The sequence below is a fragment of the Pristiophorus japonicus genome, chromosome Y (genome assembly GCF_044704955.1).
Source record: "Pristiophorus japonicus isolate sPriJap1 chromosome Y, sPriJap1.hap1, whole genome shotgun sequence".
Taxonomy (NCBI): Eukaryota; Metazoa; Chordata; class Chondrichthyes; family Pristiophoridae; genus Pristiophorus; species Pristiophorus japonicus.
Genome location: NC_092011.1, coordinates 32,782,427 through 32,854,515, shown reverse-complemented (window position 1 = coordinate 32,854,515; position 72,089 = coordinate 32,782,427). Strand labels below are relative to the sequence as shown.

Genomic DNA, 72,089 nt, shown 5'->3' with positions numbered 1-72,089 from the left:
AAACTGCATGCATTCTATTTCCTTCATTGAATGATCTTGGAGGTCAACATTGTTACCAACACAGGGACTACTACTCTCCTTGAGAGGTTCCCCCGCCATCATTAAGCCAGTTTGATTATAATATCCATTACTCTGTATCTCATACAGCTCACACGGGCCTTTACTCGAGGCCAGAGACGTATTTTCAGTCGACGTGGATTGACTGTACTCCATCTCCAGGTTATCTTCAGTCTTTGTTGACTGCTGGTACATCACGGGCAGACTCGGACCATTTTCATTCACCAGATTTCGCTCCTCACTTTTAAAACTCTCTCCAATTTCAACCTGCATGATGTAACTCCTGTTCTGACAGAACGGTGGGCCTGGGACTCTGGTGTCTGGCACGGGGGGGGGATTTTGGTCATTCGAGGCCCCGGTGAGAGGTGGGTAGGCTTCGGCGGGTTTGGAGGTTTGGGTTTTTTCCAAGTCGGGGAAGGTGGAGTAACAGGCCTTCAGCAGATCCTGCATTCCCAGCTTCTCCGCCATCTCATAGATAACACCCACATTGATGAGGTCGGTGAAAAGCTCCGCCGTGTAGATGAAATTCAAGATTCTTTCGAAGTTTGCTGGGGTGATAAAATCGACGACGTACGTTCTTGCGGTGTTTACCTCGGAATTGAGAAAGAGCTTCTGGAAATAGCCAGCGGCACACGCCAACACCGACTTGTGTGCGGAAAATGTCCGGTTGCCGACCACAATGATCACATCGCACATGGTCTCAGAGAGCCGAAACTTATTGAGTTCCTTCAGGAGGTTATTAGGGTGGTCAGCACTGTGCAGTTTAATTCTCATACCCATTCTTTCTGGTCGTGCTTTGGAAAATTACCGCTAAACACAAATTGGCAGGCCAATAAAGCACTCTACCTTGCACCTTTCCATGAAAGATATGTTGTGTAAAGGTACGTCTGCAAATGAAAACAGTTACGTTAGTTGCAATGCAAGATACTACAAATATAACATTTTTCAATGCCTCATGTATCTTTTCATAGAATCATAGACATATTCAGCACAGAAGAAGGCCATGCAGCCCATTGTGTTCATGCTGGCTGGAAAAAAGAGCTATCCAGTCTAATTCCACTTTTCAGCTCTTGGTCCGTAGCCCTTGAAGCGCACATCCAAGTACATTTTAAAATGCATGAGTATTCCTGCCTCTATCACCCTTTCAGGCAGTGAGTTCCGGACCCCCACCATCCTCTGGGTCGAAAAAAGTTCTCTTCAACTCCCCTCTAACCCTTCCACCAATTACTTTAAATCTAGGCCCCCTGGTTATTGACCTCTCTGCTAGGAGAAATAGGTCCTTCCTAAGCACTCTTATTGTGGCCCCTCATAATTTTATACACCTTGATTCAGTCGCCCCTCAGCCTCCTTTGTTCCTACTGGGCACAGTAGCCTAGTGGTTACGTTACTAGTAATCCGGAGGCCTGGACATAATCCAGCGACCCAGGTTCAAAAACCACCACTGCAGCTGGGGAACTTAAATTGAGTTTTTTAAATAAATCTGGAATAAAAAGCAAGTATCAGTAATGGTGACTATGAAACTCCTGGACTGTCGTAAAAACCCATCTGGTTCACTAATGTCCTTCAGGGAAGGAAACCTGCCGTTCTTACCCGGTCTGGCCTACATGTAACTCCAGCCCCACACTGTCTTAACTTTGAAATAGCTGAGGCGGCTCACCACCACCTTCTCAACTGCAATTGGGGATGGGCAATAAATGCTAGCCTTGTCGGTTGTCGCCCACATCTCGTGGACAAATAAATGTAAAAAAATTAACCCCAGCCTATCCAATCTTTCCTCATAGCTAAAATTCTCCAGTCCTGGTAACATCCTCCTAAATCTCACAAGAGCACAAGAAATAGGAGCAGGAGTAGGCCATTCGGCCCCTCGAGCCTGCTCCTCCATTCAATAAGATCACGGCTAATCTTCGACCTTAACTCCACTTTCCTGCACTGTCCCCATATTCCTGATTTGGGTGATGGGGGTCTGGAACTCATTGCCAGAAAGGTTGGTAGAGGCAGACACCCTCATTGCATTTAAAAAGTACTTGGATGTGCACTTGAAGTGCCGTAACCTACAGGGCTACAGACCGAGAGCTGGAAAGTGGGATTAGGCTGGAAAGCTGTTTGTCGGCCAGCACAGACACGATGGGCCGAAATGTCCTCCTCCCGTGCTGTAAATTTCTATGATTCTCTTAATATCCAAAAATCTATCCATCTTGTCTTGAATATACTCAAAGACTGAGCCTCCACAGCCCTCTGAGTGAAGGAGTTTCTCCTCATCTCAGTCCTCAATGGCCTGAGACTGTGTTCTGAGCAAGAGAAGTTCCCTTTAAATTAAGAAAAGTTGATTGCCAGGTTCCTTGTCCTGGATCAGAAATTCGATTCCCTTCCCCAGGCTGTGGCCAGCCCAGGAATTTCTGGAGAAGAGGATGTCGCCTTCCCGCTTATCTTCAAGCCGGAGCACAGGCGCCGGGGTCCAGCCCGGTGGGGGTGGGCACAGTGCCGAGGGCCACACGGTCACTGCCCGGGCCGGGGATCCCGGGCTCTGGGTACTGAGTGCGGGCCCGGGAGGCGCTCGGTTCCCCGCACAGTCCCCGCGGTAACAAAGGCCAAAGCTCGCACCTCAGACATCTTGTTTTCCCCCCTTCCTTCCCCCAGTGCCGGCCTCCTCCCCCCCGCCCGCCGGCCGGCCGGGGACTGGAGACCGGGACCAGATTAGGCCCTGCTCCGCCATCCCCATGGCTGCTGCCGACCCGCTCCAGGCCAGCCAGCCCACCCCGCCTCGCCCTGGTCCGCTTACCGGCTTACAAACAACTTAAAGCCTGTTGACAACCATAGCAACCCGGGCACCGCCGCACGGACCTCGACCACAGAGCCTGCCTCACACAAATCGGCAAAGAGATTCCGCCGGGAGACTCGCACTGCCGCCGGAGGGGCAGCGCCGCTCTGCCGGCGGGAGGTCTCCATACACTACCCGCCAGCGCCGCCCTACCGGCGGGAGGTCTCCATATACTACCTGCCAGCGCCGCCCTACCGGCGGGAGGTCTCCATACACCGCCAGCCAGCGCCGCCCTACCGGCGGGAGGTCTCCATACACCGCCAGCCAGCGCCGCCCTACCGGCGGGAGGTCTCCATACACCGCCAGCCAGCGCCGCCCTACCGGCGGGAGGTCTCCATACACTACCCGCCAGCCAGCGCCGCCCTACCGGCGGGAGGTCTCCATACACCGCCAGCCAGCGCCGCCCTACCGGCGGGAGGTCTCCATACACCGCCAGCCAGCGCCGCCCTACCGGCGGGAGGTCTCCATACACTACCCGCCAGCCAGCGCCGCACTGTCGGCGGGAGGTCTCCATACACTACCCGCCAGCCAGCGCCGCACTGTCGGCGGGAGGTCTCCATACACTACCCGCCAGCCAGCGCCGCCCTACCGGCGGGAGGTCTCCATACACTACCCGCCAGCCAGCGCCGCACTGTCGGCGGGAGGTCTCCATACACTACCCGCCAGCGCCGCCCTACCGGCGGGAGGTCTCCATACACCGCCAGCCAGCGCCGCCCTACCGGCGGGAGGTCTCCATACACTACCCGCCAGCGCCGCCCTACCGGCGGGAGGTCTCCATACACTACCCGCCAGCGCCGCCCTACCGGCGGGAGGTCTCCATACACTACCCGCCAGCGCCGCCCTACCGGCGGGAGGTCTCCATACACTACCCGCCAGCGCCGCCCTACCGGCGGGAGGTCTCCATACACTACCCGCCAGCGCCGCCCTACCGGCGGGAGGTCTCCATACACTACCCGCCAGCGCCGCCCTACCGGCGGGAGGTCTCCATACACCGCCAGCCAGCGCCGCACTGCCGGCCGGGAGCTCTCATTACCTCTCTGTACGTAGAATGGGTGATGTTGTCGTCCAACGACAGGGTATGGCTCAGAGACGTGCACCATATACAGTAGACACTTCAAATCGTTAGAGAAATACCACCAACAATAGCAAGATCCTGCAAATGCCCTGGGAGGACAGACGCACCATCAACATAGGCAGTCCCTCGAAATCAGGGAACGCTAAAAGTGAGTTCTCAGGTAACTGAACAGTCCAAACGGGAATTACAGTCCCTGTCACAGGTGGGGCAGATAGTCGTTGAGGGAAGGGGTGGGTGGGACTGGTTTGCCGCACGCTCCTTTCGCTGCCTGCGCTTGGTTTCTGCATACTCTTGGCGATGAGACTTGAGGTGCTCAGTGCCCTCCCGGATGCTCTGCCTCCACTTAGGGCGGTCTTTGGCCAGGGACTCCCAGGTGTCAGTAGTGAAGTTGCACTTTATCAGGGAGGCTTTGAGGGTGTCCTTGAAACGTTTCCTCTGCCCACCTGGGGCTCGCTTGCCATGAAGGAGTTCCGAATAGAGCGCTTGCTTTGGGAGTCTCGTGTCTGGCATGCGAACTATGTGGCCTGCCCAGCAGAGCTGGTCAAGTGTGGTCGGTGCTTCAATGCTGGGGATGTTGGCCTGATCGAGGACACTAACGTTGGTGCATCTATCCTCCCAGGGGATTTGCAGGATCTTGCGGAGACATTGTTGGTGGTATTTCTCCAGCGAGTTGAGGTGTCTACTGTATATGGCCCATGTCTCTGAGCCATAGACGAGGGTGGGTATCTCCAAGCCCTGTAGACCATGAGCTTGGTGGCAGATTTGAGTGCCTGATCTTCGAACACTTTTTTCCTCAGGCGGCTGAAGGCTGCGCTGGCGCACTGGAGGTGGTGTTGAATCTCGGCGTCGATGTCTGCCCTTGTTGCTAATAGGCTCCCGAGGTATGGAAAGTGGTCCACGTTGTCCAGGGCCATGCCATAGATCTTGATGACTGGGGGGCAGTGCTGTGTGGTGGGATCGGGCTGGTGAAGGACCTTTGTCTTACGGATATTTAGTGTAAGGCCCATTATTTCTTACGCCTCAGTGAAGATGTTGACTACAACTTGGAGTTCAGTCTCATAGAAACATAGAAACTAGGTGCAGGAGTAGGCTATTTGGTCCTTCGAGCCTGCACCACCATTCAATAACATCATGGCTGATCATCACCTCAGTACCCCTTTCCTGCTTTTTCTCCATACCCCTTGATGCCTTTAGCCGTAAGGGCCATATCTAACTCCCTCTTGAATATATCCAATGAACTGGCATCAACAACTCTCTGCGGTAGAGAATTCTACAGGTTAAGATCTCTCCGAGTGAAGAAGTTTCTCCTCATCTCAATCCTAAATGGCTTACCCTTTATCCTTAGACTGTATCCCCTGTTTCTGGACTTCCCTAACATCGGGAACATTCTTCCTGCGTCTAACCTGTCCAGTCCCGTCAGTATTTTATATGTTTCGATGAGATCCCCTCTCATTCTTCTAAACTCCAGTGAATACAGGCCCAGTCAATCCAGTCTCTCCTCATATGTCAGTCCTGCCATCCCGGGAATCAGTCTGGTGAACCTTCGCAGCACTCCCTCAATAGCAAGAACGTCCTTCCTCAGATTAGGAGACCAAAACTGAACATAATATTCCAAGGCCGTGTACAACTGCAGTAAGACATCCCTGCTCCTATACTCAAATCCCCTAGCTCTGAAGGTCAACATGCCATTTGCCTTCTTCACCACCTGCTGTACCTGCATGCCAACTTTCAATGACAGATATACCATGACACCCAGGTCTCGTTGCACCTCCCCTTTTCCTAACCTGCCGCCATTCAGATAATATTCTGCCTTCGTGTTTTTGCCACCAAAGTGGATAACCTCACATTTATCCACATTATACTGCATCTGCCATGCATTTGCCCACTCACCTAACCTGTCCAAGTCACCATGCAGCCTCTTAGCATCCTCTTCGCAGCTCACACCGCAACCCAGCTTAGTGTCATCTGCAAACTTGGAGATATTACACTCAATTCCTTCATCTAAATCATTGATGTATATTGTAAATAGCTGGGGTCCCAGCACTGAGCCCTGCAGCACCCCACTAGTCACTGCTTCTGAAAAGGACCCGTTTATCCCGACTCTCTGCTTCCTGTCTGCCAACCAGTTCTCTATCCATGTCAATACATTACCCCCAAGACCATGTGCTTTACTTTTGCACACCAATCTCTTGTGTGGGACCTTGTCAAAAGCCTTTTCAAAGTCCAAATACACCACATCCACTGGTTCTCCCCTGTCCACTGTACTAGTTACATCCTCAAAAAATTCTAGAAGATTTGTCAAGCATGATTTCCCTTTCATAAATCCATGCTGACTTGGACGATCCTGTCACTGCTTTCCAAATGCGCTGCTATTTCATCTTTAATAATTGATTCCAACATTTTCCCCACTACTGATGTCAGGCTAACCGGTCTATAATTCCCCGTTTTCTCTCTCCCTCCTTTCTTAAAAAGTGGTGTTACATTAGCTACACTCTAGTCCATAGGAACTGATCCAGAGTCGATAGACTATTGGAAAATATCGGCAATGCATCCACTATTTCTAGGGCCACTTCCTTGAGTACTCTGGGATGCAGACTATCAGGCCCTGGGGATTTATTGGCCTTCAATCCCATCAATTTCCTTAATACAATTTCATGACTAATAAGGATTTCCTTCAGTTCCTCCTTCCCACTAGAGCCTCTGTCCCCTAGTATTTCCGGAAGGTTATTTGTGTCTTCCTTCATGAAGACAGAACAAAAATATTTGTTCAATTGGTCTGCCATTTCTTTGTTCCCCATTATAAATTCACCTGATTCTGACTGCAAGGGACCCAAGTTTGTCTTCACTAATCTTTTTCTCTTCACATATCTATAGAAGCTTTTGCAGTCAGTTTTTATGTTCCCAGCAAGCTTCCTCTCATACTCTATTTTCCCCCTCCTAATTAAACCCTTTGTTCTCCTCTGCTGAATTCTAAATTTCTCCCAGTCTTCAGGTTTGCTGCTTTTTCTGGTTAATTTATATGCCTCTTCCTTGGATTTTACACTATCCTTAATTTCCCTTGTTAGCCATGGTTGAGCCACCTTCCTCGTTTTATTTTTACTCCAGACAGGGATGTACAATTGTTGAAGTTCATCCATGTGATCTTTAAATGTTTGCCATTACTATCCAATGTCAGCCCTTTAAGTATCATTCGCCAGTCTATTCTAGCCAATTCACGTCTCATACCATTGAAGTTACCTTTCCCTAAGTTCAGGAACTTGTCTCTGAATTAACTGTGTCACTCTCCAGCTTAATAAAGAATCCTACCATATTATGGTCACTCTTTCCCAAGGGGCCTTGCACAACAAGATTGCTAATTAGTCCTTTCTCATTACACATCACCCAGTCTAGGATGGCCAGCCCTCTAGTTGGTCCCTGAATGTGCACAGATGCATGTGTCGTCCGCGTACTGTAGTTCGACGACAAAGGTTGGAACGGTCTTGGATCTAGCCTGGAGGCGACGAAGGTTGAACAGGTTCCCACTGGTTCTGTAGTTTAGTTTCACTCAGCGGGGAGCTTGTTGAGTGTGAGGTGGAGCATTGCAACGAGGAAGATTGAGAAGAGGGTTGGCGCGATGACGCAGCTCTGCTTGACCCCGGTCCGGACGTGGATTGGGTCTGTAATAGACGCACCAACATCAGTGTCCTCGATCAGGCAAACATCCCCAGCATCGAAGCACTGACCGCACTCAACCAGCTCCATTGGGTGGGCCACATCGTCTGCATGCTTGACACAAGACTCCCAAAGCAAGCGCTCTACTCGGAACTCCTACACAGCAAGTGAGCCCAGGTGGGCAGAGAAAACATTTCAAGGGCACCTTCAAAGCCTCCCTGATAAAGTGCAACTTCCCCACTGACACCTGGGAGTCCCTGGCCAAAGACCACCCTAAGTGGAGGAAGTGCATCTGGGAGGGCGCTGAGCACCTCGAGTCTCGTTGCCGAGAGCATGCAGGAAACAAGCGGCAAGCCAGACTCCCCACCCACCCTTTCCTTCAACAACTGTCTGTCCCACCTGTGACAGAGACTGTAATTCCCGTATTGGACTGTTCAGTCACCAAATAACTCACTTTAAGAGTGGAAGCAAGCCTTCCTCGATTTCAAGGGACTGCCCATGATGATGAAGATGACAGGCCAGGAGCACTTACTGCAGCTAGTATCGCAAAGCTAGTTCTCTTATGGGACCAGATCCCACCAGAAATCACCCTCTGCACTGTGGATACTGATGCATTGCCATCATTCTCACTGTTCCTATTCAATTCTTCATTCCTGTCCCTCTTTCTCCTCCTCCACTTCTGCATCTCTCTTTTCCTTCCCTTCTGTCTATTTTTGTTTCTTCGCCAATTCTCTCTCCTTTACTTGTTTTCTTCCCTCCTCTATTACTTCTGTTTCTAATTCTTTCACTTCTGTGATTGAGTTCAAATGTTCACGCCGAGTTTTGATGCAAAAGAAATCACAGTCAAGTTCAAAAAGGATTTAGTGCTGCTCCGTTATTAATGTTCTCCTATGGTTTATCACTGTTATTCTGCAGTCCTTTCCCATCCCAATCACAAGGTTATGTTCTGTGAATGGCCAATATTGCTATTAACTATTGTAAAATCATGGAATGTTATGTGTCCTCTAACTTTAAAATGTAGTGTTGTTTATTAGACTCAAAAGGGAAGTAGCCTTAATTGACATTCTGGGACGTCTGTGCCCTGAGCACTTGCACAGAGAGACATCGAGAGGTTGTTGGGTCTTGGACTCTGCAGCATCTTCAGTTAACTGACAGAGTAACAGCTGTGGGGAAACTCCTGAACTCAAATCCCAGACACCTAAAAGAGGGACAGGTCTTCAGAGGGAAAAGTCCATGGAGGGATTTCAAACACAGGAAAGATGATTGCATGGATGAGTTTAAAAATTTTGCCGGAAATTATGTCATTTTTAACGTGGTTATGACGTTAGAAACCTTTATTTTTCAGTAATAGATCCTCCTGTGGAATTTCTGACCATCCCCATGACGGACATTTCCCGTTTTTCTAAGTCTGTTAATACAATTGGCTTTGCAGGTGTGATTAATGTTTCAGCAAGCATTTTGTAAGTAAATCGCATTGATTTCCAATGTGCAAAGCTACTTATTGCCAATCAGATCTAGAAACGAGCAAAGTCAAGTGGAGATCAGCACCATTCTCAGCAAAATGCACAATTGCAGAATTTGATCCAAAAATAGAAACCCATCTTTCAGTAACACTTGAAATGTGAATTTTGGCAAGAAACCTATTTTAATAGTAAATGTTTAAAATAGATAACAAATCTCTATGCCCCAATATTCCAAGGCTTAGAGCCTCACTGGCACCAGGCCATGTTGGAAAATTGGGCTTCCGATTTTACGCATTGCATTTGCAACATGCCCAATTTTCTGATGCCTCACAAGGCCCTGCATGTGCAGTCTGCATTTACATTGAATATTTATTCAAATAGGATCCCTTGTGGATTCTGGAGCCAGGCCGACTCAAACAGGCGTAAGGTGGATATTATGATGAACCTCTATACTGGTTCGGCCTCAACTGGAGCATTGTATCTAATTCTGGGCACCGCATTTTAAGAAGGATGTGAAGGCCTTAGAGAGAGTGCAGAAAAGATTGACAAGAATGGTTCCAGGGATGAGGGGCTTCGGTTACATGGATAGACTGGAGAAGCAAAGGGTAATGGTTGATGGTTGCCGGGTGTTTTTGTGACTGGAAGGATGTTTCCAGTGGGGTTCCGCAGGGCTCAGTACTAGGTCCCTTACTTTTTGTGGTATACATCAATGATCTAGATTTGAATATAGGGGGTATGATTAAGAAGTTTGCAGATGATACAAAAATTGGCTAAGTGGTTGATAATGAAGAAGAAAGCTGCGGACTGCAGGAAGATATCAATCAATTGGTCAGGTGGACAGAACAGTGGCAAATGGAATTTAATCCAGAGAAGTGTGAGGTAATGCATTTGAGGAGGGCTAACAAGGAATACACATTAAATGGTAGGACATTGAAAAGTGTAGAGGAACAAAGTGACCTGGGAGTGCATGTCCACAGATCCCTGAAGGTAGCAGGCAAGGTGGATAAGGTGGTTAAGAAGGCATACGGAATGCTTGCCTTTATTAGCTGAGGGATAGAATATAAGAGCAGATGGGTTATGCTTGAACTGTATAAAACACTGGTTAGGCCACAGCTGGAGTACTGCATGCAGTTCTGGTCATTGTATTACAGGAAGGACGTGATTGCACTGGAGAGGGTACAGAGGAGATTTACGAGGATGTTGCCGGGAGTGGAGAATCTTAGCTATGAGGACAAATTGGATAGACTGGGTTTGTTTTCCTTGAAACAGAGGAGGCTGAGGGGAGACCTCATTGAGGTGTATAACATTATGAGGCGCCTAGGTATATAGTGGATAGAAAGGGCCTATTTCCCTAAGCAGAGGGGTCAAAAACCAGGGGGTATACATTTAAAGTAATTGGTGGGAGGTTTAGAGGGGATTTGAGGGGAAATGTCTTCACGCAGAGGGTGGTGGTGGTCTGGAACTCACTGCCTGAAAGGGTGTTAGAGGCAGAAACCCTCACCACATTTAAAAAATACTTGGAAGTGCACTTGAAGTGCTGTAACCTACAGGGTTACGGACTGAGAGCTGGAAAGTGGGATTAAGCTGGGTAGCCTCTTGTTGGCCCGGACACGATGGGCCGAAATGGCCTCCTTCCATGCTGTAAACTTCTATGATTCTATGATTAAGCTGGGGTTGTTCTCCTTGGAGCAGAGAAGGTTAAGAGGAGATTTGATAGAGGTTTTCAAAATCATGAGGGGTCTGGACGGAGTAGATAGAGAGAAACTGTTCCCATTGGGGGAAAGGTCGAGAACCAGAGGACACAGATTTAAGGTGATTGGCAGAAGAACCAAAGGTGACATAAGGAATAACTTGTTTATGCAGCGAGTGGTTAGGATCTGGAATGTGCTGCCTGAGAGATGGTGGAGGCAGACTCAATCACAGCTTTCAAAGGGGAGTTCGATAAGTACCTGAAAGAAACAAAATTACAGAGCTGCGGAGAAAGGGCGCGGGACTGGGATAGCTGAGAATCGGCACGGGCTCGACGGGCCGAATGGCCTTCTTCTGTGCCGTGATCATTCTATGATTCTGTGTCCTGTTGGCTGTTAAACGATTAGATTTGTGTGCGTTTCCTGTTCAATTTTGCTGCATTTGGCTTCACATACATTCATTGGTTTTGCCATTTTTGTGGGGGAGGGGCTTTGATGCCAATGCTTTCCTTCATTATTCCTGGTTGCTGCTGACATTTAAATCACACCATCTAAAGTGGTGAGCATCAGCATTGCATTCAGGATTCTGAATGTGCTGGGTGCTTTAGATGAGGAAGAAGAGTTCACGAGGGACGAACAAGTGCAGGTGCAATCACACTTGAGGTGCTTCTCCGCACCCATCACTACTCTGGAATCCCTCTGCACATACCTGGGCACATTAGAGGAGACCAGTCTTCACAAAGTGACAGAGTTATACCATCTACTGCAGGGTGACCATCACGGCCCTTCCTGTAATTAGTGACGGTTACCACAGCATGAAGCTCGTGTACTACTATAAGAACGTAAGAAATAGGAGCAGGAGTAGGCCATTTGGCCCTTCGAGCCTGCTTCGCCATTCAATAAGATCATGGCTGATCTGATCAGGGACTCAGCTCCAGTTCCCTGCCCGCTCCCCATAACCCCTTATTCCTTTATCGTTTAAGAAACTGTCTATTTCTGTCTTAAATTTATTCAATGTCCCAGCTTCCACAGCTCTCTGAGGCAGCGAATTCCACAGATTTACAACCATCTGAGAGAAGAAATTTATCCGAATCTCCGTTTTAAATTAGCGGCCCCTTATCCCCTTATTCTAAGTTTATGCCCTCTAGTTCTAGTATCCCCGTCAGTGGAAATATCCTCTCTACATCCACCTTGTCAAGCCCACTCATTATCTTATACGTTTCGATTCTTCTGAATTCCAATGAGTAGAGGCCCAACCTACTCAACCTTTCCTCATAAGTCAACCACCTCATTTCCGGAATCAACCGAGTAAACCTTCTCTGAACTGCCTCCAAAGTAAGTATATCCTTTAGTAAATATGGAAACCAAAACTGCACGTAGTATTCCAGGTGTGGCCTCACCAATACCCTGTATAACTGTAGTAAGACTTCCCTGCTTTTATACTCCATCCCCTTTGCAATAAAGGCCAAGATACCATTGGCCTTCCTGATCACTTGCTGTACCTGCAAACTATCCTTTCATGTTTCATGCACAAGTACCCCCAGGTTCCGCTGTACTGCAGCACTTTGCAATCTTCCCCATTAAATAATAACTTGCTCTTTGATTTTTCCTGCCAAAGTGCATGATTTCACACTTTCCAACATTATACTCCATCTGCCAAAATTTTGCCCACTCACTTAGCCTGCCTATGTCCTTTTGCAGATACTTTGTGTTCTCCTCACACATTGCTTTTCCTCCCATCTTTGTATCATCAACAAACTTGGCTACGTTACTCTCGGTCCCTTCATCCAAGTCGTTTATATACATTGTAAATAGTTGGGGTCCCAGCACTGATCCCTGCGGCACCCCACTAGTTACTGATTGCCAACCGAAGAATGAACCATTTATCTTGACTCTCTGTTTTCTGTTAGTTAGCCAATCCTCTATCCATACTAATATATTACTCCCAATCCCGTGAACTTTTATCTTGTGGAGTAACCTTTTATGTGGCACCTTGTCAAATGTCTTCTGGAAGTCGAAATACACCACATCCACTGGTTCCCCTTTATCCACCCTGTTTGTTACATCCTCAATGAATTCCAGCAAATTTGTCAAACATGACTTCCCCTTCATAAATCCATGCTGACTCTGCCTGACCGAATTTTGCTTTTCCAAATGTCCTGCTACTGCTTCTTTAATAATGGACTCCAACATTTTCCCCAACCGCAGATGTTAGGCTAACTGGTCTATAGTTGCCTGCTTTTTGTCTGCCTCCTTTTTTAAATTGGGGCGTTACATTTGCAGTTTTCCAATCTGCTGGGACCGCCCCAGAATCCAGGGAATTTTGGTAAATTTCAACCAATGCATCCACAATCCCATCCGCTACTTCTCTTAAGGCCATTGGATACCAGCTTCCTCCAAACCACCTCAGGGTGCATGTCTCAGGCAGTCTGCAGAGCACACCTCTATCACCATGGTAATTGCTATGTTTGCAACAGCTAACATCTTCATCACTTTCCCCGTGGAAAGAAGGCCTCGGCTGGACAGGACGTGGAGCCTGATGGTCGGCTTTATTCCAGTCCAAGCGAGGCGTCCAAGATGGCATCAGGGTTATTCATATTAACCCCAGGGTCTACAGGATTAGAAATGTTATATGACATTCTTCAGGAAGCGGCCATGATGCCATCAGTGAGTGGCAGTCCACAGAGGCCGTACAATTTATTCACGCGATGTGGGCGTAGCTGGCGTTTATTGCCCATCCCTAATTGCCGCCTTCTTGAACCGCTACAGTCCATGATACTTTTGTAGCGGTTTGGTACAAGAGAGTGCAGAGGGCAGTTAAGAGTCAACCCCATTGCTGTGGGTCTGGAGGGTAAGAACGGCAGATTTCCTTCCCTAAAAGGCATTAGTGTACCAGATGGGGTATTAACTATCTGGTAGCTTCATAATCACCATTACTGACACTGGCTTTTTATTCCAGATTTATTGAATGAACTGAATTTAAATTCCCCATCTGCCATGATGGGATTTGAACTCCTGTCTCCCGATCATTAGTCCAGGTCTCTGCATTGCTAGTCCTGTAACAGAACCACTATAGTACCGTGCCCCGATAGAAGAAACATTGGGGGAAATGAGGAAATGGGTCTTAAGCACCGAGGACCTTCCTGTGCATCTGCAGCTTGCCGACCCCACTGAGAAACCCCCAACAACAGAGGAGGTCGCTTGCCTGGAAATCCGAGCATCTGTTTGCTGTTCCACATCGGCTAGCTCCACCTACAAGAAACGTGTGTATCCAGCTTCGGCACAATGTAAGTGTGTCCACAAGGGAAACAGTCATGTGCAGCACTTGAAATGCCCCCACCCCGCCCCAGTGGATGTGGGAGTTCCCAACTTGTGCCATGCTTGGTGGGTCCCAGAAGCAATGTGTATAAAAGTGCAGTGCAGACTTACCTTTACCTTCTTCCTGATACCAGCAACTCCTTCCTCAATCGCAGCCCGCGGCAAGGGGACCGGTGACTGCATGTATTCGCGCAGCAACCTCCCTCCATGCAGCCGGCACCTGTGCTTTTACTGGAGGGGCAGGGTCTTCAACCTCAAATAGGGTCACCCTCCCTCAGTGGCCTTTCTGCAGCAGCACCTCCAACTAATCAACAAAGGGAACGCATTTGCTCACACACCTCCGCAGTGCCATTGCGAGAACTTAGTCCACTTTTCTGTCCCCACCACAACTTTCCCCTTAACGGCTAGCTGCAGCCCTTTAAGAGCTGCTGGATGGCCGGATTTCCCCATCTCCAGCCAAAGGTGTTACAGTCCAAGCGCTCTACAGCAAGCGTTCCCTGTACTTGTATTCAAATTATGCATGGGATATTGGAAAAAACTTGACCAGGCCTGTCCACTTGTGTTTCTGCATTGGGCCAGCTCAATTGACTGTTCCCATTATTGGAAAATCTGGGCTTTATCTTTAACCATCAGTATATCCCTAAACAAACATTAAACACTGGCAAGAGTCTGTGCGCCATTATGTGAGCAAGTAAGTCATTCAGCTCAGGTTTTCTGCTGGAGTTAATGCATCAGCTTTAAGTAGTGTAAGTTGAGCCGCCATAATTTTCAGTGATGTCTTGCGATTTGGTCATTTGCATTCAAATACAGTGAAAGGTAATGACGATTTCTTCTCAATGATGGCCACTTGCAAATATAGTTAAGAATTCTTTTCACAAAAGTGTGCATGTGGAGGGGAGGAATTAATGCTCCTTGTGCTTTCTTGTAGAATAAAAATATTGTACGTGTCCAGACGCGAGTTATTATTTGTGTATTGGGGGAGAGTGAATAGAGGCACTCATTGCACACTGGTGAAAATAGTTCTGAATGTCAGCTTCACGCTCCACAAGAGGGCATAGCCTCAAACTTCAAAGAGGGAGGGTAAAAAAAAACAGAATGCAGATGAGGGGAAAGACATTTACGCAGCGAGTTGTTGTGATCTGGAACATGCTGCCTGAACAGGCGGTGGGAGCAGATTCAATAGTAACTCTGCAGGGATATACATAGAAACAGAAAATAGATGCAGGAGTAGGCCATTCGGCACTTCTAGCCTGCACCACCATTCAATGAGTTCATGGCTGAACATGCAACTTCAGTACCCCATTCCTGCTTTCTCGCCATACCCCTTGATCCCCCTAGTAGTAAGGACTTCATCTAACTCCTTTTTGAATATATTTAGTGAATTGGCATCAACAATTTTCTGTGGTAGAGAATTCCACAGGATCACCACTCTCTGGGTGAAGAAATTCCTCCTCATCTCGGTCCTAAATGGCTTACCCCTTATCCTTAGACTGTGTCCCCTGGGGAAAGAGCAGGTAGTGAGACTAACTGGAGTGCTCTTTCAAAGAGCCTGCACAAGCCCGATGAGCCAAATGGCCTTCTTCTGTGCTATATCATTCTATCAAAAATACAACTAAGATTTAACTACTGTATCTAGAGGGTGCTGACTATATGGATAAACTGCTGAGGGACACAGTGCAGGCTGATTGTTGAATTTGCTGCTACAGAGAGTGATGAAAAATTGGAGAGGTGTAGGAGAGGTATTAGAAACATAGAAACATAGAAAATAGGTGCAGGAGTAGGCCATTCAGCCCTGCTAGCCTGCACCGCCATTCAATGAGTTCATGGCTGAACATGCACTTCAGTACCCCCTTCCTGCTTTCTCGCCATACGCCTTGATCCCCCGAGTAGTAAGAACTTCATCTAACTCCCTTTTGAATATATTTAGTGAATTGGCCTCAACTACTTTCTGTGGTAGAGAATTCCACAGGTTCACCACTCTCTGGGTGAAGAAGTTTCTCCTCATCTCGGTCCTAAATGGCTTACCCTTTATCCTTAGATGGTGACCCCTGGTTCTGGACTTCCCCAACATTGGGAACATTCTTCCTACATCTAACCTGTCTAAAACCGTCAGAATTTTAAACGTTTCTATGAGGTCCCCTCTCATTCTTCTGAACTCCAGTGAATACAAGCCCAGTTGGTCCAGTCTTTCTTGATAGGTCAGTCCCACCATCCCGGGAATCAGTCTGGTGAATCTCCGCTGCACTCCCTCAATAGCAAGAATGTCCTTCCTCAAGTTAGGAGACCAAAACTGTACACAATACTCCAGGTGTGGCCTCACCAAGGCCCTGTACAACTGTAGCAACACCTCCCTGCCCATGTACTCAAATCCCCTCGCTATGAAGGCCAACATGCCATTTGCTTTCTTAACCGCCTGCTGTACCTGCATGCCAACCTTCAATGACTGATGTACCATGACACCCACCTCTCATTGCACCTCCCTTTTTCCTAATCTGTCACCATTCAGATAATAGTCTGTCTCTCTGTTTTTACCATCAAAGTGGATAACCTCACATTTATCCACATTATACTTCATCTGCCATGCATTTTCCCACTCACCTAACCTATCCAAGTCACTCTGAAGCCTCATAGCATCCTCCTCGCAGCTCACGCTGCCACCCAGCTTAGTGTCATCAGCAAATTTGGAGATACTACATTTAATCCCCTCGTCTAAGTCATTAATGTACAATGTAAACAGCTGGGGCCCCAGCACAGAACCTTGCGGTACCCCACTAGTCACTGCCTGCCATTCTGAAAAGTACCCATTTACTCCTACTCTTTGCTTCCTGTCTGACAACCAGTTCTCAATCCACTTCAGCACACTATCCCCAATCCCATGTGCTTTAACTTTGCACATTAATCTCTTGTGTGGGACCTTGTCGAAAGCCTTCTGAAAGTCCAAATATACCATATCAACTGGTTCTCCCTTGTCCACTTTACTGGAAACATCCTCAAAAAATTCCAGAATGATTGTCAAGCATGATTTCCCTTTCACAAATCCATGCTGACTTGGACCAATCATGTCACCATTTTCCAAATGCACTGCTATGGCATCCTTAATAATTGATTCCATCATTTTACCCACTACTGAGGTCAGGCTGACCGGTCTATAATTCCCTGTTTTCTCTCTCCCTCCTTTTTTAAAAAGTGGGGTTACATTGGCTACCAAACTCCATAGGAACTGATCCAGAGTCAAGGCCACCTCCTTAAGTACACTGGGATGCAGTCCATCAGGCCCTGGAGATTTATCGGCCTTCAATCCCATCAATTTCCCCAACACAATTTCCCGACTAATAAACATTTCCCTCAGTTCCTCCTCCTTACCAGACCCTCTGATCCCTTTTATATCAGGAAGGTTGTTAGTGTCCTCCTTAGCGAATACCGAACCAAAGTACTTGTTCAATTGGTCTGCCATTTCTTTGTTCCCAGTTATGACTTCCTCTGATTCTGACTGCAGGGGACCTACGTTTGTCTTTACTAACCTTTTTCTCTTTACATACCTATAGAAACTTTTGCAATCCGCCTTAATGTTCCCTGCAAGCTTCTTCTCGTACTCCATTTACCCTGTTCTAATCAAACCCTTTGCCCTCCTCTGCTGAGTTCTAAATTTCGCTGCTATTTGCCTATATTACTGTCATTCCAGGGGAAATTCTTTGTGTGAAGTCCCCAGGTTCGCTGCTATTTCTGGCCAATTTGTATGCCACTTCCTTGGCTTAATACTATCCCTGAATTCCCTTGATAGCCACGGTTGAGCCACCTTCCCTTTTTTATTTTTACGCCAGACAGGAATGTACAATTGTTGTAGTTCATCCATGCGGTCTCTAAATGTCTGCCATTGCCCATCCACAGTCAACCCCTTAAGTATCATTCGCCAAATCACGTCTCATACCTTCAAAGATATGAGATTCCCTCAATACTGGGTGAACCACTATGGCCTTTTCCAGTCTTGTATATTTGTGTGTTTATATCGTGTTGTGGCAGCCTCGATCTAACTCACGCTGGTCTAACCAATGCCACAGAACCCTGGAGGCACAACTCTGGGAAGCTAGGGATTGGGAATCTAGAGTGGAAACTGGTGTCAAGGAGGATGGAATTGAAATGCATCTTGGGGCAGGGAGAGAATGCCAACATCATTGGCGACAAATGATGACAATCACTGCATTTCTTTTGAAACTTGACAGCTTGAAGAAGAAAAACACGTGCATTTATATAGCGCCTTGGCATTTACATAGGGCCTTGTCGTATTGTCGATAGCGCTTCACACAAAGAATTTCCCCTGGAATGACAGTAATATAGGCAAAAAAAACCAATAGCCATTATGCACCAGCCCACAAACAGCAATGGGTTTTTGTTGTTGCTTAAAATTGTTGACAAGGTTTACTGTAATGTATGCCCCCGTGAGTATGCTCACAGGTTGTTGGAGCTGTTGCACTGTGAGTGGCTTAGCCAGTCATGTGATGTTCACAAGACTCAATAAAACCCCAGCCAGTTGGGTCTAGGCCATCCATGATGAGGTATGCAGTCGTGAGCCTAGTGGATGAACCAGCAATGTGTAGAGTGATTGTTAAACCTTTGTTCATGAACCAACTAGGTCTCAATGCGTTGCTATGAATTCCTAAGCAAAGAACCCATGAAGCAAATACATTACAGCTACCAAGAGAAGGTCGTGGGATCTTTAATGTCCACTTAGCTAAGACAGATGGGATCGGATTTGAATATTTCATTCCAGACACACAATGAGCTAAAGTCGTGGTGCGGGACTCAGATCCAGAGCCAGAGGAGAGGTGAGAGTTCTGTTGTCGGAGCCCAATTGATTGAGGCATCTAAAAATGGACCGACAGGTCTCACAGCTTCAAATTGCACAGCGATAATGCAAGTGAATAATCTTGTAGGAATGTGCAACTTAATGTCTGTCAGAACACGCAGGTTTGGAACTGGTCTTATTGTACTGAATTGGAATCGATCAGAAGCCTCACACTACATATCTACCAGACACCGGAATAAACCAGTATCCGAGTGGGTTGACTAAAATGTTAGTTTGCACATACAGTTGAATTCGGAATCCACGCTTGACAAGGGGCAATGATACTGTGGCGAAGGACATTGTTTTACCAGAGCGGAGGTGAATGTTTCAATGCAATGGTTCCTCCCCCCCCGCCGGCCCCCGCCCCCATGGTAAGTTCCAAACATTCAGCATTAACCATGCTACTGGGGGAGGTGATGAACAAATGCAAGAATAGCACCTCTGGAAGAGGGAGGGGGAAGGGAACCAAATGGAGGTCAAGTCACTCCAGGTCACTTTGACGTACTGCCTAGTCCAACAGGTTCAAGAGCATTAATGACAGAAGCTTGGTGGTGAGTTGCAGGGGCACTCGCCCAGCTAAGAAAAAATATTTGCATTTCTATAGCGCCTTTCACGATCACCGGACATCCCAAAGCACTTTACAGCCAATGTAGTACTTTTGGAGTGCAGTCACTGTTGTAATGTAGGAAACGCAGCAGCCAATTTGCACACAGCAAGCTCCCACTAACAGCAATGTGATAATGAGCAGATAATCTGTTTTAGTGATGTTGACTGAGGGATAAACATTGGCCCCAGGACCCCCCTGTTCTTCATCGAAATAGTGGTGTAGGATTTTTGTTACGTCCACCTGAGAGGGCAGAAGAAACAGTGAATGCTGGGGTTTGGCAGTGACAATAGATACCCCCTTGTTGTAGCTGAGGTATCCACAAAATATCCTTGTACAGAAAGCTATTAAACATTTATTCAAGTTCATTCTAGACAGTTTAAATGGAAATTCGGGATTTAAAAAAAAAATTCCATAAATTCCACACATTCTATGCCTTTTGGACCAGCTTGACATGACAGAGCATCAGCTGGGGCACGTCGAGTGGCAAGGCGGTTGAAATCACAGTGAAACTGGGAGCTGATGGCTCTCTGACTGCATCTCCTGTACTACTTACGTTGGGCAGACTCAAGTCACACTTCAGTGATCAGCAGCAAAAGAGGGTCTCTGCTGAGAGTGCGTGCAGTGCAGACGAGGAGACAACTGTGCTCGCATCCGCCCTGCCATAATCAAGTTGGGAGACAGGAGGTTTGATGTTTGTCTTGTTTTAAATGGCTTTGATGACGGCAATAAAACATAAATGGAACGCAAACCTGTTGACAAGTGTGCTGAAATTAGGCTGTGGTGGGAGTGAAACCCTCGGATCTCCATTTAAACAATGGACCTGATCGCACTGCAGTTTACCAGAGTTAGACCCTGCCCCATAACTAGTCCAGACTAAAGAGAGGGAGAGGAATGTCTCCCTTCTATTGAACAATTTTGTACAAACACAGAAATACAACTTGAGCTTTTGAAATTAAATTCACTTCAATAGAATTGTAGCACAATTCACAAGGGGAAAAAAAAATCACAATTTAAGAAACAGTTTACAGACTCTGTATACAATCATTTTGTATAAAAACTAAGAAAATGGAAACTATTTGCAAGTGTCATATATCCAATAACCAAATCAAATGGATAGAAAAGTGGCCAATACAGAGAGAAAATATTCACAAGAAGCATTTAACATTCTAAACGTTTAAATTATTTAACACGTTTGAAAGTTTGTTTTTGTGAAAGTACCTAAAACAGATACTCGGAATGAAATGTTTACCTCCTTGTGCCAGCTTGTGTCTACCGTCAGACAGAAATATTCAAAACCCGACCTTCCTAACTGCTGAAAAAGATGGAAATCTGACTTTTGAGAAATATGTGGTGGGGGGAGTGGCACTGGTGGAGCCACAAAAAAAGGCCAAACTATTTACCTCACGCTGGTGGTGATGGAACAAGGATTTACACCAATTATTCGGGGCCAGGGGCCCAGGGGCAGCACGGGCCAGCCCACACTGCAATATGTGTGCGCACTAGGTCCGTGCAGCAGAGCTGGTCTCCAGTCGTCCTGGTTAACCCTTGCCACTGGACCAAGACCTCGCTCTGTCAAGCCCGTGTGGTGGCTGGTGTGCAACGGTCACCCCACGTTAAAAAAATTCACTCACAAGCATCTTCCACCCTTCAGGATGTAGTTTGGGTACTTCATTGAAACACCTGTGAACTTGTCCTTTTTTTGGCGTGGAAGCAAGTCATCCTCGTTTCGAGGGAACGCCTATGATGATGAAGACACCAATTATTGGTACGTTCTCTTCTAAGCCTGTTGTAGTGCACATTCTGTGTCGCCGTGAAGTCGTTTTGGATTCGAAACAACGTAAACTATATAGCGCAAAGTCGCCCAATTTGTCAGGCAAGTGGCAAAGACCACTTTGGCTTCCCGTCAGTGTAATAGTAGTCGTGGGGAAGTTACTGAAGTCTATCATCAGGGTCAGAGTGACTGAGCACTTGGACAAGTATGAGCTAATCAAAGAGAGTCTGCATAGAGTTGTGAAGGGTAGGTCATGTCTGACTAATCTAGTTGCATCTTTTTGAGGAGTCACTGGCGTGGTGGATAGTGGAGTGTCTATGGCTGTTGCCAATATGGACTTCAAGAAGGCTCCGCACAAGAGATTATGGGAAAAAACAAACGCATGGGAATGGAGGTAACCTTGTGACATGGCTTGCTAATTGGATGGGAGGTAGGAGACAGAAAGTAAGGATGAAGGGAATTGGCGGGATATGACACGTGGTGTTTCCCAGGGATCTGAACTGGAGCCTCACCTTTTCACCGGCACATGCACAATGGGCCAAATGGTCTCCTTCTGTGCCGTATCATTATTACTGACTTGAATGAAGGAATACAGAGCTGTAAATCCAAGTTTTAAGATGGCACGAAGTTAGGAGGCACAGTACATTGTGTGGATGAGAGCAGGAAGTTACAAAGGGCCATAGACAGACTAAGTGAGTGGGCAGGCTGTGGCAGATGCAGTTCAATGCAGGGGAAGTGTGAGGTCATCCACTTTGGATCAGAGAAAAACAAATTGGAATATTTTCACCAGAATGATACCAGGGCTTAAAGTGTTATAAGGACAGGATGCATCAACTGGGCTTGCATTCCCTTGAGTTTAGTCGGTTGAGGGGTGATCTGATCGAGGTATTTAACATCTTTAGAAGATTCGATAGGATAGATATAAAGAAGCTATTTCCTCTGGTGGGAATGCAGAACAAGGTGACATAACCTTAAAATTAGAACCAGGCCATTTAGGAGTGAAATCAGAAAGCAGTTTTTCACACAAAGGGTAGTAGACCTCTCTCCCCCTAAAGGCAGTGGATGCTGGCGGGGGGGTCAATTGAAAATTAAGACCAAGATCAACGGATTGTTGTTGGGTAAGGGTATCAAGGGATGTGGAGCAAAGGCGGGTAAATGGAGTTGAGGTCAGACCTGCCATGATCTGCTTGAATGGCGGAACAGGCTGGAGGGGCTGAAAGGCTTCCTCCTGTTTCTATCTTCCTGTTTTCCAATGGGAAAGTGAGCCGTAAAAAAACTCTGGTGATTGAAAAGATGCTTGGGAGTTTTTCTAAATTCATTTTGAACCTTTTTGGGGTTAGCAGAGAGCTATCTATCTCATTTGCTCTTTGTTACCATTGAAATTTAAATCGGCAATTGGATGCAGGCAGAGCTCAGTTTTCCGTGGCCATACACCGCTGTGGAGCCAGCAGTATAACTCAGGTCTGCTGGCCACATGTTATTCTAAGTTAGCAGTGGTCTCAATCAGGGGACTGTACTGGAATAGGGTCCTCAGACTACAATATATTACTTGACGCCAATCTTATACTATGTGGACATGCAGGGTATATTCATCAACGTAATTGTGACAGACAAAATGCACAAAATCTTTTGCCTCATTTTGGCTTTTACTGAAATCTAGAACAGTAACACAGATTAATTTTGTATAGAGTGTTGCTGCTTTCCGATACAATGCTTCTGTACATTTTAAATTGGTGAGCACTTTGGTGAGCGAGCAGAAAAGACAATTAAAATTAGTGGGCGCACAGTTTTATTTTAAATCAGCTATTTCCATTTTTTGCATTACTAAAGAAAAAGAAACAGTTTTACCGAGAACCAGACGTTTTTAACGGAACGAGAATTAATGTTTTAGAGGAGCAAGGATATATTTTAAATTGAATCCTAAAATCAGCTTCTGAAACAATCTCAAGTTGGCCTATACTCTCTGGTGTTTAGGAAAATGAGAGGTGAGCCCATTGAAACATACAAGTTTCTGAAGGGGGATTGGCAGGGTACATGCAGGGAGGATGTTTCCTCTGGCTGGAGAGCCTAGAAAAAGGGGTCACAGTCTCAAGAGAAGGGGTTGGCCATTTAGGACTGAGATGAGGAGGAATTTCTTCACTCAGAGGGTGGTAAATCTTTGGAATTCTCTACCCCAGAGGGCTGTGGATGATGAGTTGTTGAGTATATTCAAGGCTAAGATCGATAGATTTTGGGATATTAAGGGAATCAAGGGATATGGGGACAGTGCAGGAAAGTGGAGTTGAGGTCAAAGATCAGCCATGATCTCATTGAATGGAGGAGCAGGATCGAGGGGCCGAATGGCCGACTCCTGCTCCTAGTTCTAATGGAAGGGGGAGAAAATTCTTCAACCACAAAGCTGTAACCTAATGTTTGAGATACTCGTTTGGTTCCTGAACTCTGAGTGGCCCAAGACTGGAGTTGAGTCAGTGGATCTCAGCCCGGGCAGACTGGGCCTGCTACAGTGGACTCCCGTCTTCTTGAGCAAGGCAGTAAGAGATAAAACGAGTTGGCATACCTGTTCCCGCTCACGATGCCGTGACCTCTGCGGGAACGTGCGCTGGCATTGGGCGCGGGCAGGGACAGGCTCAGCTTTGGGGCCGTCGCTGTCGGGACTTGCACTCGAAGCTCAGGCTGCTTGGGATGAGGTACTGGAGTATCCGTGGAACTTTAGCCCAGCAAAGGCAAGTCTGTGCCTTTGGGAGAGAAGGGAGAAAGATTTGGAAAAGAAAAAGTGGTTCTGTTGATGAAAGTTGTGATGAGTTGTATCGGGCAGTAAATAGTCACAGATACAGACGGGACTGAAGGCTAAAAAGTTGAACTTCTTCGAGACAGCAAAGGACTGAAATTGGTCCAAACAGTCGGCAAGGGCCATCTCCATCAAAAGGTAGTCAACTTCTACACAATTTTCACACATATTGACAACTTGTACCATTAACCTAGAAGGAAACAGAACTTCCGTGTGGATTTCTTTTGCACTAGACTGTAAACAGCAGATTGTCTATTTATAATGAGCGATACAAGAGATACTAAAAGCCAACAGGGGGTGGGGGTGGGGACCAAATTCCCCTGCGTGCTATGCATAGCAAAATCGCAAATGTGCTGTGTTAATGATTTTGCGGGACATGGCACATGGAGGAAATCATTCCCCAGAATGTTTGAAAGAACAGGTCTACCACAGCGTGTAGCGCTCTATATACACAGAATTCATTATCGTCACATTCGGGCTCTTTGTGAAACTTGAAGAGTGTGACGACGGCTGGTCAAGTGCTTACTGTCCAACAGCAAGGTTCAGATTTGAATAATGTGAAATTGTCGGTATTCGCCCCTCTCCCTCCTTGTCCCCCAAGCGTGCTGCGAACTTTGCATTGAAAAGACTTGCATTTTAGATTGCGCCTCATCACGTTGCTCAGAAATGTCCCAAAGCACTTCATATACCAGGAGTTACTTTGAAATGCAGTGCCTGTCGCTATGTAGCCAAATGCGGCAGCCATTTTGTGCACAGCAAGATTGCAGAAGTAGCCATGAAAGCAAAGACCAGCTCATCTGTTTTTGGTGGCGTTGGTTGGGGAAGGAACGTTGGCCCAGGACAGCGGGAGAATTGCTCTTTCTCGAATTGTGCCATGGGATCTTTTCTGTCCACCTGAACCACCAAAATTGACAGACTAGGCCTCTGTTTAAAGTCTCCTCAGGATGATGGTGCCTCTGATAGTGCAACACTCCCTCAGTTCTGCACTGGGATGTTCGTCAGGAGTGGGGTGGGGAGGGGGGGGGGGGGGGCGGGTCTGAACCCACAACCTTACAGCTCAGAGGCAAGCTACCAAGTGAGCCAAGTGAACACATAGCTTACTTTTTAAAACACACATGTTTACATTTTCTGGGGTCTCACCATATATGCAGCCAGAACAATTGTTTATTTTCAATTGCTAGGAGCTTGGACAAAATGGTGTGTCTCATCTGTTCAAGGAGTCATTCACACAATCGACTGGAATATATTTTCCCCATGAATAACCGTGCAAGTGCTAATGCAGAAGGTGCAATGGCTCAGCCATTGGGTCGATATATGAAAATTATGGTAGAGGCCAGGAGACCTCAAATGGCAGTTCATCTGCAGTCAGCACTGTGAACTGCATACGTGGCAGTGCACGCATTTCCTCCTATAATCGAGCATTTTTAAAACCCAAGTTTGGTATCGCCTACTTTCCTGACGTATCCCGTCTCCTGTGCTACTCTTTTCAATCCTGGTAGTGTCCCGCATTGTGGGTCTCGGCTCCTCACCAAGGTTTCTGAATGAGAATCAAAATCTCGAGATACGCTGGCTTTCGGCCTTCAAGATAGGCTCACCTAAAGCATCTCCCGCCACTCGACCAGTGCACTACTTTTGAGACTATTACTTGGTCATTCGGCTGCGAAAAGCTTCTTGCACTGACGGAATGTAATGGGACTGAAGAGGCATCGCCAGGGTAACCAAGAATAACACTTCGTGCCAACGTTACAGTAGACTGAAACAGGCCAATTTATTAAAAAATGTAAACCCTCCATTTTCTTTCTCCCCTTCTCGGCTCACTTTGCCACGTACACAGACTGGGAGTCTACTCTCAGCCATCTGCCTCTTTGAAATTGAGCAGTAGGAGGTTTGTCCAAGTGTCTGGTAAGGATTCCTGATCTCATTTTCCCTCGTGGTGAAGGGTGCAGCCTTCACTCAGTGGCTGAGTGGGAAACATGGCAGAGCAAGGGGCATCAAACCCAAGTCCCAGGATTTCATGGCACTACACATCTGTGCTCCAAGCTCTTGTGGCCCATTCTTAAAGAAAATGTTCTCCCTTACTTTAATTATTTGCCCCTCCCTTTGCTTTAATCCCCTGTCACTGTCTTCCTGTCAGACAGTGCTCCTACCGTCAGGATAGTTTGAGCACCAGACCTTGCTTTGGTTTGCATTAGCGCTGCTCTCCGTCAGCACAGGCCTCAGATTTGCCTTTCTTGCCCAGCCGCATTTCAAAGTTAAAGGCCCGGCTTCAAATACAACCGCAGGCCAGCCACTGCGGAATGCTGGGATTGCACTCTGGTGATGGAATGCAGTGTTGGTTACGCAAGGTTAAGGGGCCGTGTGTACAACACCACACGAATGGTCAGAGACCAAAAGTGATCCTGTAAGTTGAACAAATTGGACATGAGCTACTCCAATGACTCCTTTCCATTTCCCCCCAAATAAGAATGACCCACCACTATTCCTGGTTTGAGCTTCAGAGGAGGGTACGAAAGAATGTTCCGCAGCTCTTCGCATTTCTCGAAATACTGTAATATCCAATATTACACACAAATGTCCTTTACAAATTTAAATACAAGTGCACATCGGAAACTGCGAAGGAACATTATAGGGCCACCATTTAAACAGTTCGAAAATAAAATGGACGACATCTTCATTATGTCAAATATAAAACATTTGGAGCGAAAATCGACATCGATAACTTACTGCAGGTTCGTGACTCCAGCATGTCGGGGCTTTGCTTTGTGTAAACAACTTTCAATTCTTTTTAAAGAATGATGGAACGACGGGAGTAGCAGAATCCTTCGTCAAACCCTCGCTCCTCCGGCTAAACTGCTGTCCTACAAGTCGTGATGCCTTTCGACTTGACCTGGTGAGGACAGCCCAGGAAATAGGCCTTAAAACATCGAGCAGCTCTTGCACGGAAGAACAGCAGTTTCAATCTCTCGGTCAGAAGACTTTGGGACAATTGATAGAGTCGCTTGTCGGTAAATTAGCATCTGGCTTCCACCACACCCCCACCCCAACCCTGCTCGTCGCCAAATTCGGCAATAAAATGGGAGTGGCGGGGGAGAGAAGTCTGGAGGCTGCGGTATCTGCTCTTTGAGAATGTAAAGGTGTGGAAACGCACTGCTTTGAGGCTTCTCCTTAATGTGGAAGCCTGGATTCAGTCCTTCCGAGACTGGCACGGAGACTTTTCCTGCTGAGACTGGGCGTCATACTGCAGCCGTCACCCGGGCAACCGTGCTGCAACAGGACATCCATGCACTCCTGGCTTCCCGCTCGCCGGGCGTGGTACAGGGCCGTGTTCCCGTTCACGTCTCTGGCCTTCACGTCAACGCCATACTGTAGAGCACATCAAACCAAGGCGAGAGCATTACTTTTATTTCAAAAAAGGTTTCCCTTTGTTTCCCCAAAATCCCAGCTCCGGCAACAATCCCGCACTTCCCCCACGAGGATTGCCCGGCAAGCCTCAGCCAACAGTAACGATGGAACCAGTCACACTCAGAAGAATGAGAGGTGATCTTATCGAAACGTATAAGATTATGAGGGGGCTCGACAAGGTGGATGCAGAGAGGATGTTTCCACTGATGGGGGAGACTAGAATTAGGGGGCATGGTCTTAGAATAAGGGGCCGCCCATTTAAAACTGAGATGAGGGGGGATTTCTTCTCTGAGGATTGTGGATCTGTGGAATTCGCTGCCTCAAAGAGCTGTGAAAGCCGGGTCATTGAATAAATTTAAGACAGAGATAGACAGTTTCTTAACCGATAAGGGGATAAGGGGCTATGGGGAGTGAGCAGGGAAGTGGAGCTAAGTCCATGATCAGATCAGCCATGATCGTACTGAATGGCGGAGCAGGCTCGAAGGGCCATATGGCCTACTCCTGCTCCTATTTCTTATGTTCTTATGCGCTTTTACACTTGCACCGGACTTCAGCCAGTTTTGGGGGACTGCAGCCTTATCTCCTGGATGGGGGGGCCGGTCTCCGCTAACGTGCGACGCCCCCGCTTTCAGTCATAGCCTCACTGACAACACATGTCTCACGGACTGGCACCTAGAAGGACAAGGGCAGCAGGCGCATGGGAACACCATCACCTCCAAGTTCCCCTCTGTAATGTATGCACCAGTGAGTATGCTCACAGGTTTGTAGAGCTGTAACATTGTGAGTGGCTTAGCCAGTCATGTGATGTTCTCCATAAAACCCCAGCCAGTTGGGTCTAGATCGTCCACGATGAGGCAGGTGGTTGTGAGCCGAATGGACGAATTGCTAACGTGTCGTGTGATTCTTAAATCTTTGTTAATAAACCAACTAAATATATTCAAAAAGGGGTTAGATGTAGTCCTTACTACTAGGGGGATCAAGGGGTATGGCGAGAAAGCAGGAATGGGGTACTGAAGTTGCATGTTCAGCCATGAACTCATTGAATGGCGGTGCAGGCTCGAAGGGCTGAATGGCCTAATCCTGCACCTATTTTTTATGTTTCTACTAGTTCTTAATAGCAATGTGTTGCTATGAATTCTTAAGCTAAGAACCCATAAATCAAATAAATTACACCTTCCAATTCACACACCATCCTGACTTGGAAGTATATTGGCCATTCCTTCATCATCGCTGAGTCACAATCCTGGAACTTCCTCCCTAACAGCACTGTGGGAGTACCTTCACCACACGGACTGCAGTGGTTCAATAAGGCTGCTCAACACCACCTACTCAAGGGCAATTAGGGATGAGCAATAAATGCCGGCCTTGCCAGCGATGCCCATGAATTAATGAAAGAAAAATGTCCCCACCATTTGCATTACCCAAACCAGCTGCTCTACACAAACAGCAGCATCATAGACCCACATTTTCCAGGAGTTACAATGACCCCAGGGTAAGGGAGCTGGGCTTGTCCACTCTATGTAATATAAGAACATAGAAACATAGAAAATAGGTGCAGGAGTAGGCCATTCGGCCCTTCTAGCCTGCACCGCCATTCAATGAGTTCATGGCTGAACATGCAACTTCAATACCTCATTCCTGCTTTCTCACCATACCCCTTGATTCCCCTAGTAGTAAGGACTTCATCTAACTCCTTTTTGAATATATTTAGTGAATTGGCCTCAACAACTTTCTGTGGTAGAGAATTCCACAGGTTCACCACTCTCTGGGTGAAGAAATTCCTCCTCATCTCGGTCCTAAATGGCTTCCCCCATATCCTTAGACTGTGTCCCCTGGTTCTGGACTTCCCCAACATTGGGAACATTCTTCCTGCATCTAACCTGTCTAACCCCGTCAGAATTTTAAACGTTTCTATGAGGTCCCCTCTCATTCTTCTGAACTCCAGTGAATACAAGCCCAGTTGATCCAGTCTTTCTTGATAGGTCAGTCCCGCCATCCCGGGAATCAGTCTGGTGAACCTTTGCTGCACTCCCTCAATAGCAAGAATATCCTTCCTCAGGTTAGGAGACCAAAACTGTACACAATACTCCAGGTGTGGCCTCACCAAGGCCCTGTACAATTGTAGCAACACCTCCCTGCCCCTGTACTCAAATCCCCTCTCTATGAAGGCCAACATGTCATTTGCTTTCTTAACCGCCTGCTGTACCTGCATGCCAACCTTCAATGACTGATGTACCATGACACCCAGGTCTCTTTGCACCTCCCCTTTTCCTAATCTGTCACCATTCAGATAATAGTCTGTCTCTCTGTTTTTACCACCAAAGTGGATAACCTCACATTTATCCACATTATACTTCATCTGCCATGCATTTGCCCACTCACCTAACCTATCCAAGTCGCTCTGCAGCCTCATAGCATCCTCCTCGCAGCTCACACTTCCACCCAACTTAGTGTTAGTTTGGAGATACTACATTTAATCCCCTCGTCTAAATCATTAATGTACAGTGTAAACAGCTGGGGCCCCAGCACAGAACCTCTCGGCACCCCACTAGTCACTGCCTGCCATTCTGAAAAGTCCCCATTTACTCCTACTCTTTGCTTCCTGTCTGACAACCAGTTCTCAATCCATGTCAGCACACTACCCCCAATCCCATGTGCTTTAACTTTGCACATTAATCTCTTGTGTGGGACCTTGTCGAAAGCCTTCTGAAAGTCCAAATATACCACATCAACTGGTTCTCCCTTGTCCACTCTACTGGAAACATCCTCAAAAAATTCCAGAAGATTTGTCAAGCATGATTTCCCTTTCACAAATCCATGCTGACTTGGACCTATCATATTACCTCTTTCCAAATGCACTGCGATGATATCCTTAATAATTGATTCCATCATTTTACCCACTACCGATGTCAGGCTGACCAGTCTATAATTCCCTGTTTTCTCTCTCCCTCCTTTTTTTAAAAGTGGGGTTACATTGGCTACCCTCCACTCCATAGGAACTGATCCAGAGTCAATGGAATGTTGGAAAATGACTGTCAATGCATCCACTATTTCCAAAGCCACCTCCTTAATACTCTGGGATGCAGTCCATCAGGCCCTGGGGATTTATCGGCCTTCAATCCCATCAATTTCCCCAACACAATTTCCCAACTAATAAGGATTTCCCTCAGTTCCTCCTCCTTACTAGACCCTCCAACCCCTTTTATATCCGGAAGGTTGTTTGTGTCCTCCTCAGTGAATACCGAACCAAAGTACTTGTTCAATTGGTCCACCATTTCTTTGTTCCCCGTTATGACTTCCCCTGATTCTGACTGCAGGGGACCTACGTTTGTCTTTACTAACCTTTTTCTCTTTACATATCTATAGAAACTTTTGCAATCCGTCTTAATGTTCCCTGCAAGCTTCTTCTCGTACTCCATTTTCCCTGCCCTAATCAAACCCTTTGTCCTCCTCTGCTGAGTTCTAAATTTCTCCCAGTCCCCGGGTTCACTGCTATTTCTGGCCAATTTGTATGCCACTTCCTTGGCTTTAATGCTATCCATGATTTCCCTTGATAGCCACGGTTGAGCCACCTTCCCTTTTTTATTTTTACGCCAGACAGGAATGTACAATTGTTGTAGTTCATCCATGCGTCTCTAAATGTCTGCCATTGCCCATCCACAGTCAACCCCTTCAGTATCATTCGCCAATCTATCCTAGCCAATTCATGCCTCATACCTTCAAAGTTACCCTTCTTTAAGTTCTGGACCATGGTCTCTGAATTAACTGTTTCATTCTCCATCCTAATGCAGAATTCCACCATATTATGGTCACTCTTCCCCAAGGGGCCTCGCACAACGAGATTGCTAATTAATCCTCTCTCATTACACAACACCCAGTCTAAGATGGCCTCCTCCCTAGTTGGTTCCTCGACATATTGGTCTAAAAAACCATCCCTTATGCACTCCAGGAAATCCTCCTCCACCGTATTGCTTCCAGTTTGGTTAACCCAATCTATGTGCATATTAAAGTCACCCATTATAACTGCTGCACCTTTATTGCACGCACCCCTAATTTCATGTTTGATGCCCTCCCCAACATCACTACTACTGTTTGGAGGTCTGTACACAACTCCCACTAACGTTTTTTGCCCTTTGGTATTCTGCAGCTCTACCCATATAGATTCCACATCATCCAAGCTAATGTCCTTCCGAACTATTGCCTTAATTTGCTCCTTAACCAGCAATGCTACCCCACCTCCTTTTCCTTTTATTCTATCTTTCCTGAATGTTGAATACCCCTGGATGTTGAGTTCCCAGCCCTGATCATCCTGGAGCCACGTCTCCGTAATCCCAATCACATCATATTTGTTAACATCTATTTGCACAGTTAATCCATCCACTTTATTGCGGATACTCCTTGCATAAAGACACAAAGCCTTCAGGCTTGTTTTTTTAACAACCTTTGTCCTTTTAGAATTTTGCTGCACAGTGGCCCTTTTTGTTCTTTGCCTTGGGTTACTCTGCCCTCCACTTTTCCTCATCTCCTTTCTGTCTTTTGCTTTTGCCTCCTTTTTGTTTCCCTCTGTCTCCCTGCATAGGTTCCCATCCCCCTGCCATATTAGTTTAACTCCTCCCCAACAGCACTAGCAAACACTACCCCTAGGACATTGGTTCCGGTCCTGCCCAGGTGCAGACCGTCCGGTTTGTACTGGTCCCACCTCCCCCAGAACCGGTTCCAATGCCCCAGGAATTTGAACATAAGAGATAGGAGCAGGAGTACGCCATTCGGCCCCTCGGGCCTACTCCGCCATTCAATAAGTTATGGCTGATCTTCGACCTCAACTCCACTTTCCTGCACAATCCTTATATCCCTTAATACTTAATATAGTAGATGGAGGAAGACTGGACTGCCTTCCATTGGCTGCAGTAAGTGTAAAAGCACCTGATGAGGTACTCGACAAGGACAAGAGTAGTATCTGTCGAGGTCTCTCTCTGGAAAGGAATCTTGCTTCACTGGGCACCTCCCGTTTCCGGCTCAGCTGAGATTAGGAACATGGGGGTAAATTGTCGCCCTCTGCCCTTGGTGCAGCACTGCATGCTGGGTGACTTTACTTGGACACACACAACCCCCCACTTACCTCCCCCAAGATATTCTGCCCATTAAGATTAAATGACCTCTTGCTCACCGCATACAGAGTGGCATATTCTAACCAACACTGTAAGAGAAACTGTTTCCACTGGTAGGAGGGTCGGTAACCAGAGAACATAGATTGAAGGTAATTGGCAAAATATCTGTGGAGGAAATGAAGAGAATTTCTTTATACGCAGCGAGTTGTTATGGTCTGGACTGTGCTGCCTGAAAGGGCGGTGGGAGCAGATTCGATCATCACTGTTATGCCTTGAATAAAGCAATGTGACTGAGTACTGTAGACGTGAGTAAGTGTGACCTTAGTCTCTTTATTCTAACTCCAGAGTGCTGATACAGCATGGGAGGCCTGCTTATATACAGTGCTCCCAAGGGATGCTGGGATCCCTTGGGACTCCAACAGATACGCCCTCTGGTGGCGATAGAATGCTGGTTACATAGGGTTGCATACATAAGAGTCACATTCAAAGGGAATTCGATAAATATTTGAAGGGGAAAAATTTACAGAGTTCTGGGGAAAGAGTGGGGAGAGTGCTTCTGATTGGATCACTCTTTCACAGAATTGGCACAGGCTCAGTGGGCCGAATGGCCTCCTTTTGTGCTGTAAGATTCTATGTGGGGGCGTGTCCTCAACACTGGGGGAAGGGGTTGGAATGGTGAAAGTGGAGGGGGGGTTAAAAAATAAACGGTAATAAGATTTAAAAATAATTCCTCTACTGGCGCACGGTCCCTCTCAGAAGTCACCCAGATTTTAATTACTCAGAACAATGATCCAAGAGTGTTATTGTCGCTGCATCAGCAAAGAGTTCAATTTCCAATGTTGTCCACTGAAAAGGTCTTGCTGAGAGTCCAATACAGTGCAGGCAGTTTAAAGTGCTTTGAAATTCCAGGTGAAGCAAAAGCAATTTGCAGTTGTGCCGGTCATGCCAGCAGAGTGCACTGAGCAAATCACTCAGCAATGCTGCAGTGCTGGCTGTGTGGAGCAGAGGAGATTGACAATTACATCCTGCAATCGCTCAGCTCAGGAACATGTGGTGTGACACAGATGTCAGAAAGAGTATTAAAATTTGAAGATATCTCATTCAATGGAACTACAATTCTTCTAGTCAAGAGAGTCAAGGGTTACGGGCAGGGAAATGGAGTTGAGGCCAAGATCAGATCAGCCATGATCTCATTGAATGACGGAGCAGGCTCGAGAGGCCAAATGGCCTACTCCTGCTCCTATTTCTTATGTTGTTCTGCCATCGATCTGATCACCATCAGGTTAACCTGTTGTAAGGTGGAGCACATGCGAAGAAAGAAAGACTTGCATTTCTATAGCATCTTTTACGACCACTGTACGTCTCAAAGCGCTTTACAGCCAATGAAGGAATTTTGAAGTGTAGTCACTGTTGTAATGTGGGAAACGTGGCAGCCAACTTGCGCACAGCAAGCTCCCACAAACAGCAATATAATAATAACCAGATAACTTGTTTTTGTTATGTTGATTGAGGGATAAATATTGGCCAGGACACCAGGCATAACTCCCCTGCTCATCTTCGAAATAGTGCCATGGGATCTTTTACATCCACCTGAGAGAGCAGATAGAGCCTCGGTTTAATGCCCCATCCAAAAGACGGCACCTCCGACAATGCAGCGCTCCCTTAGCACTACACTGGGGTGTGAGCCAGGATTTATGTGTTCGAGTCTCTGGAGTGGGACTTGAACCCACAACCTTCTGACTCAGAGGCGTGAGTGCTGCCCACTGGGCCACAGCTGACACTATGCTGAAGAAAGGTACCACATTCTGCTCCAAATGTCATTGGCTACATCTCTTCTAATTCTACTTATTATCTCCCAGTTACTTTGTGGCTAATTCCCCACTGCAGTACCGCTGGAGCGCTGTGTTGTCAGAGGTGCCATTCTTCAGTGGAGATGTTTAACTGTGGCCTCGTCACCCAGGGTGTGGGGAGGGGAGGGGGGGGGTGCAACACTGTTCGAGTTACCAGGACATCCTGGGGAGAACAGAACGCCGAGAAAAAGATCTGCGTCAAGCCGAATCAAACCTACCCAGACAAGGATCTGCGTTATCACGACATCCTTCAGCTCACATGCCAAATGCAGATCTGTCCGCTTGTCTTTATTCTCAGTGCATTCGTTGATGTGCTCCTTCTTGGCGTGAGCAAGCAGCAGTAAGATGCTGTGCAGGTCCTTCTCCATGACCGCTCGGAACAGCTGCTTGCCAATGGGAGCGTCGCGGTATTTCAGAGGCGCCACAAACAGCTTCTGCTCATATTTCGCTCTGATCCAGTTCTCCCTTTCTTCCCTGTAACGGGTAGGTGGGGCAGGGGAGGGGGAAAGGGCAGGTCACAGCAGTGTCTTGATATTTAAGACAAATTAGAAACAGCAACAATTCAACAGTTCATCGACAATGTATTTTGCTTGAGCCTGGAAGAGCCACTCAGAATGTGACGTGCTATGTCATCCACATGGGTAAAATTCTCCTCGATTTAAGGGAGGTGGGTGAAGAATTTACTGTGGACAAGCCGGAGTTGCCCCACCGAAATTCCACCGCCCCTCCTCCACCCCCCTTCCCACCTCTCACCCCCGCCCCGCCAGTTGCTAAATTATTTTCGGGGAAGTCCAGAACCAGGGGTCACAGTCTAAGGATAAGGGGTAAGCCATTTAGGACCGAGATGAGGAGAAACATCTTCACTCAGAGAATTGTGAACCTGTGGAATTCTCTACCACAGAGAGTTGTTGAGGCCAGTTCATTAGATATATTCAAAAGGGAGTTAGATGTGGCCCTAACAGCTAAAGGGATCAGGGGATATGGAGAGAAAGTAGGAATGGGGTACTGAAGTGCATGATCAGCCATGAACATATTGAATGGTGTTGCAGGCTCGAAGGGCCAAATGGCCTACTCCTGCACTATTTTCTATGTTTCTTAAAAGTCATTTCACGATTTCGTAATAGTTAGACATGATGATGGCTCTCTGAGCTTGTATGAAGAGTGCCTGTATTGCTGACTGTACCTGTATTGCTGTTAATCCAGCTCCCTCACATTGTCACTCAGTAACCCCTCGTCCCCTGCACCCTGTGTTACTGACTGTATCTATACTGGTGTTAATCTAGCTCCCTCAGACTGTCACTCAGTAATTGCTCTCTTCCAGCGCCCTGTGTTACTGAATTTATCTGGATTTATGTTAATCCAGCTCCCTCACACTATCACTCAGTAACCCCTCTCTCCCTGTGCACTGTGTTACTGAATGTATCTCTATTGATGTTAATCCAGCTCCCTCACACTGTCACTCAGTAACCCCTCTCCCACAGCAGCCTGTGTTACTGACTGTATTTGTACTGATGTTAATCCAGCTCCCTCACATAGTCACTCAGTAACACTAATCCCCCAGCGCCCTATGTTATTGACTGTATCTGTACTGATGTTAATCCAGCTCCCTCACATTGTCACTCAGTAACCCATTCCTCCAGTGCACTGTGTTACTGACTGTATCTGTAGTGATGTTAATCTAGCTCCCTGTCACTCAGTAACCCCTCTCCCCCCAGGACCCTGTGTTACTGACTGTATCTGTACTGATGTTAGCCCAGCTCTCTCACACCGTCACTCAGTGACCCCTCTCCTCCAGTGCACTATGTTAATGACTGTATATATATTGATATTAATCCAGCTCACTCACACAGTCCCTCAGTAACCCCTCTCCCCCAGTGTGCTTTGTTACTGACTATATCTATACTAATGTTAATCTAGCTCCCTCACACTGTCATTCAATAACCCCTATCCCCCAGCACCCTGTTTTACTGACTGTAACTCTACTGATTTTAATCCAGCTCCCACACACTGTCACTCAGTAGCCCCTCTCCCCCAGCGCTCTGTGTTACTGACTGTATCTGTACTCATCTTAATTCTGCTCCCTAACGCTTCCATTCAGTAACCCCTCTCCCCCAGCGCCCTGTGTTACTGACTGTGTTTGTCGTGATGTTAATCCAGCTCGCTCACACTGTCACTCAATAACCCCTCTCCCCCAGTGCTCTGTGTTCCTGAATGTATCTGTACTGATGTTAATCCAGCTCCCTCACACTGTCACTCAGTAACCCCTCTCCCCCAGCACCCTGTATTACTGACTCTATCTGTAATGATGTTAATCCAGCTCCCTCACCCTGTCGCACAGTATTGCCTCTCTCACTGCGCTCTGTGTTACTGACTGTATCTGTACTGATGTTAATCCAGCTCCCTGTCACTCTGTAACCCCTCTCCCCCAGTGCCCTGTGTTACTGACTGTATCTGTACTATTGTTAATCCAGCTCCCTCACCCTGTAACTCAGTAACCCTTCTCCCCCAGCACCCTGTGTTACTGACTGTATCTGTACTGATGTTAATGCAGCTCCCTCACACTGTCACTTAGTAACCCCGCTCTCCCTGTGCCCTTTGTTACTAACTGTATCTCTACTGATGTTAATCCAGCTGCCTCACACTGTCACTCAGTAACACCACTCCCCCAGCAGCCTGTGTTACTGACTATATCTATACTGGTGTAAATCTATCTCCCTCACATTGTCACTCAGTAATCCCTCTCCCCCAGCACCCTGTGTTACTGAATGTATCTGTACTGATGTTAATCCAGCTCCCTCACATTGTCACTCAGTAACCCCTCTCCTCCAGCGCACTGTGTTACTGACTGTATCTGTACTGATGTTAATGCAGCTCCCTCACACTGTCACTCAGTAACCCCTCTCCCCCAGTGCCCTGTATTAATGACTGTATATGTACTAATGTTAATCCAGCTCCCTCACCCTGTCACTCAGTAACCCCTCGCCCCAGTGCCCTGTGTTACTGATTGTATCTCCTCTGATGTTAATCCAGCTCCCTCACCCTGTCACTCAGTAACTACTCTCTCCCAGAACCCTGTGTGACTGACTGTATCTGTACTGATGATAATCCAGCTCCCTCACACTGTCACTCAGCAACCCCTCTCCCACAGCGCCCTGTGTTACTGACAGTATCTGTACTGTATCAGTCGGCGAGAGGCGCGAGCAGATTTGGGAGGCCTATAAGATGTCAGCGTGGTGAGTCGGAGAGGTGGCTCATCAGAGTAGGAATTACAGGATAGCACAGATGAATACATGGCTTGAGCAGTGGTGCAGCAGGGAGCGATTCAAATTCCTGGGGCATTGGAACCGGTTCTGGGGGAGGTGGGACCAGTACAAACTGGATGGTCTGCACTTGGGCAGGACTGGAACCAATGTCTTTGGGGGAGTGTTTGCTAGTGCTGTTGGGGGGGAGTTAAAATAATATGGCAGGGGGATGGGAACCAATGCAGGGAGACAGAATGAAACAAAATGGAGACAGAAGCAAAAGACGGAAAGGAGATGAGTAAAAGTGGAGGGCAGAGAAACCCGAGGCAAAAAATAAAAAGGGCCACTGTACAGCAAAATTCTAAAAGGTCAAAGTGTAATAAAAAGGCAAGCCTGAGAGCTCAGTGCCTCAAGGCGAGAAGCATTCGGAATCCAGGAGAGGGCTCTCAGCTAGTTAGAGTGGATGGGAGCTCAGATAAACAGGACCCCAAGAAAGAATGCAAAAGGCAGAAGGCAACAGAGCAGAGTAGCACTGCGGTAAGTGTAACCACTAGGTGATAGGAAGGGACAATATGTTTGAATATAAAGGGGCTGCAGGAGGGGTGAAAACTAAAAATCATGGTATAAAAACTAGTATTAAAACACTCTACCTAAACGCATGCAGCATTCGAAATAAAGTAAATGAGTCGACGGCACAAATCATTACAAATGGGTATGATTTGATGGCCATTACAGAAACATGGTGGCAGGGTGGCCAAGATTGGGAATTAAACATACAGGTGTATCTGACAATTCGGAAAGATAGACAAGAAGGGAAAGGAGGTGGGGGAGCTCTGTTAATAAAAGATGATATCAGGGCAGTTGTGAGAGATGATATTGGCTTTGATGAACAAAATGTTGAATCATTGTGGGTGGAGATTAGTGATAGTAAAGGGAAAAAGGTCACTGGTGGGCATAGATTATAGGCCCCCAAATAATAACTTCAATGTGGGTGGAAAATTATCAAGCGAATAATGGAGGCATATGAAAATGGAATGGCAGTAATCATGGGGGATTTTAACCTACATATCAATTGGTCAAATCAAATCACAGGGGGTAGCCTTGAGGAGGAATTCATAGAATGCATTCGGGATTGTTTCTTAGAACAGTATATTACAGAACCTACAAGGGAGCAAGCTATCTTAGATCTGGTCCTGTGTAATGAGTCAGGAATAATAAAGGATCTCCTAGTAAAAGATCCTCACGGAATGAGTGATCACAGTTTGGTTTAATTTGTAATACAGATTAAGGGTGAGGAAGTAGTGTCTCAAACAAGCGTACTATGCTTAAACAAAGGGGACTAAAGTGGGATGAGGGCAGAGTTGGCTAATGTAGACTTGGAACACAGACTAAACGGTGGCACAATTGAGGAACAGTGGAAGACTTTTAAGGAGCTCTTTCATAGTGCTCAACAAAAATATATTCCAGTGAAAAAGAAGGGCGGTAAGAGAAGGAATAACCAGCTGTGGATAACCAAGGAAATAAAGGAGAGTATCAAATTAAAAACCATGCGTATAAGGTGGCCAAGGTTAGTGGGAAAGTATCAGATTGGGAAAATTTTAAATGATAGCAAAAAATGACTAAAAAAGCAATAAAGAAATGAAAGATAGATTACGAAAGTAAACTTGCGCAAAAGATAAAAACAGATAGTAAAAGCTTTTACTGATATATAAAACGGAAGAGTGTGACTAAAGTAAATATTGGTCCCTTAGAAGATGAGAAGGGGGATTTAATAATGGGAAATGTGGAAATGGCTGAGATCTTAAACAATTATTTTGCTTCAGTCTTCATAGTGGAAGACACAAAAACCATGCCAACAATTGCTGGTCACGGGAATGTGGGAAAGAAGGACCTTGAGACAATCACTATCACTAGGGAGATAATGCTGGACAGGCTAATGGGACTCAATGTAGACAAGTCCCCTGGTCCTGATGAAATGCATCCCAGGGTATTAAAAGAGATGGCGGAAGTTATACCAGATGCATTCGTTATAATCTACCAAAATTCTCTGGATTCTGGGGAGGTACCAGTGGATTGGAAAGCAGCTAATGTAACGCCTCTGTTTAAAAAAGGGGGCAGACAAAAGGCAGGTAACTAAGGCCGGTTAGTTTAACATCTGTAGTGGGGAAAATGCTTGAAGCTATCATTAAGGAAGAAATAGCGGGACATCTAAATAGGAATAGTGCAATCAAGCATACACAACAAGGGTTCATGAAGGGGAAATCATGTTTAACTAATTTACTGGAATTCTTTGAGGATATAATGAGCATGGTGGATAGAGGTGTACCGATGGTTGTGGTGTACTTATTTTCCAAAAGGCATTCGATAAGGTGCCACACAAAAGGTTACTGCAGAAGATAAAGGTACGCGGAGTCAGAGGAAATGTATTAGCATGGATCGAGAATTGGCTGGCTAACAGAAAGCAGAGATTCGGGATAAATGGGTCCTTTTCAGGTTGGAAATCGATGGTTATTGGTGTGCCACAATGATTGGGGCTGGCACCACAACTGTTTACAATGTACATAGATGACCTGGAAGAGAGGAAACAGTGTAGTGTAACAAAATTTGTAGATGACACAAAGATTAGTGGGCAAGCGGGTTGTGTAGAAGACATAGAGAGGCTGCAAAGAGATTTAGATATGTTAAGCGAATGGGCTAAGGTTTGGCAGATGGAATACAATGTCGGAAAATGTGAGGTCATCCACCTTGGAAAAAAAACAGTAAAAGGGAATATTATTTGAATGGGGAGAAAATACAACATGCTGCGGTGCAGAGGTATCTGGGGGTCCTTGTGCATGAATCCCAAAAAGTTAGTTTGCAGCAGCAGTAGGTTATCAGGAAGGCAAATGGAATGTTGGCTTTCATTGCGAGACAGATGGAGTACAAAAGCAGGGAGGTCCTGCTGCACCTATACAGGGTATTGGTGAGGCCGCACCTGGAGTACTGAGTGCAGTTTTGGTCACCTTACTTAAGGAAGGATGTACTAGCCTTGGAGGGGGTATAGAGACGATTCACTAAGCTGATTCCGGAGATGAGTGGGTTACCTTATGATGATAGATTGAGTAGACTGGGTCATTACTCGTTGGAGTTATAGAAACATTTAAAATAATGAAAGGGATAGACAAGATAGAGGCAGAGAGGTTGTTTCCATTGGTCGGGGAGACTAGAACTAGTGGGCACAGCCTCAAAATGCGGGGGAGCCAATTTAAAACAGACTTGAGCAGCAATTACTTGACCCAGAGGGTTGTGAATCTGTGGAATTCTCTGCCCAGGGAAGCAGTTGAGGCTAGCTCATTGAATATATTCAAATCATAGATAGATAGATTTTTAACCAATAAGGGAATTAAGGGTTACAGGGAGCGGGCGGGTAAGTGGAGCTGAGTCCACAGCCAGATCAGCCATGATCTTGTTGAATGGCGGAGCAGGCTCGAGGGGCTAGATGGCATACTCCTCTTCCTAATTCTTATGTTCATATGTTCTTATGTACTGATGTTAAACCAGATCCCTCACACTGTCACTCAGTAAACCCTCTCCCCCAGCACTCTGTGTTACTGACTGTATCTTTACCGATGTTAATCCAGCTCCCTCACACTGTCACTCAGTAAGCCCTGTCCACAAGTGCCCTGTATTAATGACTGTATCTGTACTGATGTTAATCCAGCTCCCTCACACTGTCACTCAGTAACCCCAATCCCGCAGTGCCATGTATTAGTGACTGTATCTCTAATGATGTTAATCCAGATCCCTCACACTGTCACTCAGTAACCCTTCTCCCCCAGTGCAAACTGTGTTACTGACTGTGCCTGTACTGTTGTTAATCCAGCTCCCTCACACTGTCACTCAGTAACCCCACTCCCCAGTGCCCTGTGTTACTGACTGTATCTGCACTGATATTAATCCAGCACCCTCACACTGTTACTCAGTGACCCCTCTCCCCCAGCACACTGTGTTACTGACTGTATTAGTACTGATGTTAATCCAGCTCGCTCACACTGTCACCCAGTAATCCTTCGCCCTCTGCGCCCTCTGTTACTGACTGTATCTGTACTGATGTTAAATCAGCTCCCTCACACTGTGACTAAGTAACCCCACTCCTCCAGTGCCCTGTGTTACTGACTGCATCTATACTGATGTTAATGCAGATCCCTCACACTGTCACTCAGTAACCCCTCTCCCCCAGCACCCTGTGTTACTGACTGTATCTGTACTGATGTTAATCCAGCTCCCTCACCCTGCCGCACAGTATTCCCTCTCTCCCTGTGCCCTATGTTACTGATTGTAGCTGTACTGATGTTAATCCAGCTCCCTCACATTGTCAATCAATTACCCCTCTTCCCCAGCGCCCTATGTTAATGACTATAGCTGTACTGCTGTTAATCCAGCTCCCTTACACTGTGATTCAGTAACTCTTCTCCCCAAGCGCTCTGTGTTAATGACTGTATCGGTACTGATGTCAATCTAGCTCTCTCACACTGTCACTCAGTAACCCCTCTCCCCCAGAGCCCTGTGTTAATGACTGTATCTGTACTGATGTTAATCCAGCTCCCTCATTCTGGCACTCCATAACCCCTCTCCAAGAAGCCTGTGTTACTGACTGTATCTGTACTGATGTTAATCCAGCTCCTTCACACTGTCACTCAGTAACCCCTCACCCCCAGCGCCCTGAGTTGCTGACTGTATCTGTACTGATGTTAATCCTGCTCCCCCACACAGTCATTAAGTAACATCTCTCCCACAGTGCCCTGTGTTACTGACTGTATCTATACTGATATTGAACCAGCTCCCTTACTGTCACTCAATAGCCCCTCTCCCCAAGCACCCTGAGTTACTTACTGTGTTTGTAGTGATGTTAATCCAGCATGTCCACACTGTCACTCAGTAACCCCTCTCCCCCAGTGCCCTGTGTTCCTGAATGTATCTGTACTGATGTGAATCCAGCTCCCTCACCCTGTCGCACAGTATTCCCTCTCTCCCTGTGCCCTATGTTACTGATTGTAACTGTATAATTGTTAATCCAGCTCCCTCACACTGTGATTCAGTAACTCTTCTCCCCCAGCGCTCTGTGTTACTGAGTGTATTTGTGCTGATGTTAATCCAGCTCCTTCATACTCTCACTCAGTAACCCCTCTCCCCCTGTACCCTGTGTTACTGACTGTATCTGTACTGATGTTAATCCAGCTCCCACATACTGTCACTCAGTAACCGCTTTCTCCTAGTGCTCTGTGTTACTGACTGTATCTGTACTGATGTTAATCCAGCTCCCTCATACTGTCACTCAGTAACCACTCTCTCCTAGTGCTCTGTGTTACTGACTGTATCTGTACTGATGTTAATCCGGCTCCACCACACTGTCATTAAGTAACACCTCTCCCACAGTGCCCTGTGTTACGTACTGTTTCCTACTGATGTTAATCCAGCTCCCTCACACTGTCACTCAGTAACCCATTTCCCCCAGCGCCCTGTGTTACTGACTGTATCTGTACTGATGTTAATCCAGTTCCCTCACACTGTCACTCAGTAACCCCTCTCACCCAGCAACCTGTGCTGCTGAATGAATCTTTACTGATGTTACTCCAGCTCCCTCACACTGTCATTCAGTAACCCATCACCCCCAGCACCCTGTGTTACTGAGTGTATTTGTGCTGATGTTAATCCAGCTCCTTCACACTCTCACTCAGTAACCCCTCTCCCCCAGCACTCTGTGTTACTGACTGTATCTGTACTGATGTTAATCCAGCTCCCACATACTGTCACTCAGTAACCGCTCTCTCCTAGTGCTCTGTGTTACTGACTGTATCTGTACTGATGTTAATCCAGCTCCCTCATACTGTCACTCAGTAACCGCTCTCTCCTAGTGCTCTGTGTTACTGACTGTATCTGTACTGATGTTAATCCGGTTCCCCCACACTGTCAGTAAGTAGCACCTCTCCCAAAGTGCCCTGTGTTACGTACTGTTTCCTACTGATGTTAATCCAGCTCCCTCACACTGTCACTCAGTAACCACCTAACCCCAGCACCCTGTTTTACTTACTGTATCTGTACTGATGTTAATCCAGCTCCATCACACTGTCACTCAGTAACCCCTCTCCCCCAGCGCCTATATTACTGACTGTCTCTCTACTGATGTTAATCCAGCTCCCTCACACTGTCACTCAGTAAACCCACTCCCCCAGCACCCTGTGTAACTGACTGTGTCTGTCCTGATGTTAATCCAGCTCCCTCACACATTCATGATGTAACGCCACTCCCCCAGATCCCTGTGTTACTAATTGAATCTATATTGATGTTAATCCAGCTCCCGCATAGAGTCACTCAGTAACCCCTTTCTCTCAGTGCCCTGTGTTACTGAATATATCTGTACTGATGTTATTCCAGCTCCCTCACATTGTCACTCAGTAACCCCTCTCCCACAGTACCATGTGTTACTGACTGTATCTCTACTGATGTTAATCCAGGTCCCACACACTGTCACTCAGCAGCCCCTCTCCCCCAGCGCTCTGCGTTACTGACTGTATCTGTACTGAACTTAATTGTGCTCCCTAACGCTTCCACACAGTAACCCTTCTCCCCAATCGCCCTGTGTTACTGACTGTGTTTGTAGTGATGTTAATCCAGCTAGCTCACACTGTCACTCAGTAAACTCTCTCACACAGTGCCCTGTGTTCCTGAATGTATCTGTACTGATGTTGATACAGCTCCCTCACCTTGTCAATCAACTACCCCTCTTCCCCAGTGCCTTTATTACTGACTGTATCTGTACTGATGTTAATCCAGCTCCCTCACACTGTCACTCAGTAACCCCTCACCCAGCAGCCTCTGTTACTGACTGTATCTGTACTGATTTTAATCCAGCTCCCCTACACTATCACTCAGTAACTCCTTTCCCCCAGTGCCCTGTGTTACTGAGTGTATCTGTAGTGATGTTAATCGAGCACCTTCACACTGTCACTCAGTAACTCATTTCCCCCAGCGCCCTGTGTTACTGACTGTATCTGTACTGATGTTAATCAAGTTCCCTCACACTGTCACTCAGTAACCCCTCTCACCCAGCAACCTGTGCTGCTGAATGAATCTTTACTGATGTTACTCCAGCTCCCTCACACTGTCATTCAGTAACCCCTCACCCCCAGCACCCTGTGTTACTGAGTGTATTTGTGCTGATGTTAATCCAGCTCCTTCACACTCTCACTCAGTAACCCCTCTCCCCCTGTACCCTGTGTTACTGACTGTATCTGTACTGATGTTAATCCAGCTCCCACATACTGTCACTCAGTAACCGCTCTCTCCTAGTGCTCTGTGTTACTGATTTTATCTGTACTGATGTTAATCCAGCTCCCTCATACTGTCACTCAGTAACCACTCTCTCCTAGTGCTCTGTGTTACTGACTGTATCTGTACTGATGTTAATCCGGCTCCCCCACACTGTCATTACGTAACACCTCTCCCACAGTGCCCTGTGTTACGTACTGTTTCCTACTGATGTTAATCCAGCTCCCTCACACTGTCACTCAGTAACCACCTAACCCCAGCACCCTGTTTTACTTACTGTATGTGTACTGATGTTAATCCAGCTCCATCACACTGTCATTCAGTAACCCTCTCCCCCAGCGCCTATATTACTAACTGTCTCTCTACTGATGTTAATCCAGCTCCCTCACACTGTAACTCAGTAAACCCACTCCCCCAGCACCCTGTGTAAATGACTGTGTCTGTCCTGATGTTAATCCAGCTCCCTCACACATTCATGATGTAACGCCACTCCCCCAGCTCCCTGTGTTACTAATTGAATCTATATTGATGTTAATCCAGCTCCCGCATACAGTCACTCAGTAACCCCTTTCTCTCAGTGCAATGTTTTACTGAATATATCTGTACTGATGTTATTCCAGCTCACTCACTGTCATTCAGCAATCCCTCTCCCCCAGTGCCTTTATTACTGACTGTATCTGTACTGCTGTTAATCCAGCTCCCTCACATTGTCACTCAGTTACCCCTCTCCCACTGTACCATGTGTTACTGACTGTATCTCTATTGATGTTAATCCAGGTCCCACACACGGCCACTCAGCAGCCCCTCTCCCCCAGCGCTCTGCGTTACTGACTGTATCTGTACTGAACTTAATTGTGCTCCCTAACGCTTCCACACAGTAACCCTTCTCCCCAAGCGCCCTGTGTTACTGACTGTGTTTGTAGTGATGTTAATCCAGCTAGCTCACACTGTCACTCAGTAAACTCTCTCACACAGTGCCCTGTGTTCCTGAATGTATCTGTACTGATGTTGATACAGCTCCCTCACCTTGTCAATCAACTACCCCTCTTCCCCAGTGCCTTTATTACTGACCGTATCTGTACTGATGTTAATCCAGCTCCCTCACCCTGTAACTCAGTAACCCTTCTCGCCCAGCTCCCTGTGTTACTGACTGTAGCTGTACTGATGTTAATCCAATTCCCTCACACTGTCGCTCAGTAACCCCTCTCCTCCAGCGCACTGTGTTACTGACTGTATCTGTACTGATGTTAATGCAGCTCCCTCACACTCTCACTTAGTAACCCCTTTCCGTCAGCGCACTGTGTTACTGACTGCATCTGTACTGATGTTAACCCAGCTCTCTCACACGGTCACTCAGTAACCCCTCGCCCCCAGTGCGCTTTTTACTGACTATATCTGTACTAATGTTAATCCAGCTCCCTCACACTGTCATTCAGTAACACCTCTCACCCAGCACCCTATCTCTACTGATTTTAATCCAGCTCCCTCATACTGTCACTCAGTAACCGCTCTCTCCTAGTGCTCTGTGTTACTGACTGTATCTGTACTGATGTTAATCCGGCTCCCCCACACTGTCATTAAGTAACACCTCTCCCACAGTGCCCTGTGTTACGTACTGTTTCCTACTGATGTTAATCCAGCTCCCTCAAACTGTCACTCAGTAACTGCTCTATTCCAGCACCCTGTGTTACTGAATTTATCTGGACTAATGTTAACCCAGCTCCCTCAAACTGTCACTCTTTAACCACTCTCTCCCTGTGCACTGTGTTACTGATTGAATCTCTACTGATGTTAATCTAGCTCCCTCACACTGTCACTCATTAACCACTCTGGCCCTGTGCACTGTGTTACTGAATGAATCTCTACTGATGTAAATCCAGTTCCCTCACATTGTCACTCAGTAACCCCCATCCCCTGCACCATGTGTTACTGACTGTATCTCTACTGATGTTAATCCAGCTCCCTCACACAGTCACTCAGTAACTCCTCTTCCCCAGCGCCCTGTGTTAATGACTGTATCTGTACTGATGTTAATCCAGCTACCTCACACTGTCACTCAGTAAGCCTACTCCCCCAGTGCTCTGTGTTACTGACTGTATCTGTACTGATTTTAATTCAGCTCCCTCACACTGTCACTCAGCAACCCCTCACCCAGCAGCCTGTGTTACTGACTGTATCTGTACTGATTTTAATCCAGCTCCCCTACACTATCACTCAGTAACTCCTTTCCCCCAGCGCCCTGTGTTACTGAGTGTATCTGTAGTGATGTTAATCGAGCACCTTGACACTGTATCTCAGTAACCCATTTCCCCCAGCGCCCTGTGTTACTGACTGTATCTGTACTGATGTTAATCAAGTTCCCTCACACTGTCACTCAGTAACCCCTCTCACCCAGCAACCTGTGCTGCTGAATGAATCTTTACTGATGTTACTCCAGCTCCCTCACACTGTCATTCAGTAACCCCTGACCCCCAGCACCCTGTGTTACTGAGTGTATTTGTGCTGATGTTAATCCAGCTCCTTCACACTCTCACTCAGTAACCCCTCTCCCCCTGTACCCTGTGTTACTGACTGTATCTGTACTGATGTTAATCCAGCTCCCTCATACTGTCACTCAGTAACCGCTCTCTCCTAGTGCTCTGTGTTACTGACTGTATCTGTACTGATGTTAATCCAGCTCCCCCACACTGTCATTAAGTAACACCTCTCCCACAGTGCCCTGTGTTACGTACTGTTTCCTACTGATGTTAATCCAGCTCCCTCACACTGTCACTCAGTAACCACCTAACCCCAGCACCCTGTTTTACTTACTGTATCTGTACTGATGTTAATCCAGCTCCATCACACTGTCACTCAGTAACCCCTCTCCCCCAGCGCCTATATTACTGACTGTCTCTCTACTGATGTTAATCCAGCTCCCTCACACTGTCACTCAGTAAACCCACTCCCCCAGCACCCTGTTTAACTGACTGTGTCTGTCCTGATGTTAATCCAGCTCCCTCACACATTCATGATGTAACGCCACTCCCCCAGCTCCCTGTGTTACTAATTGAATCTATATTGATGTTAATCCAGCTCCCGCATACAGTCACTCAGTAACGTGTTTCTCTCAGTGCCCTGTGTTACTGAATATATCTGTACTGATGTTATTCCTGCTCCCTCACTGTCATTTAGCAACCCCTCTCCCCCAGTGACTTTATTACTGACTGTATCTGTACTGCTGTTAATCCAGTTCCCTCACATTGTCACTCAGTAACCCCTCATCCCCTGCACCATGTGTTACTGACTGTATCTCTACTGATGTTAATCCATCTCCCTCAAACTGTCACTCAGTAACTGCTCTATTCCAGCACCTTGTGTTACTGAATTTATCTGGACTAATGTTAATCCAGCTCCCTCAAACTGTCACTCTTTAACCACTCTCTCCCTGTGCACTGTGTTACTGATTGAATCTCTACTGATGTTAATCTAGCTCCCTCACACTGTCACTCATTAACCACTCTGTCCCTGTGCACTGTGTTACTGAATGAATCTCTACTGATGTAAATCCAGTTCCCTCACATTGTCACTCAGTAACCCCCATCCCCTGCACCATGTGTTACTGACTGTATCTCTACTGATGTTAATCCAGCTCACTCACACAGTCACTCAGTAACTCCTCTTCCCCAGCCCCCTGTGTTAATGACTGTATCTGTACTGATGTTAATCCAGCTACCTCACACTGTAACTCAGTAAGCCTACTCCCCCAGTGCTCTGTGTTACTGACTGTATCTGTACTGATTTTAATTCAGCTCCCTCACACTGTCACTCAGCAACCCCTCACCCAGCAGCCTGTGTTACTGACTGTATCTGTACTGATGTTAATCCAGCTCCCACACACTGTCACTCAGTAGCCCCTCTCCCCCAGCACCCTGTGTTACTGACTGTATCTCTACTGATGTTAATCCAGCTCCCACACACTGTCACTCAATAGTCCCTCTCCCCCCGCGCTCTGTGTTACTGACTGTATCCGTACTCATATTAATTCTGCTCCCTAACGCTTCCACTCAGTAACTCCTTTCCCCCAGCGCCCTGTGTAACTGAGTGTATCTGTAGTGATGTTAATAGAGCACCTGCACACTATCACTCAGTAACCCATTTCCCCCAGCGCCCTGTGTTACTGACTGTATCTGTACTGATGTTAATCCAGTTCCCTCACACTGTCACTCAGTAACCCCTCTCACCCAGCAACCTGTGCTGCTGAATGAATCTTTACTGATGTTACTCCAGCTCCCTCACACTGTCATTCAGTAACCCCTCACCCCCAGCACACTGTGTTACTGAGTGTATTTGTGCTGATGTTAATCCAGCTCCTTCACACTCTCACTCAGTAACCCCTCTCCCCCTGTACCCTGTGTTACTGACTGTATCTGTACTGATGTTAATCCAGCTACCTCATACTGTCACTCAGTAACCGCTCTCTCCTAGTGCTCTGTGTTACTGACTGTATCTGTACTGATGTTAATCCGGCTCCCCCACACTGTCATTAAGTAACACCTCTCCCACAGTGCCCTGTGTTACGTACTATTTCCTACTGATATTAATCCAGCTCCCTCACACTGTCACTCAGTAACCACCTAACCCCAGCACCCTGTTTTACTTACTGTATCTGTACTGATGTTAATCCAGCTCCATCACACTGTCACTCAGTAACCCCTCTCCCCCAGCGCCTATATTACTGACTGTCTCTCTACTGATGTTAATCCAGCTCCCTCACACTGTCACTCAGTAAACCGACTCCCCCAGCACCCTGTCTAACTGACAGTGTCTGTCCTGATGTTAATCCAGCTCCCTCACACATTCATGATGTAACGCCACTCCCCCAGCTCCCTGTGTTACTAATTGAATCTATATTGATGTTAATCCAGCTCCCGCATACAGTCACTCAGTAACGTGTTTCTCTCAGTGCCCTGTGTTACTGAATATATCTGTACTGATGTTATTCCTGCTCCCTCACTGTCATTTAGCAACCCCTCTCCCCCAGTGACTTTATTACTGACTGTATCTGTACTGCTGTTAATCCAGTTCCCTCACATTGTCACTCAGTAACCCCTCATCCCCTGCACCATGTGTTACTGACTGTATCTCTACTGATGTTAATCCATCTCCCTCAAACTGTCACTCAGTAACTGCTCTATTCCAGCACCTTGTGTTACTGAATTTATCTGGACTAATGTTAATCCAGCTCCCTCAAACTGTCACTCTTTAACCACTCTCTCCCTGTGCACTGTGTTACTGATTGAATCTCTACTGATGTTAATCTAGCTCCCTCACACTGTCACTCATTAACCACTCTGTCCCTGTGCACTGTGTTACTGAATGAATCTCTACTGATGTAAATCCAGTTCCCTCACATTGTCACTCAGTAACCCCCATCCCCTGCACCATGTGTTACTGACTGTATCTCTACTGATGTTAATCCAGCTCGCTCACACAGTCACTCAGTAACTCCTCTTCCCCAGCCCCCTGTGTTAATGACTGTATCTGTACTGATGTTAATCCAGCTACCTCACACTGTAACTCAGTAAGCCTACTCCCCCAGTGCTCTGTGTTACTGACTGTATCTGTACTGATTTTAATTCAGCTCCCTCACACTGTCACTCAGCAACCCCTCACCCAGCAGCCTGTGTTACTGACTGTATCTGTACTGATGTTAATCCAGCTCCCACACACTGTCACTCAGTAGCCCCTCTCCCCCAGCACCCTGTGTTACTGACTGTATCTCTACTGATGTTAATCCAGCTCCCACACACTGTCACTCAATAGTCCCTCTCCCCCCGCGCTCTGTGTTACTGACTGTATCCGTACTCATATTAATTCTGCTCCCTAACGCTTCCACTCAGTAACTCCTTTCCCCCAGCGCCCTGTGTAACTGAGTGTATCTGTAGTGATGTTAATAGAGCACCTGCACACTATCACTCAGTAACCCATTTCCCCCAGCGCCCTGTGTTACTGACTGTATCTGTACTGATGTTAATCCAGTTCCCTCACACTGTCACTCAGTAACCCCTCTCACCCAGCAACCTGTGCTGCTGAATGAATCTTTACTGATGTTACTCCAGCTCCCTCACACTGTCATTCAGTAACCCCTCACCCCCAGCACACTGTGTTACTGAGTGTATTTGTGCTGATGTTAATCCAGCTCCTTCACACTCTCACTCAGTAACCCCTCTCCCCCTGTACCCTGTGTTACTGACTGTATCTGTACTGATGTTAATCCAGCTACCTCATACTGTCACTCAGTAACCGCTCTCTCCTAGTGCTCTGTGTTACTGACTGTATCTGTACTGATGTTAATCCGGCTCCCCCACACTGTCATTAAGTAACACCTCTCCCACAGTGCCCTGTGTTACGTACTATTTCCTACTGATATTAATCCAGCTCCCTCACACTGTCACTCAGTAACCACCTAACCCCAGCACCCTGTTTTACTTACTGTATCTGTACTGATGTTAATCCAGCTCCATCACACTGTCACTCAGTAACCCCTCTCCCCCAGCGCCTATATTACTGACTGTCTCTCTACTGATGTTAATCCAGCTCCCTCACACTGTCACTCAGTAAACCGACTCCCCCAGCACCCTGTCTAACTGACAGTGTCTGTCCTGATGTTAATCCAGCTCCCTCACACATTCATGACATAATGCCACTCCCCCAGCTCCCTGTGTTACTAATTGAATCTATATTGATGTTAATCCAGCTCCCGCATTCAGTCACTCAGTAACCCCTTTCTCTCAGTGCCCTGTGTTACTGAATATATCTGTACTGATGTTATTCCAGCTCACTCACTGTCATTCAGCAACCCCTCTCCCCCAGTGCCTTTATTGCTGACTGTATCTGTACTGCTGTTAATCCAGCTCCCTCATATTGTCACTCAGTAACCACTCTCCCACTGTACCATGTGTTACTGACTGTATCTCTACTGATGTTAATCCAGGTCCCACACACTGTCACTCAGCAGCCCCTCTCCCCCAGCGCTCTGCGTTACTGACTGTATCTGTACTGAACTTAATTGTGCTCCCTAACGCTTCCACACAGTAACCCTTCTCCCCAAGCGCCCTGTGTTACTGACTGTGTTTGTAGTGATGTTAATCCAGCTAGCTCACACTGTCACTCAGTAAACTCTCTCACACAGTGCACTGTGTTCCTGAATGTATCTGTATTGATGTTGATACAGCTCCCTCACCTTGTCAAACAACTACCCCTCTTCCCCAGTGCCTTTATTACTGACTGTATCTGTACTGATGTTAATCCAGCTCCCTCACCCTGTAACTCAGTAACCCTTCTCGCCCAGCTCCCTGTGTTACTGACTGTAGCTGTACTGATGTTAATCCAATTCCCTCACACTGTCGCTCAGTAACCCCTCTCCTCCAGCGCACTGTGTTACTGACTGTATCTGTACTGATGTTAATGCAGCTCCCTCACACTCTCACTTAGTAACCCCTTTCCTTCAGCGCACTGTGTTACTGACTGCATCTGTACTGATGTTAATCCTGCTCCCTCACACTATCACTCAGTAACCCATTCCTCCAGTGCACTGTGTTACTGACTGTATTTGTACTGATGTTAACCCAGCTCTCTCACACGGTCACTCAGTGACCCCTCTCCTCCAGTGCACTATGTTAATGACTGTATATATACTGATATAAATCCAGCTCACTCACACAGTCCCTCAGTAACCCCTTGCCCCCAGTGCGCTTTTTACTGACTATATCTGTACTAATGTTAATCCAGCTCCCACACACTGTCATTCAGTAACCCCTCTCACCCAGCACCCTGTGTTACTGACTGTATCTCTACTGATGTTAATCCAGCTCCCACACACTGTCACTCAATAGTCCCTCTCCCCCCGCGCTCTGTGTTACTGACTGTATCCGTACTCATATTAATTCTGCTCCCTAACGCTTCCACTCAGTAACCCCTCTCCCCCAGCACCCTGTGTTACAGATTCTGTTTGTTGTGATGTTAATCCAGCTCGCTCACACTATCACTCAGTAATCCCTCTCCCCCAATGCCCTGTGTTCCTGAATGTATCTGTACTGATGTTAATCCAGCTCCCTCAAACTTTCACTAAGTAACCCCTCTCCCCCAGCATCCTGTATTACTGACTCTATCTTTACTGATGTTAATCTAGCTCCTTCACCCTGTCGCACAGTATCGCCTCTCTCCCTGCGCCCTGTGTTACTGATTGTATCTGTACTGATGTTAATCCACCTCCCTCAAATTGTCATTCAGTAACCTCTCTACCCCAGTGCATTGTGTTACTGACTGTATCTGTACTGATGTTGATCCAACACCCTCACATTGTCAATCAATTACCCCTCTTCCCCAGCGCCCTGTGTTAATGACTGTATCTGTACTGATGTTAATCCAGCTCCCTCACACTGTCACTCAGTAACCCCTCTCTCCCCGTGCCCTTTGTTACTGACTGTCTCTCTACTGATGTTAATCCAGCTCCCTCACACAGTCAATCAGTAACCCCTCTCACCCAGCAACCTGTGCTGCTGAATGAATCTTTACTGATGTTACTCCAGCTCTCTCACACTATCATTCAGTAACCCCTCACCCCCAGCACCCTGTGTTACTGATTGTATCTGTGCTGAAGTTAATCCAGCTGCTTCACACTCTTACTCAGTATTCCCTCTCCCCATGTACCCTGTGTTACTGACTGTATCTGTACTGATGTTAATCCAGCTCCCTCATACTGTCACTCAGTAACCGCTCTCTCCCAGTGCTCTGTGTTACTGACTGTATCTGTACTGATGTTAATCCAGCTCCCCCACACTGTCATTAAGTAACACCTCTCCCACAGTGCCCTGTGTTACATACTGTTTCCTACTGATGTTAATCCAGCTCCCTCACACTGTCACTCAGTAACCACCCAACCACAGCACCCTGTTTTAGTTACTGTATCTGTACTGATGTTAATCCAGCTCCATCACACTGTCACTCAGTAACCCCTCTCCCCCAGCGTCTATATTACTGACTGTCTCTCTACTGATGTTAATCCAGCTCCCTCACACTGTCACTCAGTAAATCCACTCCCCCAGCTCCCTGTGTTACTAATTGAATCTATATTGATGTTAATGCAGCTCCCGCATACAGTCACTCAGTAACCCCTTTCTCTCAGTGCCCTGTGTTACTGAATATATCTGTACTGATTTTATTCCAGCTGTCTCACTGTCATTCAGCAACCCCTCTCCCCCAGTGCCTTTATTACTGACTGTATCTGTACTGCTGTTAATCCAGCTCCCTCACATTGTCACTCAGTAACCCCTCATCCCCTGTACCATGTGTTACTGACTGTATCTCTACTGATGTTAATGTAGCTCCCTCAAACTGTCACTCAGTAACTGCTCTATTCCAGCACCCTGTGTTACTGAATTTATCTGGACTAATGTTAATGCAGCTCCCTCACACTGTCATTCTTTAACCACTCTCTCCCTATGCACTGTGTTACTCATTGAAACTCTACTGATGTTAATCCAGCTCCCTCACACTGTCACTCATTAACCACTCTCTCCCTGTGCACTGTGTTACTGAATGAATCTCTACTGATGTTAATCCAGCTCCCTCACATTGTCACTTAGTAACCCCTCATCCCCTGCACCATGTGTTACGGACTGCATCTCTACTGAGGTTAATCCAGCTCCCTCACACTTTAACTCAGTAACCCCTCTCCCCCAGCAGCATGTGTTACTGACTGTATCTGCACTGATGTTAATCCAGCTCCCTCACACTGTCACTCAGTAACCCCACTCCTCCAGTTCTCTGTCTTACTGACTGTATCTGTACTGCTATTAATCCTGCTCTCTCACACAGTCACTCATGACCCCTCAAGTCAAGTGCACTATGTTACTGACTGTATCTATACTGATATTAATCCAGCTCCCTCATGCTGTCATTACGTAACCCCTCTCCCCCAGCACCATATGTAACTGACTGTATCTGTACTGATGTTAATCCAGCTCCCTCATACTGTCACTCATTAACCACTCTCTCCCTGTGCACTGTTTTACTGAATGAATCTCTACTGATGTTAATCCAGCTCCCTCACACAGTCACTCAGTAACCCCTCTCCCTCAGCAACCTGTGTTACTGACTGTATCTGTACTGATGTTAATCCAGCTCCCCCACACTGTCATTAAATAACCCCTCTCCCACAGTACCATGTGTTACTGACTGTATCTCTACTGATGTTAATCCAGGTCTCACACACTGTCACTCAGTAGCCCCTCTCCTCCAGCGCTCTGCGTTACTGACTGTATCTGTACTGATCTTAATTGTGCTCCCTAACGCTTCCACACACTAACCCTTCTCCCCAAGCGCCCTGTGTTACTGACTGTGTTTATAGTGATGTTAATGCAGCTAGCTCAAACTGTCACACAGTAACCTCTCTCACCCAGTGCCCTGTGTTCCTGAATGTATCTGTACTGATGTTGATACAGCTCCCTCACCTTGTCAATCAATTACCGCTCTTCCCCAGCACCCTGTGTTAATGACTGTATCAGTACTGATGTTAATCCAGCTCCCTCACCATGTCACTCAGTAAGCCTTCTCCCCCAGCGCACTGTGTTACTGATTGTATCTGTACTGATGTTAATGCAGCTCCCTCACACTGTCACTTAGTAACCCCTCTCCTCCAGCGCACTGTGTTACTGACTGTTTCTGTACTGATGTTAATCCAGCTCCCTCACACTGTCACTCAGTAACCCCTCTCCTCCAGCGCACTGTGTTACTGACTATATCTGTACTGATCTTAATTGTGCCCCCTAATGCTTCCACACAGTAATCCTTCTCCCCAAGCGCTCTATTTTACTGACTGTGTTTGCAGTGATGTTAATCCAGCTCACTCACACTGTCACTCAGTAACCCCTCTCACCCAGTGCTCTGTGTTCCTGAATGTATCTGTACTGACGTTGATACAGCTCCCTCACCTTGTCACTCAATAACCCCTCTCCCCCAGCACCCTGTCTTACTGATTGTACCTCTACTGATTTTATTCCAGCTCCCTCACACTGTCACTCAATAACCCCTCTCTCCAGTGCCCTGTGTAACTGACTGTATCTGTACTGATGTTAATCTAGCTCCTTCACCCCATAACTCAGTAACCCTTCTCCCCCAGCACCCTGTGTTTCTGACTATATCTGTACTGATGTTAATCCAGATCCCTCACACTGTCACTTAGTAACCCATTCCTCCAGTGCACTGTGTTACTGACTATATCTGTACTGATGTTAATCCAGATCCCTCACACTGTCACTCAGTAATCCATTCCTCCAGTGCACTGTGTTACTGACTGTATCTGTACTGATGTTAACCCAGCTCTCTCACACCGTCACTCAGTGACCCCTCTCCTCCAGTGCACTATGTTAATGACTGTATATAGACTGATATTAATCCAGCTCACTCACATAATCCCTCAGTAAACCCTCGCACCCAATGCGCTTTGTTACTGACTATATCTGTACAAATGTTAATCCAACTCACTCACATTGTCACTCAGTAACCCTTCATCCCCTGCACCATGTGTTACTGACTGTATCTGTACTGATGTTAATCCAGCTCCCTCATACTGTCACTCATTAACCACTCTCTCCCTGTGCACTGTGTTACTGAATGAATCTCTAATGATGTTAATCCAGCTCCCTCACACAGTCACTCAGTAATCCCTCTCCCTCAGCAGTCTGTGTTACTGACTGTGTCTGTACTGATGTTAATCTAGCTCCCTCACACAGTCACTCAGTAACCACTCTCCCTCAGCAGCCTGTGTTACTGACTGTATCTGTACTGATGTTAATCCAGCTCCCTCACACTGTCACTCAGTAACCCCACTCCTCCAGTGCTCTGTGTTACTGACTGTATCTGTACTGCTATTAATCCTGCTGTCTCACACAGTCACTCAGTGACCCCTCTAATCAAGAGCACTATATTACTGACTGTATCTCTACTGATGTTAATCCAGCTCCCTCACACAGTCACAAAATAATCCCTCTCCTTCAGCAGCCTGTGTTACTGACTGTGTCTGTACTGATGTTAATCTAGCTCCCTCACACAGTCACTCAGTAACCACTCTCCCTCAGCAGCCTGTGTTACTGACTGCATCTGTACTGATGTTAATCCTGCTGTCTCACACAGTCACTCAGTGACAACCTCTACTCAAGTGCACTATGTTTCTGACTGTATCTATACTGACATTTATCCAACTCCCTCGCGCTGTCATTAAGTAACCCCTCTCCCAAAATGCACTGTGTTACTGACTGTATCAGTACTGATGTTAATCCAGCTCCGCCACACTGTCATTAAGTAACCCCTCTCCCACAGTACCCTGTGTTACTGACTGTATCTGTACTGATGTTAATCCAGCTCCCTCACACTATCACTCAGTAGCCCCACTCCCCCAGCGCTCTGTGTTACAGACTGTATCTGTACTGATCTTAATTGTGCTCCCTAACGCTTCCACACAGTAACCCTTCTCCCCAAGCACACTGTGTTACTGGCAGTGTTTGTAGTGATGTTAATCCAGCTCGCTCACACTGTCACTCAGTAACCCCTCTCACCCAGTGCCCTGTGTTCCTGAATGAATCTGTACTGATGTTGATACAGCTCCCTCACCTTGTCAATCAATTACCCCTCTTCCCCAGCACCCTGTGTTTCTGACTGTATCAGTACTGAAGTTAATCCAGCTCCGCCACACTGTCACTCAGTAACCCTTCTCCCCCAGCGCTATGTGTTACTGACTGTATCTGTACTGATGTTAATCTAGCTCCCTGTCACTCAGTAACCTCTCTCCCCCAGCGCCCTGTGTTACTGACTGTATCTGTACTGATGTTAATCCAGCTCCCTCACCCTGTAACTCAATAACCCATCTCCCCAAGCACCCTGTGTTACTGAATGTATCTATACTGATGTTAATCCAGCTCCCTCACACTGTCACTGAGTAACCCCTCTCCTCCAGCGCACTGTGTTACTGACTGTTTCTGTACTGATGTTAATCCAGCTCCCTCACACTGTCACTCAGTAACCTCTCTCCCCCAGCACACTGTATTACTGACTCTATCTGTATTGATGTTAATCCAGCTCCCTCACCCTGTCGCACAGTATCGCCTCTCTCCCTGCGCCCTGTGTTACTGATTTTATCTTTACTGATGTTAATCCATCTCCCTCAAATTGTCATTCAGTAACCTCTATCCCCCAGTGCCCAGTGTTACTGACATTATCTGTACTGATGTTGATCCAGCTCCCTCACATTGTCAATCAATTACCCCTCTTCCACACTGCCCTGTGTTAATGACTGTATCTGTACTGATGTTAATCCAGCTCCCTCACACTGTCACTCAGTAACCCTTCCCTCGCAGCGTTCTGTGTTACTGACTGTATCTGTTGATGTTAATCCAGCTCCCTGTCACTCAGTAACCCCTCTCCCCCAGCGCCCTGTGTTACTGACTATATCTGTACTGATCATAATCCAACTCCCTCACACTATCACTCAGTAACCCCTCTCCAGCTCCCTGTGTAACTGAATGTATCTATACAGATGTTAATCCAGCTCCCTCACCCTGTAACTCAGTAAAACTTCTCCCCCAGCACCCTGTGTTACTGACTGTATCTGTACAGATGTTAATCCAGCTCCCTCAAACTGTCACTCAGTAACCCCTCTCCTCCAGCGCACTGTGTTACTGACTATCTGTACTGATGTTAATGCAGCTCCCTCACACTGTCACTTAGTAACCCCGCTCTCCCTGTGCCCTTTGTTACTGACTGTTTCTCTACTGATGTTAATCCAGCTGCTCACATTGTCACTCAGTAACACCACTCCCCCAGCAGCCTGTGTTACTGACTATATCTGTACTGGTGTAAACCTATCTCCCTCACACTGACACTCAGTAACCCCTCTCCTCCAGCACACTGTGTTACTGACTGTATCTGTATTGATGATAATGCAGCTCCCTCACACTGTCACTTAGTAACCCCTCTCCTCCAGTGCACTGTGTTACTGACTGTCTGTACTGATGTTAACCCAGCTCCCTCACACCGTCACTTAGTGACCCCTCTCCTCCAGTGCACTGTGTTAATGACTGTATATATACTGATATTAATCCAGCTCACTCACACAATCCCTCAGTTACCCCTCGCCTCCAGTGCGCATTGTTACTGATTATATCTGTACTAATGTTAATCCAGCTCCCTCACAGTGTCATTCAGTAACCCCTCTCCCCCAGCACCCTTTGTTACTGACTGTATCTCTACTGATGTTAATCCAGCTCCCACACACTGTCACTCAGTAGCCCCTCTCCCCCAGCGCTCTGTGTTACTGACTGTATCTGTACTCATCTAAATTCTGCTCCCTAACGCTTCCACTCAGTAACCCTTCTCCCCCAGCGCCCTGTGGTACTGACTGTGTTTGTAGTGATGTTAATCCAGCTCGCTCACACTGTCACTCAGTAACCCATCTCCCCCAGTGCCCTCTGTTCCTGAATGTATCTGTACTGATGTTAATCCAGTTCCCGCACACTGTCACTGAGTAACCTCTCTCCCCCAGCAGCCTGTATTACAGATTCTATCTGTACTGATGTTAATCCAGCTCGCTCACCCTGTCGCACAGTATCGCCTCTCTCCCTGCGCCCTGTGTTACTGATTGTATATTTACTGATGTTAATCCAGCTCCCTCAAATTGTCATTCAGTAACCTCTACCCCCAAGTGCACTGTGTTACTGACATTATCTGTACTGATGTTGATCCAGCTCCCTCACATTGTCAATCAATTACACCTCTTCCCCAGTGCCCTGTGTTACTGACTGTATCTGTACTGATGTTAATCCAGCTCCCTCACACTGTCACTCAATAACCCCTCTCTCCTGCGCCCTGTGTAACTTTCTGGATCTGTACTGATGTTAATCCAGCTCCCTCACCCCGTAACTCAGTAACCCTTCTCCCCCAGCACACTGTGTTACTGACTGTATCTGTACTGATGTTAATCCAGCTCCCTCACACTGACACTCAGTAACCCCTCTCCTCCAGCGCACTGTATTACTGACTGTATCTGTACTGATGTTAATCCAGCTCCCTCACACTGTCACTCAGTACCCCATTCCTCCAGTGCACTATATTACTGACTGTATCTGTACTGGTGTAAACCTATCTACCTCACACTGTCACTCAGTAACCCTCTACCCCAGCACCCTGTGTTACTGAGTGCATCTGTACTGATGTTAATCCAGCTCCCTCACATTGTCACTCAGTAAACCCTCTCCTCCAGTGCACTGTGTTACTGACTGTATCTGTACTGATGTTAATCCAGCTCCCTCAAGTTGTCATTCAGTAACCAGTATCCCCAAGCGCCCTGTGTTACTGACTGTGTTTGTAGTGATGTTAATCCAGCTCACTCACACTGTCACTCAGTAACCACTCTCACCCAGTGCCCTGTGTTCCTGAATGTATCTGTACTGATGTTGATACAGCTCCCTCACCTTGTCAATCAATTACCCCTCTTCCCCAGCGCCCTGTGTTAATGACTGTATCTGTACTGATGTTAATCCAGCTCCCTCACACTGTCACTCAGTAACCCATCTCCCCCAGCGCTCTGTGTTACTGACTGCATCTGTACTGATGTTAATCTAGCTCCCTGTCACTCAGTAACCCCTCTCCCCCAGCGCCCTGTGTTACTGACTGTATCTCTACTGATGATAATCCAGCTCCCACACACTGTCACTCAGTAGCCCCTCTCCCCCAGCACCCTGTGTTACTGACTGTATCTCTACTGATGTTAATCCAGCTCCCACACACTATAACTCAGTAGCCCCTCTCCCCCAGTGCTCTGTGTTACTGACTGTATCTGTACTCATCTAAATTCTGCTCCCTAATGCTTCCACTCAGTAACCCCTCTCCCCCAGCTCCCTGTGTTACTGACTGTATCTGTACTGATGTTAATCCAGCTCCCTCACACTGTCACTCAGTAACCCCTCTCCTCCAGCGCACTGTGTTACTGACTGTATCTGTACTGATGTTAATGCAGCTCCCTCACACTGTCACTTAGTAAGCCATCTCCTCCAGCGCACTGTATTACTGACTGTGTCTGTACTGATGTTAATCCAGCTCCCTCACACTATCACTCAGTAACCCATTCCTCCAGTGCACTGTGTTACTGACTGTATCTGTACTGATGTTAACCCAGCTCCCTCACACCATCACTTAGTGACCCCTCTCCTCCAGTGCACTATGTTAATGACTGTATATATACTGATACTAATCCAGCTCACTCACACATTCACTCAGTTACCCCTCGTCCCCAGTGCGCATTGTTACTGATTATATCTGTACTAATGTTAATCCAGCTCCCTCACACTGTCATTCAGTATCCCCTCTCCCCCAGCACCCTGTGTTGCTGACTGTATCTCTACTGATGTTAATCCAGCTCCCACACACTGTAACTCAGTAGCCCCACTTCCCCAGCGCTCTGTGTTACTGACTGTATCTGTACTCATCTAAATTCTGCTCCCTAACGCTTCCACTCAGTAACCCCTCTCCCCCAGCGCCCTGTGGTACTGATTGTGTTTGTAGTGATGTTAATCCAGCTCGCTCACACTCTCACTCAGTAACCCCTCTCCCCCAGTGCCCTGTGTTCCTGAATGTATCTGTACTGATGTTAATCCAATTCCTTCACACTGTCACTCAGTAACCACTCTCCCCCAGCACCCTGTATTACTGATTCTATCTGTACTGATGTTAATCCAGCTCACTCACCTTGTCGCACAGTATCGCCTCCCTCCCTGCGCCCTGTGTTACTGATTTTATCTTTACTGATGTTAATCCAGCTCCCTCAAGTTGTCATTCAGTAACCACTATCCCCCAGTGCCCTGTGTTACTGACATTATCTGTACTGTTGTTGATCCAGCTCCCTCACATTGTCAATCAATTACCCCTCTTCCCCAGCACCCTGTGTTATTGACTGTATCTGTACTGATGTCAATCCAGCTCCCTCACACTGTCACTCAGTAACCCTTCCCTCGCAGCGTTCCGTGTTACTGACTGTATCTGTACTGATGTTAATCCAGCTCCCTGTCACTCAGTACCCCTCTCCCCCAGTGCCCTGTGTTACTGACTATATCTGTACTGACGTTGATCCAGCTCCCTCACACTATCACTCAGTAACCCCACTCTCCAGCGCCCTGTGTAACTGAATGTATCTGTACTGATGTTAATCCAGCTCCCTCACGCTGTAACTCAGTAAACCTTCTCCCCCAGCACCCTGTGTTACTGACTGTATCTGTACTGATGTTAATCCAGCTCCCTCAAACTGTCACTCAGTAACCCCTCTCCTCCAGCGCACTGTGTTACTGACTATCTGTACTGATGTTAATCCAGCTCCCTCACACTGTCACTTAGTAACCCCGCTCTCCCTGTGCTCTTTGTTACTGACTGTTTCTCTACATATGTTAATCCAGCTGCCTCACACTGTCATTCAGTTACCCCTTTCCCCCAGCACCCTGTGTTACTGACTGTATCTATACTGATGTTAATCCAGCTCCCTCACACAGTCACTCAGTAACCCCTCTATCCACTGCCCTGTGTAACTGATTGTATCTGTACTGATGTTAATCCAACTCCCTCACCCTGTTACTCAGTAACCCTTCTCCCCCAGCACCCTGTGTTACTGACTGTATCTGTACTGATGTTAATCCAGCTCCACCACACTGTCACTCAGTAACCCCTCTCCCCCAGCACCAAGTGTTACTGACTGTATCTGTACTGATGATAATCCAGCTCCCTCATACTGTCACTCATTAACCACTCTCTCCCTGTGCACTGTTTTACTGAATGAAACTCTACTGATGTTAATCCAGCTCCCCCACACTGTCATTAAGTAACCCCTCTCCCACAGAACCCTGTGTTACTGACTGTATCTGTACTGATGTTAATCCAGCTCCCACACACTGTCACTCAGTAGCCCCTCTCCCCCAGTGCTCTGTGTTATTGACTGTATCTGTACTGATCTTAATTGTGCTCCCTAACGCTTCCACACAGTAACCCTTCTCACCAAGCGCCCTGTGTTACTGACTGTGTTTGTAGTGATGTTAATCCAGCTCGCTCACATTGTCACTCAGTAACCTCTCTCACCCAGTGCCCTGTGTTCCTGAATGTATCTGTACTGATGTTGATACAGCTCCCTCACCTTGTCAATCAATTTCCGCTCTTCCCCAGCGCCCTGTGTTAATGACTGTATCTGAACTGATGTTAATCCAGCTCCCTCACACTGTCACTCAGTAACCCATCTCCCCCAGCACTCTGTGTTACTGACTGTATCTGTACTGATGTTAATCTAGCTCCCTGTCACTCAGTAACCCCTCTCCCCCAGCGCCCTCTGTTACTGATTGTGTTTGTAGTGATGTTAATCCAGCTCGCTCACACTGTCACTCAGTAACCTCTCTCCCCCAGTGCCCTGTGTTCCTGAATGTATCTGTACTGATGTTAATCCAGTTCCCTCACACTGTCACTCAGTAACCTCTCTCCCCCCCAGAACCCTCTATTAATGACTCTATCTGTACTGATGTTAATCCAGCTCCCTCACCCTGTCGCACAGTATCGCCTCGCTCCCTGCGCCCTGTGTTACTGATTGTTTCTTAACTGATGTTAATCCAGCTCCCTCAAATTGTAATTCAGTAACCGCTATTCCCCAGTGCCCTGTGTTACTGATATTATCTGTACTGATGTTGATCCAGCTCCTTCACATTGTCAATCAATTACCCCTCTTCCCCAGCGCCCTGTGTTAATGACTGTATCTGTACTGATGTTAATCCAGCTCCCTCACACTGTCACTCAGTAACCCTTGCCTCGCAGCGCTCTGTGTTTCTGACTGTATCTGTACTGATGTTAATCTAGCTCCCTGTCACTCAGTAACCCCTCTCCCCCAGCGCCCTGTGTTACTGACTGTATCTGTACTGATGTTAATCCAGCTCCCTCACCCTGTAACTCAGTAACCCTTCTCCCCAGCACCCTGTGTTACTGACCCTATCTGTACTGATGTTAATCCAGCTCCCTCACACTGTCACTCAGTAACCCCTCTCCTCCAGCGCACTGTGTTACTGACTGTATCTGTACTGATGTTAATGCAGCTCCCTCACACTGTCACTTAGTAACCGCTCTCCTCCAGCGCACTGTATTACTGACTTAATCTGTACTGATGTTAATCCAGCTCCCTCACACTATCACTTAGTAACCCATTCCTCCAGTGCACTGTGTTACTGACTGTATCTGTACTGATGTTAACCCAGCTCCCTCACACCGTCACTTAGTAACCCCTCTCCTCCAGTGCACTGTGTTACTGATTATATCTGTACTAATGTTAATCCAGCTCCCTGACAGTGTCATTCAGTAACATCTCTCCCCCAGCACCCTGTGTTACTGACTGTATCTCTACTGATGTTAATCCAGCTCCCACACACTGTCACTCAGTAGCCCCACTCCCCAAGCGCTCTGTGTTACTGACTGTATCTGTACTCATCTAAATTCTGCTCCCTAACGCTTCCACTCAGTAACCCCTCTCCCCCAGTGCACTGTGGTATGGACTGTGTTTGTAGTGATGTTAATCCAGCTTGCTCACACTGTCACTCAGTAACCCCTCTCCCCCAGTGCCCTGTGTTCCTGAATGTATCTGTACTGATGTTAATCCAGTTCCCTCACACTGTCACTCAGTAACCTCTCTCCCCCAGCACCCTGTATTACTGATTCTATCTGTACTGATGTTAATCCAGCTCCCTCACCCGGTCGCACAGTATCGCCTCTCTCCCTGCGCCCTGTGTTACTGATTGTATCTTTACGGATGTTAATCCAGCTCCCTCAAATTGTCATTCAGTAACCTCTATCCCCCAGTGCCCTGTGTTACTGACATTATCTGTACTGATGTTGATCCAGCTCCCTCACATTGTCAATCAATTACAACTCTTCCCCAGTGCCCTGTGTTACTGACTGTATCTGTACTGATGTTAATCCAGCTCCCTCACACTGTCACTCAGTAACCCCTCTCTCCAGCGCCCTGTGTAACTGATTGTATCTGTACTGATGTTAATCAAGCTCCCTCACCCTGTAACTCAGTAACCCTTCTCCCCCAGCACCCTGTGTTACTGACTGTATCTGTACTGATGTTAATCCAGCTCCCTCACACTGTCACTCATTAACCCCTCTCCTCCAGCGCACTGTGTTACTGACTGTATCTGTACTGATGTTAATGCAGCTCCCTCACACTGTCACTTAGTAACCCCTCTCGCCAGCGCTCTGTGTTACTGATTGTATCTCTACTGATGTTAATCCAGCTCCCACACACTATCACTCAGTAGCCCCTCTCCCCCAGCGCTCTGTGTTACTGACTGTGTTTGTAGTGATGTTAATCCAGCTCGCTCACACTGTCACTCAGTAACCCCTCTCACCCAGTGCCCTGTGTTCCTGAATGTATCTGTACTGATGTTGATACATCTCCCTCACCTTGTCAATCAAGTATTCCTCTTCCCCAGCGCCCTGTGTTAATGACTATATCTGTACTGATGTTAATCCAGCTCCCTCACACTGTTACTCAGTAACTCTTCTCCCCCAGTGCTCTGTGTTTCTGACTGTATCTGTACTGATGTTAATCTAGCTCCCTGTCACTCAGTAACCCCTCTCCCCCAGCACCCTGTGTTACTGACTGTATCTGTACTGATGTTAATCCACCTCCCTCACCCTGTAACTGAGTAACCCTTCTCCCCCAGCAACCTGTGTTACTGACTCTATCTGTACTGATGTTAATCCAGCTCCCTCACACTGTCACTCAGTAACCCCTCTCCTCCAGCGCACTGTGTTACTGACTGTATCTGTACTGATGTTAATCCAGCTCCCTCACACTGTCACTCAGTAACCCATTCCTCCATGTGCACTGTGTTACTGACTGTATCTGTACTGATGTTAATCCAGCTCCCTCACACTGACACTCAGTAACCCCTCTCCTCCAGCGCACTGTATTACTGACTGTATCTGTACTGATGTTAATCCAGCTCCCTCACACTGTCACTCAGTACCCCATTCCTCCAGTGCACTGTATTACTGACTGTATCTGTACTGGTGTAAACCTATCTACCTCACACTGTCACTCAGTAACCGTCTACCCCAGCACCCTGTGTTACTGAGTGTATCTGTACTGATGTTAATCCAGCTCCCTCACATTGTCACTCAGTAAACCCTCTCCTCCAGTGCACTGTGTTACTGACTGTATCTGTACTGATGTTAATGCAGCTCCCTCACAATGTCACTCCGTTACCCCTCTCCCCCAGCACCCTGTGTTACTGACTGTATCTATACTGATGTTAATCCAACTCCCTCACACAGTCACTCAGTAACCCCTCTCTCCACTGCCTGTGTAAATGATTGTATCTGTACTGATGTTAATCCAACTCCCTAACTCTTCCACACAGTAACCCTTCTCCCCAAGCGCCCTGTGTTACTGACTGTGTTTGTAGTGATGTTAATCCAGCTCACTCACACTGTCACTCAGTAACCACTCTCACCCAGTGCCCTGTGTTCCTGAATGTATCTGTACTGATGTTAATCCAGCTCCCTCACACTGTCACTCAGTAACCCATCTCCCCCAGCGCTCTGTGTTACTGACTGCATCTGTACTGATGTTAATCTAGCTCCCTGTCACTCAGTAACCCCTCTCCCCCAGCGCCCTGTGTTACTGACTGTATCTCTACTGATGATAATCCAGCTCCCACACACTGTCACTCAGTAGCCCCTCTCCCCCAGCACCCTGTTTTACTGACTGTATCTCTACTGATGTTAATCCAGCTCCCACACACTATAACTCAGTAGCCCCTCTCCCCCAGTGCTCTGTGTTACTGACTGTATCTGTACTCATCTAAATTCTGTTCCCTAACGCTTCCACTCAGTAACCCCTTTCCCCCAGCTCCCTGTGTTACTGACTGTATCTGTACTGATGTTAATCCAGCTCCCTCACACTGTCACTCAGTAACCCCTCTCCTCCAGCGCACTGTGTTACTGACTGTATCTGTACTGATGTTAATGCAGCTCCCTCACACTGTCACTTAGTAAGCCCTCTCCTCCAGCGCACTGTATTACTGACTGTGTCTGTACTGATGTTAATCCAGCTCCCTCACACTATCACTCAGTAACCCATTCCTCCAGTGCACTGTGTTACTGACTGTATCTGTACTGATGTTAACCCAGCTCCCTCACACCGTCACTTAGTGACCCCTCTCCTCCAGTGCACTATGTTAATGACTGTATATATACTGATACTAATCCAGCTCACTCACACATTCACTCAGTTACCCATCGTCCCCAGTGCGCATTGTTACTGATTATATCTGTACTAATGTTAATCCAGCTCCCTCACACTGTCATTCAGTATCCCCTCTCCCCCAGCACCCTGTGTTGCTGACTGTATCTCTACTGATGTTAATCTAGCTCCCACACACTGTAACTCAGTAGCCCCACTTCCCCAGCGCTCTGTGTTACTGACTGTATCTGTACTCATCTAAATTCTGCTCCCTAACGCTTCCACTCAGTAACCCCTCTCCCCCAGCGCCCTGTGGTACTGACTGTGTTTGTAGTGATGTTAATCCAGCTCGCTCACACTCTCACTCAGTAACCCCTCTCCCCCAGTGCCCTGTGTTCCTGAATGTATCTGTACTGATGTTAATCCAATTCCTTCACACTGTCACTCAGTAACCACTCTCCCCCAGCACCCTGTATTACTGATTCTATCTGTACTGATGTTAATCCAGCTCACTCACCTTGTCGCACAGTATCGCCTCCCTCCCTGCGCCCTGTGTTACTGATTTTATCTTTACTGATGTTAATCCAGCTCCCTCAAGTTGTCATTCAGTAACCACTATCCCCCAGTGCCCTGTGTTACTGACATTATCTGTACTGTTGTTGATCCAGCTCCCTCACATTGTCAATCAATTACCCCTCTTCCCCAGCACCCTGTGTTATTGACTGTATCTGTACTGATGTCAATCCAGCTCCCTCACACTGTCACTCAGTAACCCTTCCCTCGCAGCGTTCCGTGTTACTGACTGTATCTGTACTGATGTTAATCCAGCTCCCTGTCACTCAGTACCCCTCTCCCCCAGTGCCCTGTGTTACTGACTATATCTGTACTGATGTTGATCCAGCTCCCTCACACTATCACTCAGTAACCCCACTCTCCAGCGCCCTGTGTAACTGAATGTATCTGTACTGATGTTAATCCAGCTCCCTCACGCTGTAACTCAGTAAACCTTCTCCCTCAGCACCCTGTGTTACTGACTGTATCTGTACTGATGTTAATCCAGCTCCCTCAAACTGTCACTCAGTAACCCCTCTCCTCCAGCGCACTGTGTTACTGACTGTATCTGTACTGATGTTAATCCAGCTCCCTCACACTGTCACTCAGTAACCCATTCCTCCATGTGCACTGTGTTACTGACTGTATCTGTACTGATGTTAATCCAGCTCCCTCACACTGACACTCAGTAACCCCTCTCCTCCAGCGCACTGTATTACTGACTGTATCTGTACTGATGTTAATCCAGCTCCCTCACACTGTCACTCAGTACCCCATTCCTCCAGTGCACTGTATTACTGACTGTATCTGTACTGGTGTAAACCTATCTACCTCACACTGTCACTCAGTAACCCTCTACCCCAGCACCCTGTGTTACTGAGTGTATCTGTACTGATGTTAATCCAGCTCCCTCACATTGTCACTCAGTAAACCCTCTCCTCCAGTGCACTGTGTTACTGACTGTATCTGTACTGATGTTAATGCAGCTCCCTCACAATGTCACTCCGTTACCCCTCTCCCCCAGCACCCTGTGTTACTGACTGTATCTATACTGATGTTAATCCAACTCCCTCACACAGTCACTCAGTAACCCCTCTCTCCACTGCCTGTGTAAATGATTGTATCTGTACTGATGTTAATCCAACTCCCTAACTCTTCCACACAGTAACCCTTCTCCCCAAGCGCCCTGTGTTACTGACTGTGTTTGTAGTGATGTTAATCCAGCTCACTCACACTGTCACTCAGTAACCACTCTCACCCAGTGCCCTGTGTTCCTGAATGTATCTGTACTGATGTTAATCCAGCTCCCTCACACTGTCACTCAGTAACCCATCTCCCCCAGCGCTCTGTGTTACTGACTGCATCTGTACTGATGTTAATCTAGCTCCCTGTCACTCAGTAACCCCTCTCCCCCAGCGCCCTGTGTTACTGACTGTATCTCTACTGATGATAATCCAGCTCCCACACACTGTCACTCAGTAGCCCCTCTCCCCCAGCACCCTGTTTTACTGACTGTATCTCTACTGATGTTAATCCAGCTCCCACACACTATAACTCAGTAGCCCCTCTCCCCCAGTGCTCTGTGTTACTGACTGTATCTGTACTCATCTAAATTCTGTTCCCTAACGCTTCCACTCAGTAACCCCTCTCCCCCAGCTCCCTGTGTTACTGACTGTATCTGTACTGATGTTAATCCAGCTCCCTCACACTGTCACTCAGTAACCCCTCTCCTCCAGCGCACTGTGTTACTGACTGTATCTGTACTGATGTTAATGCAGCTCCCTCACACTGTCACTTAGTAAGCCCTCTCCTCCAGCGCACTGTATTACTGACTGTGTCTGTACTGATGTTAATCCAGCTCCCTCACACTATCACTCAGTAACCCATTCCTCCAGTGCACTGTGTTACTGACTGTATCTGTACTGATGTTAACCCAGCTCCCTCACACCGTCACTTAGTGACCCCTCTCCTCCAGTGCACTATGTTAATGACTGTATATATACTGATACTAATCCAGCTCACTCACACATTCACTCAGTTACCCATCGTCCCCAGTGCGCATTGTTACTGATTATATCTGTACTAATGTTAATCCAGCTCCCTCACACTGTCATTCAGTATCCCCTCTCCCCCAGCACCCTGTGTTGCTGACTGTATCTCTACTGATGTTAATCTAGCTCCCACACACTGTAACTCAGTAGCCCCACTTCCCCAGCGCTCTGTGTTACTGACTGTATCTGTACTGATGTTAATCCAGCTCCCTCACACTGTCACTCAGTAACCCATTCCTCCATGTGCACTGTGTTACTGACTGTATCTGTACTGATGTTAATCCAGCTCCCTCACACTGACACTCAGTAACCCCTCTCCTCCAGCGCACTGTATTACTGACTGTATCTGTACTGATGTTAATCCAGCTCCCTCACACTGTCACTCAGTACCCCATTCCTCCAGTGCACTGTATTACTGACTGTATCTGTACTGGTGTAAACCTATCTACCTCACACTGTCACTCAGTAACCCTCTACCCCAGCACCCTGTGTTACTGAGTGTATCTGTACTGATGTTAATCCAGCTCCCTCACATTGTCACTCAGTAAACCCTCTCCTCCAGTGCACTGTGTTACTGACTGTATCTGTACTGATGTTAATGCAGCTCCCTCACAATGTCACTCCGTTACCCCTCTCCCCCAGCACCCTGTGTTACTGACTGTATCTATACTGATGTTAATCCAACTCCCTCACACAGTCACTCAGTAACCCCTCTCTCCACTGCCTGTGTAAATGATTGTATCTGTACTGATGTTAATCCAACTCCCTAACTCTTCCACACAGTAACCCTTCTCCCCAAGCGCCCTGTGTTACTGACTGTGTTTGTAGTGATGTTAATCCAGCTCACTCACACTGTCACTCAGTAACCACTCTCACCCAGTGCCCTGTGTTCCTGAATGTATCTGTACTGATGTTAATCCAGCTCCCTCACACTGTCACTCAGTAACCCATCTCCCCCAGCGCTCTGTGTTACTGACTGCATCTGTACTGATGTTAATCTAGCTCCCTGTCACTCAGTAACCCCTCTCCCCCAGCGCCCTGTGTTACTGACTGTATCTCTACTGATGATAATCCAGCTCCCACACACTGTCACTCAGTAGCCCCTCTCCCCCAGCACCCTGTTTTACTGACTGTATCTCTACTGATGTTAATCCAGCTCCCACACACTATAACTCAGTAGCCCCTCTCCCCCAGTGCTCTGTGTTACTGACTGTATCTGTACTCATCTAAATTCTGTTCCCTAACGCTTCCACTCAGTAACCCCTCTCCCCCAGCTCCCTGTGTTACTGACTGTATCTGTACTGATGTTAATCCAGCTCCCTCACACTGTCACTCAGTAACCCCTCTCCTCCAGCGCACTGTGTTACTGACTGTATCTGTACTGATGTTAATGCAGCTCCCTCACACTGTCACTTAGTAAGCCCTCTCCTCCAGCGCACTGTATTACTGACTGTGTCTGTACTGATGTTAATCCAGCTCCCTCACACTATCACTCAGTAACCCATTCCTCCAGTGCACTGTGTTACTGACTGTATCTGTACTGATGTTAACCCAGCTCCCTCACACCGTCACTTAGTGACCCCTCTCCTCCAGTGCACTATGTTAATGACTGTATATATACTGATACTAATCCAGCTCACTCACACATTCACTCAGTTACCCATCGTCCCCAGTGCGCATTGTTACTGATTATATCTGTACTAATGTTAATCCAGCTCCCTCACACTGTCATTCAGTATCCCCTCTCCCCCAGCACCCTGTGTTGCTGACTGTATCTCTACTGATGTTAATCTAGCTCCCACACACTGTAACTCAGTAGCCCCACTTCCCCAGCGCTCTGTGTTACTGACTGTATCTGTACTCATCTAAATTCTGCTCCCTAACGCTTCCACTCAGTAACCCCTCTCCCCCAGCGCCCTGTGGTACTGACTGTGTTTGTAGTGATGTTAATCCAGCTCGCTCACACTCTCACTCAGTAACCCCTCTCCCCCAGTGCCCTGTGTTCCTGAATGTATCTGTACTGATGTTAATCCAATTCCTTCACACTGTCACTCAGTAACCACTCTCCCCCAGCACCCTGTATTACTGATTCTATCTGTACTGATGTTAATCCAGCTCACTCACCTTGTCGCACAGTATCGCCTCCCTCCCTGCGCCCTGTGTTACTGATTTTATCTTTACTGATGTTAATCCA

At 47.1% G+C, this 72,089-nt stretch overlaps 2 protein-coding genes across 2 annotated transcripts in view; both read right to left on the bottom strand.

Moving 5' to 3' along the window:
• The window catches only part of LOC139241113 (zinc finger and BTB domain-containing protein 39-like), a 4,383-nt gene extending 1,431 nt beyond the window's left edge, over window positions 1-2,952 (bottom strand). The window contains exons 1-2 of the mRNA XM_070869805.1: window positions 2,837-2,952; window positions 1-944 (exon numbers count right to left, since the gene is read on the bottom strand). The exon at window positions 1-944 is cut by the window's left edge and continues 1,431 nt beyond it. Coding sequence (XP_070725906.1) covers window positions 1-837 — 837 coding nt within the window. The 5' untranslated portion in view covers window positions 838-944; window positions 2,837-2,952. The remainder of the gene's footprint in view (window positions 945-2,836) is intronic.
• A 24,292-nt stretch (window positions 2,953-27,244) lies between these two features.
• Window positions 27,245-67,365, bottom strand: LOC139241086 (arf-GAP with GTPase, ANK repeat and PH domain-containing protein 3-like). Its single transcript, XM_070869775.1, has 3 exons — window positions 67,346-67,365; window positions 34,658-34,913; window positions 27,245-27,442 (listed from the first exon to the last, which is right to left on the bottom strand). Exons 1-3 carry the CDS (start codon window positions 67,363-67,365, stop codon window positions 27,245-27,247), a joined length of 474 nt encoding a protein of 157 aa, XP_070725876.1.
• Window positions 67,366-72,089: the final 4,724 nt, after the last annotated feature.

Bases quoted from the DNA above. Each gene is read 5' to 3' on its own strand.
- LOC139241086 (XM_070869775.1), bottom strand. From the start codon at position 67,365: ATGCGCACTGGGGACGATGG. The intron at 34,914-67,345 runs GTAACTGAGTGA...TACCCGTTACAG, and splicing joins ATGCGCACTGGGGACGATGG to GGAAGAAAGGGAGAACTGGA. The intron at 27,443-34,657 runs GTAGGTTTGATT...TGTGCTCTACAG, and splicing joins TAACGCAGATCCTTGTCTGG to TATGGCGTTGACGTGAAGGC.